Source organism: Caloenas nicobarica, chromosome 1 (genome assembly GCF_036013445.1).
Source record: "Caloenas nicobarica isolate bCalNic1 chromosome 1, bCalNic1.hap1, whole genome shotgun sequence".
Taxonomy (NCBI): domain Eukaryota; kingdom Metazoa; phylum Chordata; class Aves; order Columbiformes; family Columbidae; genus Caloenas; species Caloenas nicobarica.
This window is the reverse complement of record NC_088245.1, coordinates 31,362,413-31,434,501: the sequence shown is the minus strand read 5'-3', so window position 1 is coordinate 31,434,501 and position 72,089 is coordinate 31,362,413. Positions and strand designations below refer to the sequence as shown.

At 38.4% G+C, this 72,089-nt stretch overlaps 2 protein-coding genes across 4 annotated transcripts in view; one reads left to right on the top strand and one right to left on the bottom strand.

Moving 5' to 3' along the window:
• Window positions 1-13,786: 13,786 nt before the first annotated feature.
• Window positions 13,787-55,013, bottom strand: PNPLA8 (patatin like phospholipase domain containing 8). 3 transcript variants are annotated; one of them, XM_065654572.1, is made up of 10 exons: window positions 54,471-55,013; window positions 52,541-53,754; window positions 51,581-51,730; window positions 50,200-50,351; window positions 47,869-47,963; window positions 41,571-41,742; window positions 37,956-38,013; window positions 35,600-35,794; window positions 19,074-19,269; window positions 13,787-17,294 (listed from the first exon to the last, which is right to left on the bottom strand). In XM_065654572.1, exons 2-10 carry the CDS (start codon window positions 53,660-53,662, stop codon window positions 17,020-17,022), a joined length of 2,415 nt encoding a protein of 804 aa, XP_065510644.1. In that variant the 5' UTR covers window positions 53,663-53,754; window positions 54,471-55,013; the 3' UTR covers window positions 13,787-17,019. The 3 variants fall into 3 exon arrangements, with proteins under 3 accessions (XP_065510644.1, XP_065510647.1, XP_065510655.1); XM_065654575.1 differs by having other exon boundaries at window positions 54,612-55,013; XM_065654583.1 differs by having other exon boundaries at window positions 54,821-55,013.
• A 14,909-nt stretch (window positions 55,014-69,922) lies between these two features.
• The window catches only part of LOC136002263 (arg8-vasotocin receptor-like), a 2,194-nt gene continuing 27 nt past the window's right edge, over window positions 69,923-72,089 (top strand). The window contains exons 1-2 of the mRNA XM_065657155.1: window positions 69,923-70,838; window positions 71,917-72,089. The exon at window positions 71,917-72,089 is cut by the window's right edge and continues 27 nt beyond it. Coding sequence (XP_065513227.1) covers window positions 69,923-70,838; window positions 71,917-72,089 — 1,089 coding nt within the window. The remainder of the gene's footprint in view (window positions 70,839-71,916) is intronic.

Below are 72,089 nucleotides of genomic sequence, written 5' to 3'. Positions count from 1 at the left end.
ATCCTAGAAATGCCAGTTTCTCTCCATTGACTGTAACAGGACCAGCGGGTGTCTCGTTCAGCTGTAAATGTCTACGCTGTAAGAGTCTGCATTTAGTCAGCTGAATGGCACCCATGTGATTTTAACATGAGTTATCCCCCTGTCCCACTTGTTCTGAGGTCGTACAGTGGTGAATGGAGCATGGTGTAGCACACAAAGTACTTTACATGAAGTAAAACAGTGAGGAATATCCCACTGAATATATTGAAAGTCAATAAAATTTAGACTAAATGTACTTAGTAGATTATGGGGCCCTCAAAGTCAAAAACTGAACAACTTTTGAAATTTAATTTAATATATTTATGGGCATTTCAGGTTTCTTTTGGAGGATCTTCTGATACCACAATAGTAAACACACTTACTGCTGGACTAATATTTTTTGGAAGCTGGTTTTTATTTACTATAGCAGAATAAAATGTGAATATTTCTAAGCAGAAAAGAGACTGAAGACAAGATCAAAAGCTAAAGTGAAAATGTCTAATGTTAAAAGCTGGACTGCTTGGTATATAGTGGCAAAATCAGCTTTCACAGAGAACCAGGCAGAGGATGTGTTTTGATGTAAAATATGCTGAGAACTAGACTAGCAAGAGAATCATACAGGAAAGACACCGCACAGAAGTGTTCTGATGTGCTGTCAAGAACTGAAAAATAATACTTAATTTAAGGCTTCAGAACTATTTTCTCAGAAGACAATTTGCGACTACAGTTAGGTACTGCTGTGCCTGATGCATAAGCTATCACCTCAGCTTCCCTTACAAAAAATCAGAGTTGTTCTAGCACACCAGAAGGCTAGCAGGCTAAGCAAAGAGCCTCTTAGTGACAGCCACATGGAAATGTTGTGGTTTTAATCTTGCCTTTTTAGGACTTCAGATATTCCAAGCGGCTGGGACACACTGCCAGAGATTCACAGGGCTGAAACCTCCTTCAGGAATTAGATGCTTGAATGCAAAATGGAAGGAGAGGATCCTGTTCTTCAAGGAGCAGATGGAGAGGATGAGCTGCTGGTGCGATCACCTGTCCCATCTTCCATTAACTTGCGCATTCAAGTGCTGAGAAAAGAAGTAGGAAGTCTGGGCTCAGTTGTTTCCTTTGCCTAGTTAACTTTGACTTCTCAGGGCACAAACCTCACAACAGCATCCAGGGGAATCTGAGGATGAAGACAGAGTTTTCAATCTACCCTATTGATGCTCTTCCACTTGTACAGAGTAGTTAAACACTGAGAGAATGTAAGATTACACACATAAAATACATCTCACACAAACACACAGAAACTCCGTAATTGATATATTTGTCTACGTATGGGGAAACTTGAGTTCTAACCCTATATCTGCACATATTTCACTGCTTTTGTGTGTTGGTTTTTAGTTTGGGTTGGTTGGTTTGTTTGTTTGAATTAGGTTTGTGACTGGCCTCCCTTCTCACCAATAGCTTGACTGTCTAGGCTAATGATGAGAGCATTCTCTCTTGTGCCTACGAGTATTTAATACTTCCATGTAAAGTGAAATCTCTTTGGAAGGAGAGATGACAGGACCATTTTATTTTGGAGTACTCAATTTCTTAGCTGCTAGGTAGCAAAGGCTGAAAAAGGACTTAAACATATGTCTCACACAGCCTGGACAATTCTAATCACAAGAAGATATTACCGTCAGCTCGGGTTTATGTCAAGCTTAATCAGTCAGATGGATGTGCTCTGAAAATGCTTGAGAGGTCAAGACTTTCAGGTGAAAGAGAGAGGTGAACCTTTTAAAATATCCACAGATACCAAAGTATGCAGACCATGGTACTTTTGGCCATGCTCAGATGGTGATCTCAAGGAACATAAAGGACCGTTGGAACTTGTCAGAAACTTGAGAGAGAAAGGATTATATAAAATATGTATTTAATGTGATCTGTGCTATATTACAGAAGCTACATCTATTTTTGACAGCAGTATTCAACATGGTGAAGTGGCTCAAGTCAATGGAAATTTGATATTGATTTTAACAGGACCAATGTTTTATCTGGTATATAAATAAAGAGAGGAAGTCTTTCACACACAGCAGATTCAACTGTCTGCAAACACCAAATGCATTCTGTGTGCGTGATTAGAGTTTTTCCATTAGAAGAGATTGGCTGAGACAGCTAAAATCTCTTACAAGCCTAATTCATGGTTCAAGGTTCTTGAAAAACTGCTCCACAAAGATCAAAAGTCTACAGTTTATCCAAGGGACTTCTAAAGTGCTGAATACTAAGCAGCTCCCTTTTAAAAACAGGAGCTTGAAGTCAAGCCTGACATTATGGTTTAACCTGATACGTCTTTCAGTGAAGTGTCTCACAGATTGAGTTGGTCTTCGGTGAGGAGGTTTCCATTATGGAAATGAGCTAGGAAGCTACTCCAAGATTCTGGAAAATGCCTAATAATAGCTATTAAAGCTATAACTCTTGCTTTAGCGAAACTTTATTCCAGTCCACCAAATGTTCATGAATTTGTTTACTGCGCATATACATAACATGAATGAACTTAATGATTCCCACACAAAAAAATTAAGCATGTGTTTGAGTCTTGTCAGGTGACAGAGAAAAGAGCAAAGTTGGTGAAAGAGTGAAGTCCGCTCCCTTTCCCAACACATGAATATGAATTTTGGTCACATGTTGTAAGGCTCAGAATGAAGGAAAGGTTTTGCCTGGGAAACTGAGAAGGAGGAAAGGAAATCTTTGATGGAAAATTACATCAATTAAGCCATTTTGAAGTTATCCTTTAGTCTTGAACTAGAAAACTGCCCAAAGGGCTTTTCTAGTCTGCTTGCTTAAGATAACACCTTGTTCTCTACGTCTGTTGGACCTTCTAAGGATGAAATTAGTTTGAAATTACAAATGTTTGGATTTCTTGAAGCAATATAAGTGAGAATATCTCTGGATAAATTGGCAGGCTGTACTAGGTTCCCAGAGGAGAATCAGTTCACAGTCTTTGTAGCTTTCTGAAGCAGATGACAATCAACAATCAGCTTTATCTTTTTCTGCATAATCAAACATATTAGCAAGGTTATCTCATATTGGTCACCATATCAGGATAGTTATGTATTTTAAAAGGTCCAGAAAACTATAACTACTTTAAGTGAAAGGTTTCACATTTCATGCTTTTATTAAACTTAGACCAAAATACCCAAGAAAACATGACTTCTGCCCCTGAAAATGTATAATTCACATAGGCAAAATGCCAGGATAGAAGGAAAAGAAATACCTGTGCAGTCCATCACCTCAATAACAATGTATACTGTAATGTGGTATGTGAGTATTCTCAGCTTTAACTGGCTATGAGGTTAGTCAATAATTCATGGGGTCTGTCACAGTCCAAGCACCAAATGGTGTTTAGAAGGTATGATTGATGATCACTGCAACAGCTAATCACTAGCCCTTGGGGAAGCCTGCAAGAGAAGCTAAGATCCCATGGGAATGTTCTAGTTGTGATGACTTCAAGGTATGAATTGGGAATTTAGAAGAGTTCAAGAAATCTGCCTCAGATGAATCAAATACTTTGAAGGACTTCGAAAAAAAATTACCTAAAATATTTAAGGTGGAACACAGCAAATGAATTAAAAACAGTATATTCATGCACCACGTGAAATGTATTATGATATATACACATTTAACAAAATAAAGGAATTTTAAAATTAAAAGACGCTGAGATGTTCTGAATGCTGACAGGTGACATCCCATTGGAAATAATTTTCCCCATGTTTTTGAGATTAAACTGAGGTGCCACAAACTTGCAAAAGTCCTGTTAGATGTGCAGGTGGGAGCCTCAGCATCAACAGAAAGAATACCTTCCTTTATCCTCTCATGCATAATAGAAAGTCTCACTGATACATAAGCAGGAAGCAGCTCTATTTAGTTTTAGCACTCTCCAGCAGATGAGCTTCTGCCTGTGTTTTTGCATGTTCCTTGATAATTTTCAATTTGTGATATACTGGCATAGCACTTCCCAGTAAAGCATCTGAATGCTTCACCATGTCCTCTTTTGCTTGATCTCCCCTAACCCCCTGCCCTTCGCTGCACAGTCCCTGAGCTTTGTTATTTTCCCTTTCTTTTCTGGCAAGAGCTTGTAATTTTCCTTTCACAAACTGAAGGAAAGTGACACAATTTCTGAGAATACTGGGAATGAGTCCTCTCTGTCTCACTATTTACACTTTGCTGGAAGAGCTAGTATCACAGACAGCAATTATTGTGAAGTTTGGGTATCATATTCCATCTACATGCTGTATCTCACTCAAATACATGAAAAACCTTTGTCAATAATGTATGATCCCTGGTGTTCACACTTTCCTCTCACTGGAAGTGAGCCCTTTTCCAGTTCACATTTAAGATCCTCAGTCTTTCATTCTGTAACTACCCTTGCTCCTTCCAAAGTGCTCAGGCAGGGCTCACATTTCAAGGATAATCACCCACCTCCTCCGGTGCTGGAACCCACTTCCCTGCTTGCTGTGACACTGACTGCTCCACAAGTCCCACAGTTTCCTCAGCTCAGGAGTTCCCTTTAATATTTTGAAAACCTGCAGAAGCAAATTTAGTATAGTTACCAGCTATATGCCCTCAAATCAGAGGCTGAAGTGACAGAGTGCAGACTGTGATATTTTATCACCAATAGCGGTGCAAAGAAGTTTTAGTGGTTTACTCAAACTGAGTCATACCAACTGAATTTTTCAGTTCTTTAATAATAAAGGCGGAGTAGAAGCAAACCTAAAAACGTAAAGCATACAGTTTTGTTGCTCCTTGGTGCTGTAAATCCCAACTGGTGACAAGCAAAGTGGTTAATGGGCTGGCACTAGCCCTCACAGGTGAAGCTAGTGGACTTTGATGCCCACAGCTGGAGACAAGGTGGGTCAACCCACCTTAGGAGAGGTGGTGGAAACCTCTGAATTTGTGGGACTGACTCCCTGAATTTTAAAGCTAATGCTGTCTGTAAAATGGAGCCAGGAGAATGCCTGTACTCCTTCCAGGGCATTTGCAACTGGGTGTGGATACATGCAGGTTTTTTCTGTATGTGTGCATGTACCTGTTCACTGTTTTCTGCTACCATGGATCACAGAAACAGCTTTAAGTCTGAGTTCCTTATGTACTTAACTACACTAAGTAGCCATTTTATTCAGCACATTCAATAATAATTTGCATATTTAATATATGAATAATCTGCAATCAATACACAAATGAAGTGGTAGCTTACTGTTTCAATCTGTGCCTTCAAGCCAAGTAGATTAACCTGTCAGCTGGATTTCTCTTCAAAACCATGGTATTTATTACCTGTGACATCAAGCTCTGGTTTTCTGCTAACCACTTATTTTCTGAAGCTATTTTTTGTTGTTGTGATTAGGGAGGAACCTTCTACTATACCCAAAATCAATCCCTTGGCACCATCTATGATGTGTTATTTTAGATATGTAATAATGATTTTCTCATTTCTCTAATAATCTGTTGTTCTGAGAAACATTTGTGCTCCAGTCAAAGAGTTATAAATGCTGTAACAGTGACATTTTTGAGCAAGAGATACAAGGCTATTCTTTTTTTGCTGTAACACTTTTATCATTCTTTGTTCTATGGCACAAATTCAAGATGTAACATGAGAGCTATCTTAGGCAAGTACACTCTTGTCCAGAAATAAACAGAGAAAAAAGATGAGCACAAAGACTGTTCTATAAGCCATTTAACAATAGTTTATAACAGCAGCATTAGTTTTCAAAATTAGGCATGTTATCATTAAAGACTGTACTTTAAAACACAGCATTAAAGGGTGTCAAAGGTCAAACCAGACATAGACAAGCTCACAGGGCAGAGTTAAAAATAATAGCAGTTCTTCAGAATGTGGAACAATGACATAGAAAAAAAATGGATCTTTTACAAGAAAGAGAGAGAGAGGATGTCTTGAAGCCATACTCGGGTAGGAATTCATACGGAAATGCTGTCATATCTTTTGTCCCTAATGAAGTGAACCTAGACCTTGATTCACAACAGCTATTGTTCTAGACCTTGAAAGCAATATGAGAGTAAGGCAAGATGACTTTTCTGACTTGTGAAATCCTAGACATCTTAGAGATGTGGAAAAGTGGATGTAGCTGAGTGCACAGCTGATTCCTTGTCACAATTTACCATGACATCTTGTTTTAGTAATGATAGACTCATATGCGTGGAGAGTAGATACACTGCTCTGACACATATACTGAATAAAAGCTCAAAGATGTAAGGTACTAATGTTGAGCCTCCGGTGATCTGATTTCTTGACCTTTACAGTAGGTGACTAAAGAAGCTAACAGTAAAATATAGACTAGCTGTAGCAGGTATTGTTTAATTCAAGCTAAATGAAGGCTGCAGCGCTATATCTCTGTAAAGATATTTGAGCTTGTCTGCATCAGATTAGAAAATCAGCTACATTCAATCATTTTCTAATCTGCTGTTTACTGTTGTGGAGAAGGGGTTTATGAGATGCAACGTGTTTGTTTTTACAAACACAGTCTAACAGGGTGACTTGCCTTCCGAAGAAGCTCTTTGTTCTTGTTTCTTTTAAGGTAACTAGAGAAGAAAAGTTGTTCAGGAACTGTTACGATAAATGAAGTACATTCTTGTGAGCACCTACTTAGAAGTTCTGTTCGCTACTTTGTACAGGCTTTGGGTCTACTTTGTGGTTTAACCCCAGCCGGAAACTAAGCCCCACACAGCCGCTCGCTCACTAACCCCCGCGCCCCCAGTGGGATGGGGAGAGAATTGGAAGAGTAAAAGAGAGAAAACTCGTGAGTTGAGATAAAGACAACTTAATAGGTAGAGCGAAAGCCATGCACACAAGCAAAGCAAAATAACAAACTCATTCACTACTTCCCATGGGCAGGCAGGTGTTCAGCCATCTCCTGGACAGCAGCGCTCCATCACACATAACCCTTATGTGGGAAGGCAAACACTGTCACTCTGAACGTCCCCCCTTCCTTCTTCTTCCACCAGCTCTATATGCTGAGCGTGACATCACTTGGTGTGGAATATCCCTTTGGTCAGCTGGGGTCAGCTCTCCCAGCTGTGTCCCCTCCCAACTTCTTGTGCACCCCCAGCCTACTCACTGGTGGGGTGGAGTGAGAAGCAGAAAAGGGCTTGACTGTGTGTGAGCACTGCTCAGCAGTAACTAAACCATCCCTGTGTTATCAACACTGTTTTCAGTACAAATCTAAACCACAGCCCCACAGTAGCTACTGTGAAGAAAATTAACTATATCCCTGCCAAAACCATCACATTCATGTAGTTTCAGATTCCTTCATTCCCTAGCATGCCTCTGGCACCACCCATAGTGGTACTGCTACGTGTGTGTCTCAAGAACACTTTGGGGTTCTAAAGGAAGACCTAATTCAAGTCTGGGAGCCGTGTTCCTCAAGGAACACGACTCTTACACTGCCATTCACATCACCTTATGTGGTCTGCAGTGATTTGAGACTGCCAGCATATATTCCTTGCCACGGCCATGGTGCATGCTTTTGCCTACACAGGTAGAACACCTCTGCAAAACCATGGAAGCATAAGCATGTATTTGGACCAGTTACGTTTTTTTAGCACCGACAGAAGAGTGTCCCTCTGACATGATAGAAAACTCGACATTTGCAATAGCAGCCTGCCTATCCCCTTGTCACCCCATGATGACAATCAAAAGTCATGCAAGTGGCTTGTAGGGTTAGCAGAGCAGCACCCATGCTTATCCTTTGGCTTCCTCAGAAGACATCCTCCCTTCCTCACACACCTGAAAACCTGCTCAACACTGAATCTAGCTTGAGAACTTTGTTGTCTCATTGTACAGTAGATTCCTCCAGGACAGAGGGTTGGCATGCGAGTCTTCTTTTGAGGAACTGTCCCAGGCAGAAAGGAGAAGGCTTGGCACCACCTCCATGCTAAGAATAACTCTCTGCCCATTTCACAAACATCCCTATATGTCAGCTGGGCACTTGATACCAGATCTATCAGGGATGCTCTTCATAGAAAAGGCTGCCAGAACAAGGTACCTACTGTCAGCTGGAGTTTATCTGCTTTGGGGACTCCACACCTCTGAAGTGTTTTTGCAATGGGGAACTTACCATGGGGACCTTCTGCAGAGGGACCTCTTGACACTTTTGTAATGCCTTTAGGGTTTGGCAGTCTAAGCCAAACTGGAAATCAAACATTTCCATTTTGGAGATCTGAGGAATAGTCCTTTCTGGTGTTTTTAGTGGCTTTGAGCTCACTGTGTGCTGTTGTGACCATGGAGTATTGTTTTCTGAGGCCTGGCTGCAAGAGCTGCTTCTTCACAAGCAGCTGTTGTGAGGGAGGAAAGCAAAGGCATTGTGTCCGGGACAGTAATAACGATCTAAGTCTTCTTCCTCATTATCTCCTGAAGGAAAGAGGAGTATCTTTTTCTGTGTGGTTTGATTGTGTAAAGGCCTGACTGGTCAGAGTGACGACTAATATGAAGTGGCTACAGCTCTGATGTGAAGGAAGAGAATATTCGCTGAATAACCACTGGGCACCCGCCTGCAGCTGCCGCAGCCGCCCCGTGACAGAGCGACAGAGCGGCCGTGCAGCAGATGCTGTGTCCTGGGTGTGCCACAGGGACAGGACCTGACAAAAGGCGGTAGCAACCCCTCCGTTTTGATCTAATCCATGCTTCTGGAAATGAGCCTCTTTTTTTAATAGCATTTGTTTTAATGCACCTGCTGTAAATGTATGGGTTTGAAGAGAGATGATGTTTACCTGGGAGGCTGCGGTGTTCCGAGTCCTGAATAATACATAAGAAAAAGCTTTCCTTTTCTCAAAATCTGAAGTGAATGCATTCTACAGGCAAGATAAAAAACACATCGGAACAGCATCATGCTGGAATATTTTTTTTACTATCTCTAATAGATACAACCATTTATATATATGTATATATATGAATCTACGCAATAAACAGCTGTCCAGAGTGTGCTTGCTTCCTGACAATCTCATCTAAGCTTTCCTTACTGATCTGTAGCTTTTCCCAGGGATTTATGACATATCTAGAGCAAATTATTTAAAACTCAGTCTGCTATAGAAATATTATTGTCTTTCCTGCTGTATTCATACCCAGATTTTTCTCAGTATTGCTAAGACCTGCTTGGTGATGGTTTTAAATCTAATATTTAGCAAGAAATAAACTAGCTAGAATGGACACAATGCTCAAGTTTTGAAGTTATGACATGCTTATGTCTTAGTAAACTTGGTAATGTAATGCTTTGAAGTCAGATTTAGCAGTGCCAATGGTTTCGTCCTTTGACTCCACATTTAAGCAGTACCTCAGATATCTGCCTTTCCTTGTATGAGAGTAGAAATATTCCCTACTCGACTTTTAAACTCTCAAACATTCCTGTTTTGTTTTTTTTTTTCTCTACAATGTATCTCTTGTCATTTCATTGTTAAAAGGATGCCATGACTGCCTGACTCACCTGCCTGAAAATTTCTTCAAATGAGGTGTACAAAAGGACAGGACACGAAAGGACTGTATTTCTGGTTTCTACAGGACAGCCAGTGAGGAAGCAGAGAACAGCAGTTTTGCTGAGATTATGCCCAAGAACACAGACCAGGTTTTTAAGATATGACTTTTGGGGGGTTGCTATCAACATTTTGAGACATTCTGGAAGACTCCCTGTAATATTATTGTGATTATTATTATCTTATTCAACTATAAAATAACGGTGTGAGCACAAAAAGCTGTTCCTTTTCCAATTTACAAGGTTTTGAAAACAAAAAGAAAAGCTTTTCAGTGCTAAAATGCTAAGTTTGTGGAACTCGGCATTCGCACTTCAATGGTATTAATAATTTGTCCAGGTTGTCTCTGTGGTTTTGCATGAAAATGCTGTATTACAGCTTCTTTCTGAAAGCTAAAGATTTCAAAATGCTACTGTGTATTTTTCATGCTATTGCAACTATATGGTGAAATAGCCATTAATTATACTGTTACGAGAAACTGATAAACTAAATTAAATTTTAAATAGAAAAATTGCATTGCTACTGAAGATTTAACATGCGTTACCAGGGATATAAGTACTGGAGTGTTTCAGTGGTTTTATTATTATTATTATTGCTATTAATAATAATAATAATTTTATTTATTATAATTTTTATATTTTGCTGAAAATTGCTAGTAGTTCCTCCTTACTAAAGTCTGCCAATTTTATTAAAATAAATAATAGCAGTGTCTTTGTTAAACCTTGAAGAAAGAACAATTAAAAATAATTGTTCTCATTATATGAGTTATATAAGCTGCAAACAGTGGAGACCATCAGCAAAGTATTGGACCGGGTGTCCCAGTGGAATTACCTGGTGTGTACCAGGAGCAGACGTGACTGCAGGTGTGGGAATGAGGAGGCTGAGCAGAGAACAGGGGAATTGAAGGGCTGCAACCTCTTGAGTTCACACCCCAGTGACGTGGGGCTGGAGCAAGGGCAGAGCCTACTCATCTTGTTCCTACAGAGTCTGAGGAAGAGGCATCTGGCATGCTTATTTTTAATTGTAAACAAATATGATTCCACTAAGAATGTACTTTATTGCCCCTCAAATGGGACATTCTGCAAGGTTTGAAAATTTGACTCACTCTTTCAGCAACAGTGCAAAAAAACCCAAATGGTTTTGCCTTCTTGCCTTACATAGTTGAGTGTAAAAGTCTGCAGGTTTATATCACAGCTGTGCCCGGGAGCACAGTCCTTAAGCAGAAGAGGAAACCTTAACACAACCTCTCCTGCAACAAATTATGTTTGTATTTAATACTTGTCATTTTGAGAACAGTCCTTTAATGGAAGAAAATCAGCACTATTCGTTGACCAAGCAGCATACAAGTATTTTAATCTCTGATGAAAAATTAAGGGTGCCAATGAGCAGTAAGCACACACCAGATTTTTTCCTTCACCTGTCATGTGTCTTGTATTACTTCAGCCTCCACCAGCTCCCTTTACCAGCTAGGCAAGGAAAGTTAAATAAATTAAATGCTCTCTAAGTGATGGATCGAAGACAAGATATAACCCTTATCTGTCAGGCATAATGAGGAGGAGCTGCTAAAAGCTTCCATAAACCTGTGGATTCTGTTTTATATAAAGGGTTAATGAGTTCCTACCTGCCGCATAGGATAGAAGAGATTCAGCTGGCCATGGGGACTGTAGCCATTCTCATAGTGCATTATAGAACCCCATTCATGAGCTCAGTTTCTAAAACTTACACTAAACCATTTTCTTTTCCTCCGTTAGTTCACTGTATAGCTATTCTGTAGTCTTGCTCGTCAGCGGTTTAGCACCTTTTTACTTTCTGGCTAGAATTATTTCTGGTCAGTTTGAGCACCTTTGGTTTTATGCAAGTGTTGTCCTTTAGCTTGCTCTCTTTTCCTTCTTGAAGTATTTTAAAACAGCAGCGTGTATCCTCCTTCCAGCCCTTTTTTGTTAGATAAAACAAACCATGCTCTCTTAATCTTCCCTTTGGCAACCCTTCTTTGCATCTGTTTTAGTCTGAATATCTCTTTCTCTAATACCAGTGACCAAATCTATAATTATATTCAACTGCTGCTGCCTGCGCCTTGTGCAATAGAATCAGTATCTTCATATCACTGCTGGAATGGACACTGACAGGAAATATCCTAAAATCAGTGATCACACTTCAACATTTAATAGTTTTATTTTCTTTCCTTTGGTAATGAAACGCCCTTCAATTAAGATCTCCTTCTGCATAGATAATTACAAACTAAGCGGTGACCTAGAGGCGTTTTCTCTTTGTGACTTTAAATAAAAGCAGATTATTTTATGTCTATAGCATTTCTTTTCCTGGTCTGGACTCTTTCTTCCCACCTTTCAAAATCAGAGCATTATGTCAATTTTGCAAAGATTCTACATTATCACTTTCTAAATAAAAGCATGAACTTCCTCATTTTCTTTCCAGGATGCCAACCTGGTGCATTTTTATATGGGAATGCTCCTCTGGGCAGACGAGCCTTGTTGTGCTCCCCGGCTTTATGTAAATAACCTGAAATGGTTATTTACTATCTTCCTGTGATTTCTTATTATAGATTCAAAATTCATATTGATATCTCATTTTTTTCAGGTTTGTTCATATTTTCCTGGCTAAGAAATTTTTTGGTGCGTTGATGCACATCCTTATTTTTGTAGTTGTGACTGCTGCCTCAGAAGGCAAGGCAATGCAAGGCAAAGGAAGGGAAGGCAAGGCAATGCAAGGCAGGGAAATACGGGGAAAGGCAGGGAAATGAAGGGAAATGTTTCAGTTTGTTGAGTGAGTAACAGCACAGCATTCCCAGCAGTACTTATTCAAAGCAGGATTCCTTTAACGTGATGTTCTGCATTAGATTATTTCTTCTCCCTTTGTTAATTTTACATTTTTTATTCTTCAGAGGCACTTTTTTCATGCTAGCCTATTCTCAAATGCATGCTGCACTGAAATCCTATCGTTCAAAATATTCGCGATCCCTCCTAGATTCACCTGTGAAGACAATTATAATGTCCTCCAATCCATCCAAATGATTAGTTAACATGCTAATATTTGACCAAGCACTAATCCCCCTGCTTCCTATCAATAAACCTCTTTAATTTAAAATTCTTTTTCCGTACTTAGCCAGGCCAGATTCCTCTATGGTTCTCCTTATTTCATTTGCTTCCACTAAAGTATCATGTGGGATTCCATACCTAATGCCCCAATAAACTTCCTGACAATAGTTTTACTTTATACACAGTGCTGTAGCAACGCATACATGATAGCTGCGATTCTTTGCAAACTGCTAATATTTTTTTTGAACTAAAAACTAATTACAGATAGAGTGATAAAACTGTTGCATCTGCACATTTTAAAGTGGTTTAGAGGGGAGAGCGAACTCCTAATTACTGCCTGATAGACAGTGCAGCACTTGCAACACTGAGGATCAAAGAGTTTAGTTTGAAAGGATTCAATACATGCATCTTGTGAATTTATACACACAGTGGCCTAAAACAGTCTGAATTAATTACTCCATAGCTCAGCTCAATTCCATGTATACTTTTAAAAGCCACACCTGAGAAAAAATATTGTTACAGCAATAGAAGAAAAAAAGGTGAATTAAGATAGTAGCATCCATCAAAAAGCAGTGTCATCTCAAATCCAGATCTTGCCCTGAAATAAACTCCTCTTTCCCTCTGCTTAAGACAGCAATATGTTAAAAAATAGCAATACATTTAAACTGAAACAGATCCTTTTATAAAATGAACTTGATTTAAATTCAGCTTTTTCTTCTTGCTTTTTATATGCAGTGTTGACCTCATTGGTTTAAGAACTATGATTTTTTTACCCTCGCCAGTCACAAGAATGAACTGGTGTTTCATGAGAGATTAGCCTAGTGTTGTTGTTATGTATCTTTACACACATGTGCTCCATCTCAAATATTAGTATTTGTGTAACTCAGAACCAGACTTCCTTTAGTTCAAACCAAGGATTAAAATCAAGATTTACAGAGGTCTAACATGCAGCCCATGCACTTCTCATGTCTCAGTCTGTGGGCTGAAGCTGCACACTCTGGGATTTTGCAGAAAGCAACCAGCTGCAAGTACCATGTTGCATGGACCCTTTCGAGGGTGAAATGGCACTTGCCTTCACACTCGTGTGAGCTGATTAAATGCATTTCTATATATCCCCTCAGAAAGGCCATGTCAAGTAACATGGAGACAAGACAGATGTCTTAGCAAGTATACTGCAATTTTAAAATACAGGATATTTGAAGTCAGCCAAATAGCTGCACTCGTCAGCCTAGAACATGTTTAATGTAGTTGCCTGGAAGGTGGATTAGAAAAGCCAAGTTTCTGTACAAAATGACTGGGGTTTTTTGTTTATTGTTTGTTTGTTTGTTTTTTCAACAGAGTGGTAGTGGAAACTTTGTAGGCAGCTCAAAAACCCCCTAGAAATAACTTGATACTTACATAAAGCTAGTCTGAGATATTCTGTACTGATTCAAAAGATCAGTAGCTTTCCTGGTTTACATTCTCTAATCAACTCCTAGTATAATATCTTTTTCCACAAGAAGAGTACAGAGTATTCAGAGAACTTCTCAATGAAGAAAAATTATTGCATTATGGCAAAGAGAAACAACAATCCACCTGCATCACTTAGCTCAGTATATGCATTTAGCCCACTGTCCGAACATTAGTAACTCACAAGTTTTATGTGCATAAAAATTAAATGGAAATGTTACCACTTTCTTCACTACAGATAAGTGTTTTCTTAAATAAATGCCTATCCCAAAAAGCTACGATTGGAAACCTATGAATTCAGAATAATGCCTTTGATAGTCTTATGGACGATGCTGTGACTTTACCAGGGGAGGAAGAAGTATGTTATGTATGTGGTTACATGAGACTATCCCCCATTGTCTGTTTTGATTTTAGATGCTGGCAACAGAGCTTAAATCTGTACAAGGTGCCTTGATCAGAACATTGACATTTTTTTAATATGCTTAAACTATCTCACACCAATGGGAGAGGCTTGATCTCGTTATTCTTTTACTCAGTTCCTAGTAATTGGCATGAAGAGGGGAAGTTGTACCAAGATCGTAAAACTGTCCTTTTTAGTATTTTTATTGCCCTATTCAAGGAAGTACTTTTGGTGTTCATAGTTATAAAAACAAAGCAGGGGGCAGAATGAACATTCTTTCACATCTTATCTTTACATTGCTGTAGCTTAACTTTTTGTTTCTTCTCTTTCACTTCCCAATGTACTGAATGACAAAGGCTTTTTTAGCCCTTATGCACCTAGAAATTGTTTGCACTGGAAACAATTTAAAAACGTGAAGGCTACAGCTTACATACCAATGAGACTTACTAACTTAATTGGCACAAATAAGCCAGAGAACAGAGGGAGCACCAGAAAAGCACAAATGTCTGAGTAAAATGACACAGGTAAAAATTAAAAATACATCAGATTTAGAAAATAATAGCCCAATCAAATGTTTTGTTGCACCATCACAGAATACTATGTAGCAATTCTCAAGATAATAAAGCATTTTGGATGTCTTCCTCTAAGCCCTTTCCAAAGGCAGCCTCATACCATTTTCAGTGATTTGAGACAAGTACAGAAGGTGACTATCAAAGTAAATGTCATTTATAGCAGATAATGCAATGGCAGGTGATTAGTCCTGAAAGGCAAAGTGACAAATGCACTCTTTTTTTGGTGAAACTAGGCATTTTATCTACTGCATAAAACATACATTCTATCTAATAACGATTTTCATGTACTATAGCTGCCCACTAAGAGGCAAAAACTCATCTAGAAATCTATCAGGCGATGCTATTAATGGGCACATGCCCAACCTGTGACAGTGACTATGTCTAACTCAAATGTCACTGCAGTCATACCATGCCTAAGAACTCACATGTACCTTCCTGTTCTTGAAAATATCATTTCATTGACATACTATATTGTCCGTGTTGGTTTTGCCTGAAATAAAATTAATTTTCTTCCTAGTAGCCAGTAGAGTGCTGTGTTGTGGATTTATGTTGAAAACCGTGTTGATAACACAGGAATGTTTTAGCTACTGCTGAGCAGTGCTCACACAGAATGAAGGCCTTTTCTGCTCCTCACCTCACCCCACCACTGAGTGGGCTGGAGGTGCACAAGAAATCTGGAGGGGAAACAACCGTGACAGCTGACCCCAACTGACCAAAGGGATATTTCACATCATATAACATCACACTCAGCATATATTTTGGGGGAAGAAGGAGGAAGAGAGGACATTCAGAGTAATAGTGTTTGTCTTCCCAGGTAACCATTACACGTGATGTAGTCCTGCTGTCCAGGAGATGGCTGAACTCCTGCCTGCCCTTGGGAAGTAGCGGATGAATTCTTGTTTTGCTTTGCTTGCATACACGGCCTTTACCTATTAAACTGTTCTTATCTCAACCCACAAGTTCTCACTTTTCTGATTCTCTCCTCCATCCCACCAGAGAGGGGAATGAGGGAGCAGCTGTGTGGGGCTTAGTTGCTGGCTGGGGTTAAACCACAACAACATTATAGTTCACCACACCACCCTTCCTGACATAAGCAGAAAGCTGCAAAGAAATGAGTAGTAAGATCATAGTGAGCTAAATGTAATTTCACAACTCAAGGTAATTTCAAGAGGATGCATATATGAAAGCTAAAAATACAAACAAAATGCATAATTTATTATTTCATGCATCAACTGCTAATTTTTTCTTGGCTAGATACACCTGAAGTTTGTTATCCAAACCCAAAGCTTCTAAGTCACTTAACAAGTGAACTACTTCAAGATTTTGTTTTCCTCATCCTGTGACAAGAAGAGCTGCTCAAGTGAAGGTTTGGGGCTTTGGATTATTTTCAAATAATGAATTAACCAATCTGAAGTTATCCTGATAAAAACAATAAGCAGCAAGTCCTCAAAATACCAGTTAATTTTGATAATTTAATATGCCATTTGTAGTCATCCAAACATCTTACTCAATACTGTTAAATACAAAACCCACTGAAAATAAGAATTTATATGTTATCTTTCAAATGTAAAAGTGCAATTAACATGGGCAGATTTTTTTAAGAACATTACATTTCTATTAAATTCACTGGCTATATAAGAGCCTAACAGTTATACTGGCTACACTAATGTGAATGACGATTTTATTTTCTGTTAATTTTGAATAAGCCTGGTAGTTGAAGTTTTATAGTCATCATAATTATGGTACATACATCCAAAAATGCAGAACACAATTGTTTTCATAATTTTCAGTTTTACAGACTTTAACAAAGTAGAGCAACAGTAAGATCCATAAAGTTCAAAAAATTAACACCATAAAACCTTGTATCAAGTAAGTGTGAACAAAACAGCCATCCTGAATTGCTTCTCCAGAATTCTGGTAGCTTTCTGAAGATGTCATTTACCTCAAATAAACGTTCTTCCTTTACAGTACTGAACGAATTTTCTGGTACAAGATTTACATTTATGATGTTTCATGCATTCCATATTCACAACTTGGAAAGAAAAGGAAGGCCTTCATACATGTCAGCCTTTAATCTTAACCAGTCCTGAAGTCTGTGCAAAGCTGATTTTTCCTGTGTTAATATTTTTGCAGCTTTTCTCAGTTTTTCTTCATTTCGTTCTAAATAACGAATTCCATCTGTCTGCAGCTGATTGAGTTTCTCTTTACGACTTTCATCCAGGGGTATGTCTTCATGCATAAGAGGGTTAAATCTGAAGTAAGTATCTGGAGGCAACAGTGCATCCAGCATGGTGTGAACTTCTGTATTGAAAACAAATAAAGGAAACAGTTATATTTACAAGGGACAAACAGTCCTAAAGTCTCTGAACAACAAGTGCTCTGGAGTGACACAGTAAGTGTAAACACATGCTGCTTTGCTGAGTAAATGTTTTCCACTATTGCCTTATCAAAATCCCTTTCACATTAGAAGGTTTGCAAATGACCCTGTAGCTCTGTTTACCAGGGAGAAGCTTAATGTTTTATTCTAAGACAGCCTCACTGGTATGACAATTAAGGCGGCTTTGCAGCTATCCAGATTTTTAATTACATGCACATTCCATTTCTTTGCAAATGAGAGCACATTCTGAAGAGCAGGAATGTAACTTATGTACTCCCATTCAAGTACCCATGATTTACAGCAGTACTAGTGGAAGTAGGTATTATGAAACCCACACCTGTATCATCTTCTCTAATCCCAGAGACCGCAGTAAAAAGTATGTGGTTTTAAAGCTTTGTTTGCGACTAATTATTTTTTATACACTACTACAGATTTTGAGTTTGAATTTAACCTTCATTTAATTTAAAGTGTTCATGTTAAATAGAACAGTTCGGTTAACCAGTACAATAATAAATTAGCTATGCAATGCATTTATATGTTCCTCTCTCCTCTTCCTTTTTCCCTCTCTTTCATAACCTATTTTCTCTCTCCTTTTAAATCTCTTTTCTATTGATTGGCTCCCTTAAAATTCCATTTCCATTACTACTTTTATCTTTCATTCTCTTATTTCGATCAGCTTTGCATTCTTACCCCACTTCCCCATTCTTTTACTGCTATACAAAAAAAAAAAAATCTAAAGTGAAAAAACCATCACAGGTAAGACCACAGCAAAAGACCCTTGTTATTGTGTAATCTTCTCTGCTTGGTATGTCCTCCTGTAAATTCCTCTGCTGTGTCTCTGTTCTTGTCCCACCACATCCAGTCTTTCTTACCCTATTTAATACTCTCCCCTTTTACCTTCATAATATAACTTCCCATTTGCTCAAATCTACTCTCCCCTCTTTCCATTTCCTCTCCTTTGGTCTCCATAATGAACTTTCGTCCTCTTCCCCATCAAATTTCTTGCCTGATTTTTCAGCTGCAATGAAACTTCTCCTTCCCTTGATAGAAAGTGGACACATCTCTCCTTCCTACAATTCCCACTGCCTTTCCCACAATTGTGCAAAAAACAAAGTCAGCCCAAAATCTAGCTTTCTTAAACTATAGTCCTTGGAAAACCACATGTTAAAAACACATTGAAAAGAACTAAAATACTTTTTAGAAAGCTGTTGAAAACCATCCTAAGTCCTATATTAACTATTAAGCTTTTCTGATTATGAAAAAAACCCAAAACACCAAATAAGAAAATGATTTTTCTATTGAAATGAATTCCTGAGTATGCCTTTATTCAGACACACAAGTAAAATCATATTGTTGTTGGATTATCATTGTCATTCTGATTAAGGTATCTTTTCTCTCTGATATAGCGATGTCATCAACCTCATATTAACACTTGAGAACTCAAACTAAAAGAGCTTAGCAACAATACAGCAAATACGAACTCATGGAGATAAGACTATCATCTCCAGAAAACCTGTAATACTGGTACTAAAGCACCAACTATGCATGAATTACACAGAAACACATTTCAAGTAGTTTCAATGGGGCAGGCAGAGAGGAGAAGGGGAAAGACAAAAGGCTGCAGATTGCTCTCTGAGTTTGAACTATAAGAAACATAAAAACCTTAGAAGAGTCACAATACAAATGTATCTGAAGACACCAACCTTCTGTATCAGTTGCGCTGCTGATAACATTTGTGAGCTTGGCTTTCAAACTGGTGTACGTGACGCTTGTCTTTCCATCACTTTCATATCGACCAGTGCCCAGTGATACAAGACACTGCAATGGCACATCTGGCCAAAGACACTTGCACTCATGAACTGCCAGAGCAGAAGGGTTATTTAGAAGCAGACCTCCATCCTGTAGATGAAATACAAATGTTAGTACTATATGTAACAGGTAGTCATAAAAGAAACTGCAACTGTGAAGTAAACTAGCACAACAGTAATATACAAAATCAATTAAATAAAATAAGCATTAATTTCCATCTGCTCTGTCTGTGATATGCAGCAGCTGCACAGCTGGGATGCCTGAGCTTATCAACCCTGTCAGAGCAGCTCCTGGCTCTGTGGTCAGTTCTGCTGTTGTGAGTATCATATAGAAGAGGCAGGCTGGGAACGGCAGCCTTCACTGAGATATCTGAAGAACTTATGACTTCATCTTCTGAAGAGCTTTTGGAAAAGAAAATAAGCATATTGACTATGTTTTTAAACAATCAAAAAGTCTGCATCCTAAAATGTTTATTACTGGTATTAAAAGGATATATTCTGTAACAAAATCCAAATCACTACCTGCAGATTCCTTAACTAACTAACTAAATCACAATAGCTAAGTTTGGTCAGAGCTACTTAAAAAGCACAGTCAATACACAGGATGCTATAGCCTGGATTTAATACTTGGAAAATCACAGGATCATTTGGGTTGGAAGAGACCTACTGAGCTTTTCTGGTCCAACCTCCCTGCTCAAGCAGAGTCATCTAGAGCACATTGCCCAGGGCCATGTCCATTCAGATCTTAGAGTATCTCCACAAATAGAGACTCCAAAACCTCTCTAGGCAACCTGTTCCACTGTTTGACCACCCTGATAGTGAAAAGTTTTCTTGGGTTCAGATGGAATTTTATGCGTTTTAGTTTGTGCCAGTCTTTTGTTCTGCCAGTGGGCACTGGTGGGAAGTGCACTGCTCCACCACCTTCATTCCCTCCCATCCTTTATTAGTACACACTAGTAAGATCATCTCTGAGCCTTGCCTTCTTTACGTTGAACAGTCCCAGCTCTTTCAGTCTCTCCTCATATGATGGTCCACTCCCTTCAAACATCTTTGTGGCCCTGCACTGGACTCGATCCAGTATGCTCATATCTCTCTTGCACTGGGGAGCAGACACCGTACTCCAGATGAGTCCTCAGCTGTGCAGAGGAAGGATCACTTCTCTTGACCTGTTGACAACACTGTTCTTAATGGAGCCCAGGATGCTGTTGGCCTTCCTTGCCACAAGGGTGCATTGCTGGCTCATGTTCAGCTTGTTGTCCACCAGGACTCCAAGGTCCTTCTCTGCCAAGCTGCTTTAAAACCAGTCCGTCCCCAGCATGGGCTGGTGCACGGGGTTATTCCTCCCCAGATGCATGACTCTATCTTTCCGCTTGTTGAACTTCATGAAAATTCTCCAGCCTGTTGAAGTCTCTCTAGAGCAGTAGCACAACCAGCTGTTGTACCAGCCATTTCTCCCAGGTTTGTACCATCTGCAGGTGCACTCTGTCCCATCATCCACATCATTAATGCAGATGTTACATAGTACCGGCCCCAGTATTGACCACTGGGCTACACCTGTAGTGACTTGCCTCCAACTGGACTTTGTGACACTGATCCCAACTCTCTGGGCCTGGTCATTCAGCTAGTTTGCAGTCCACCTCACTGTCTACATATGTAACCCATACTTTGTCAGCTTGCCTATGTTGTTATGGGAGATAAGTGTCATGGGCTTTACTAAAGTCCAGGTAAACAACAACTACTGCTTTCCACTTGTCCACCAAGCTAGCCAGAAGGCTACCAGGATGGTCAATCATGAATTCCCCTTTGTAAATCCATGCTGACTACTCATGATCACCTTCTTTATCCCAGAGGCACCTTTTGCTAGCAACATGTCAAAAAGCGTAGGTGATGAGGCCGGGATAGAATACTTTAGGAATAACAGGAATCAGTATGTCTGCCAATAAGTCTGAGAAGCATTCAGACGAGGAACTTTTGATCCAGCAAATCTCGAAAAGTATGTTCAGCACTTATACTTCAGTAAAATGATCTTGACTCCAACTAAGAAACTTTGAATTCAATAGGACTTTCTATATTAGGAATGCCTTTAAAAAAAACAGTTATAAAGGCAAAACTTAAGAAAACATTATCAATAGCAGAGACAAAGACCTTTATAGCTGTTCAAAAGCTATACGAAGAAAACATGTAAAATATAAAACAAACAAAATATTGACCAAGATAAGCATTATGCAAAAGCTCCCTATATCCTACAGCTTCTCAAACTCCCTATATCCCATACCTGACCATCACGTTACAAGAAGAATAAAAAAAAAAGCAAGTCTACCCAGGAATAGCTAAGAATAAAAAAAAGGTTTTGGAATTGATAAACATTTAACGGAAACTCCTTTTAACTACAGCTGTGCAAGATAAATAAGTAAAAACAGGATTACTGAGCTGAGGGGTTTTATTTTTTTTTTTAATTAGGCTTTCATTTCAAACTACAAAAAGCTCTTTGAACTCCTTCTGGATACTGTCCCCTTTGCTCAAAACACTACTAAAATGAATGGTCTATTCAGTGCCTATTATCCTTTGCTTATGTTTAAATTAGTTTCTACAAAGAAAACTAAATACAAGGATGTTTTTGTCCTTGATATAATTCCTGATGAATCTTAATCTAAAATCTTAATAGTTATCTTTGTGGTGCTTACTTTTTTCTTTAAATCCTAGATTAAAAACCTGCTTACCAAATAATTTCCAATGATCTTGTCAATATAATTTAATTAAAGATGTTTGCTCCAACATGGGAAAAAAATCAGTTATCAAAAGTTCAGAGTTATATAATACAAGACTACTACAATATTTTTGTAATATTGACACATAAAAGATCAAAGAAAGGTAGAGTACACATACCAAATGTATATTGTGATGATAGCCAACAGCATTGTGCAATCATTTCCATATTTAAACATTCTCCAATTTAGTCTTATTGAAAGGACAGTAAATATCCATTCCTAATAATTTTCAATTTAGACACCTTTAACATAACTTCTAACATTTATACAGATACATATCATTTTTGGAAAGTTAGAAGTAGGACTGAATAAGGCAGGCAATTGAATTTTTTCTTCCTCTCCAAACAGATTATGGTTGATAATGACCACATCCCGATCAATGTCGTGCTTCAAATCTGCTTACTCTGTTAAACAAAGATGTTCATCATATTGCTCTTTTGCTTACAATGATCAACATTGAAGCAGTAAATAACGTTTTTAGTTCAATCAGACTACTAAAGACTCAACCCAGGAATTACTGCAATAATTTATTTAATTCTGCCTCCCCAGAAACCTTAGAGCTAATTATGTCAAAGGCTGAAATTCTTGTGGAAAAATACGTCACAAGTTTTAAAATTGGTTGCAATGATTTCACATGTAACATGAATTCTAAGAAAACTGTAAACAAAGAATTTTCCAGTTCCAAGATTAAAAAATAGAAACTAACCTTTCTGATTATATTACATTATTCTCTGTCTTCATAAAACTGGACAAAGAAACCTTCCTGAGAAATATAGTAATCTAGCAATAAAGAAATATGAAAGTCAGATATAAGTTAAAAAAAAAAAGAAATCATGACATATCCTTCTTCATGCCTGCTCTTTGAACTACATCAGTCTAGTCAAAAGTCTTGTGGAAAATGCAAACATCAATTTTCTATATGCAACTCATACCTTGAAATCTGTAACTGAAAGAATAACTTACAGGAACTCTTTAAATGGCTAAATTGCTGACCAACATCCACAAAAACGTGCAAATGTCCCAAGTTCTAACTCAGGACTCAGTACTGGGCAAGTGGCCAGAGCAGACCCCTCATTCTCTGCTCTCCCATTATTACATTGTCTGTCCTTCCCTGCATCTCACCATCTCTTCTTACTTAGCCACTTCTCAAACCAATTGAAAACTCTTTCTCCACTTCCCAAACATACATGAATCACCCCTTCCCTTTTGCATTCTTCTGTGCTGCTACGGTCAGTGCACTGGCAAGTACTAGAAGCTTCTTCATATTCTGAACTTTGCAAAACCACTCCACACTTGAGCCAAATTAATTTGCTGGCAGTACACTAAACACAAAGTGCCATAGTAGGTATGTTAATGCAAGTAAGTGCTGAAAAAGGTTTTATAACTTTCCTAATGTCATCATGCAGGTGAATAGTAGGGTAGAAGGCTTTTTTAAACATTTCTAGTAAAAATAATGGAAACAGTCAACTACCTTAATCTTAAAATGGAGCTTAATACATATAAAACCAAGCTTGTTAGCAGTAATAAAGCCGAAGTCAGGGACTGGGACATCACTTTCAGGCTTTTGCCAAAGGCTTTCCAAGTGGTAAACATCCAACTGTTTTGTTTAATATTTTATCAACTAATTCCCAAGTGAACTAAAGGAAATGCTTTTTTATACAGATTTTTCAAGAACCTCCAAATGCAACTGTAACCATACTTTTAGGGCCTGCTGTTGGTTAGCCAGAAATCTAAAGCTGTAGCTAATAGTTCTGTAAGTATTCTGATAGCTGGAAAATAGTCAGAGAAGGCTTCCTCATGATTTAACTACCAGATCATAAATTATTTAAAGCAGGAAAAATGCATCTTTTGTAGGCATATGCTCCAATGAAAACTCTCTGGTGAAGATACCCTGCTTACCCAGTTCTAGGGATAAAGAAAGGCCTGGTTAAACATTCTGAACTAGATGAGGCAAATTCTACAATCAGAAGGAAAATACATTCGGAAGTCTCAACAAAAGCAAATGCTCCACACCACTTGGGAACCAGGTAGCACAGAACCCTCTGAAAATCTTGTCCCATTTAAATATTTATGGTGAATATGTATGAAGTCACTACTCACATATTTAAGTCAAAACTTTAGAAACAATTATGTAAAATCAAGATGCTGAAAAAAAAATCACTTTGAACCACGCTTTACCATGGGCAGTTGTTTCTAACAAGTTCAGAATACTCTGTACATTCATAGGCTGTCACTGCATTTCCTAATTTTGTCAGACTCAAGTTGTGACTTGTAATTGTTCTGTGTAACATCCTGTGTGCTGCACAGTTTCACCTCAATGATGCTAAGTTTAGTGAAGAAAATAATCTAGCACTGGGTGAAGGATATATAAATTAAGACAGACAAGTCTGATATTTGGAAGCTGAGTTTGGTGGCTCCATAGTAACCATTTCACCTCACTGCCTATGCAGACATGCTTTGCATTTTAGTTCACTTTTAAGAGACTTGCTCTGTTGTTTACTTTCATTGTCTTTGCAAAGAAGTGGAGACAGAATTAGTACAAAGCTATCACAGGCTAGGACAACACAGGCTATGATTCTGAATGGACTTCTGAAAAGTATTTTTCAAACTCTATGTTAAAAGCCAGCATAGAGATAACAAACATGCAGGTTAAGGATAGGGCTTATTGCTTCAAATGCGGAGTCGGAAGAGTTGCTGCACTATTACAAGGGGTTACTTCTTATAAAAATTAGAGTAAATGTTTTTAGAGTAGGTATTTTAGTTTCCGTAAGTAAAAAGGGTGTGCCTTGCCAAATCATTCTGTAAAATCAGCTCAAACCATTTACATAGGTAGTAGCAAATGTCCTCAGAGTGGAACACAGGAATGAGAAACAGGTGAGGTCTTTAACTACCTGTAAGATTTATTCATACAGACAACTTCGATTCACATTGTGACCTAGTCCTGTCATTTCCCTGGGCACTCAGTGCCATTATGAGAATGTTACTATATTCACTTAGAAAGATTTAAGGCTTGCTCAGTCAAACATCACTGGGCTGCCAAATTGCTGTTTTTAATATATGCTTTGTGAAAAAGAAATCTATACATTCAGATGCAATAAACTAGCCCCTGTGGTGTTCAGCACAAATATACTCTCCTCAATAGAAAGGTTACACGATTATCCTGTCCTGTTAAATATATACAAAAATGTTTGAAATATTACATTATGGGTCTCTCGTGAGTAATCGGTCAGTCTGGTCCTCAGTAGTACTGAGGATGGAACTGTTAAGAGGAGTTCCCAGCAAGCACAGGAAATATTTATGTCACTGCGCAAACTATTTTGAGCCCATAAAATATATGTTTTATACACATGAAACAGTACAGAAGTAGAATTGTTTCCTCTTTATCTTGGTGACAATAATGGATGGTGGTGCTAATATTCTAACAAATCTCTGTCTAAAATGTACAGTGCACTAGAACAATTAGTTTTAGCTTCATTCTAACGGTGAGTCTGATCCACTTTCCTGCAAGAGATATGAGTGAGGAAAGGGTTTTTTAAATTAGCTAGCTTTCTATAAAGCATACAATGACCTACAGTTATATCTTTCTAGAAATATTTCATGCAATTTATGTAGAAAGATTCACCCTTGCTTCACAACCATGCTAATAGGGATGGTATTGGGTCAACTACATACAATTTATAATGTATCCTGCACTATGCTGATTCCCACAGGCCTCAATTGGTGACAGATATTAATGCAATCCTCATATACACCAAATTTTTAACAATTCCAGAATGAACTGATTCTGTTACTTAAGGAGAGGCAGAGATGCTCCTTTAAATTCCTCAAAGAAACATCTTCTGCTCATTACTTTGCAAAGCCATCTCAAAATTATGATTTCCCTTCAGACACTAGAAAAACGAACACTGTAGAACTGTGACAAGTAACTGCTCAAGTGCACACTGAAAAAGGGATTCCCCTTGAAACGGCTAATGGAAACATTATTTAGAAAATGTTTGTACAGAGAATGAAAATTAAATGCTTCTGTATTTATATTACTGAATGACATCAATATTAAAATTTCCATTACTGCTGTCCTTGACAGTTTAAAAAAAAAAATCAGAAGGTATATTAGCTGCATTTGTACTTCTAATACACCAGTTGTGAAAAACACCCACAATATCTGAGATCACATTAAATAAATAAAAAAAAAAATCTAATAAGCTTTGAAAGTTTATTGAAAAGCTTCCTTTTCTCCCATACAGTATTTATAATTTTCTAAAATTAGCAACACTGCAATACATTGTTTGTATACACACAAATTTTATGCTTAATGCTTCTGAGAACTATCAATATTATTGCTATTTTAAGCTAATAATTTAATAATATATTTTACATTATTCTACCTCACATCAGCCATGTTTGCTCTTGACATTTATATAGAATGAATGGTCGGCTGAGGTAGATTGCTAAGTGATTATCTTAAATTATTAACTCATCCCAGTGAGTCATTTATTCACTGAAAATGACCAGCTGCTCTGAAGACACTACTGAATTCATGGCTTTATGTCAAATACAGAAAATGTACTCTTACACTATACTGATGAAGACTTGGTAAGTATTAGCAGGCATCATGAAGAAAGAATTATTGGGCAATAAAATATATTGTCATTAAAGCAGAAGCTGCGCACTGCAGATTTAATTACATGAATTCTGCAATGAACAACAGGACACACCACCAAAATAGTATTTAAACTGTGGTTCCCAAATGATGAATTGCCTGTAATATTACAAGAGAGGATCATAGTGTGCAACCTAAGAGAAAAAACTGGCCTGTGGTTGAATCTATACCAGCCCTAAACACAGAGCCAAGCTCACGTTCTCCATAGGACAGGGCTGTCAAACTCATTTTCACCAGGGGCCACATCAGCCTCGCGGTTGCCTTTAAAGGGCCAAATGCAATTTTAGGACTGTATAAATGTAACTGCTCCTACATTTAACTACATTAAATGTAACTACTCCTACTACATTAACTACATAAATGTAGGAGTGATGTGGCCCCTGGTGAAAATGAGTTTGACACTTCTGCCATAGGATACTTGTGAAGCACAGGCAAGGTTCAAGAATACACCAAAAGAACCCAACAAACAAAAAAAGCAGCTAAAAAAACCTCATGGATCTAAATAAAAACCTTAAGGATTCAGATGACACTAGGGGGCTCAAGTCTGGAAGGTTTGTCCTTTCTGACAACATTAACTTAAGAAGCATATAAAAACTCTATTTGCTATGAAGGGATTTATCAGAATAAGGCAAAAGCCCTTGTAGTTACACAAAATAATCACATTACTATAAAACCTCCACAAGTGGGCAAGAAATCCCAGATCCAGAGATATCCCAACCCTTGTGAAAGCCGACCATATTAGAATTTCAACATTTCAAAATTATTTAAATTTCATTTCCCAAGCTAACAATGTAAATATTCTTAAGACTCAATATAGTTTTACATCAATAACTTGTTATTAATATTATTTACTCATATTAGTTTTGCCAACTATTTGGTCTACACTTTTAGCCGTCAATTTACTAAGGAATAGTAAAATGACAGGAAATTCAAAATGCCTTGAGAAAAATATGAAGAATAAGACTAGTAATGACCCACAGGGAATCCAGATGACTCATATTATTGGATATACACTGAAAAATGCTACTCAAAACCTGCTGGTCATCTCTCTGTTTAAAACTGTACAATAATCAGAATGTTGTAAGCTAACTCTACAGACAACTTCTAAAAGTAAATATATTACACACACTCTATGAATTTATCTTTCATATTGTAATTTCAAACTGAAATTGGATTTCCCATAAAACCCTGTTTTATAAAACTATGTCAGCTATTTAAATTCATTAAGACGGTTTTAGTTTTTTATTTGTTGGCTCAAACATTAGAGTCCATTTCATTGCAACTGAAACAAAGCAGGTTCATAACAAAAGGATTTGATCTTAAAATGGACAAAATTTAGGAAATAAAGTGAAATAATTATTGGAGGTAATTCATGTGAAGAGTTCAGCATTTGTACATGAACTACCTAGTCTTTGTATCCACAGTGGGGGGCAGGGAAAAAGCGGAGAAAGAACTGAAGGAAAAGTTTCATTCATGAGTCCTCTAAATTAAGAAGGACATGCCTGGATGGCAAAATACAAGATGGGTTTATCAGACGGATAAAAATTGAAACAGAAAATTTTTGATGAAGAAAATCTGGATTTATAGAGTACCTTTGATACCAGATCACTGGATGTTATGAAAGATGCTACAGTGGATAAAGAACTGGCTAATCCAACTTTGCACAGTATGTCTTGGGTCATGCTCAAACACACTGAATAGTCCAGTTTAAAGAAAGATTACTCAAACAGCAGCAGGTGCAATGAAGGACCATTAGGATGATTCTGCAAGACTGAGACAGAGTGGCACATTTAGACTAATAAAAAAGGATATTAGTGCTTTCTATACACACAGACAGGTAAATACTATGAGAAAAATTAAACTAGAGAACAGTACTGGCACAAGGAGAATTTTTATCCACTAGGCAGGAATAGACTTAGGAGTGAAAATGAGAAATTTTGTGACCATGAGAAAAATGAAGAAAAATCTTGTTGAAATAACTGTCTACAAGGGTAGCAAAAGCAAAGACAGCTTTACATGTTTACAAACTACAGACTATGATGTAGTTGGCAACCATGACAAAGAACTGAATTTGACCTGAGGGAAACTGTTTCATTCTGTGCTTCCTTATCTCTCTTCTTCCCCCCCGGCTTCCAACTGAAATAATTCTAAATTCTGTACCCAAAAATCTAAAATATATCTGCTATTAAAACCAGCAGTGTAATATACCACAAGTAAAAGAAACAATGCAAGGTAAAGAATATTTTAAGAGATTGCCAACTGATTTGTAATTTGCAAAACTACTACTACAGTACAGGAAATGGGGCTTAGACATTGTGCCCTATTCGACTAGTAGGAATGCATTGGGTATTGAACTATTTGACTTTATGCATATTTTGTATAAATGGTGAAAATTATTCCTATTACAGTACTCATATGTGTATCCACAACAAGAAGAGCGCAGTTTCCTAAACTACAATACAGAAGGCAAATTAGAGGCTGGATGGTGGCTGACAAAGCATGAAGCACCAGACCACTATATATCATGAACAAGCTTTCCTTAAGGGAAGAGGTAAGAGTATATCATTAGTCCCACTACATTCTTAGGCTTTTATTTGCAATGAATATCACAAGGCTTTTTCATATGGAAACATGGCCCCATTCAAGTCAGTATTAGACAGATATAAAGCCTGGGAAAACAAAAACTACAAGCTATTGAGAATTGACAATAAATTTTTTTTTTGATCTAAGAAATGGTGGCTGGTAACATCAGAAGTTGAGATCAGCAGCCTAGGCTTTCTGTACAGAGAATACTGAATTGACTCAGCTCTTAATTTTTCACTCTATCAGCCTCCTCTGATTTTACGAGATTTGTTCTATAGCAGATGTTAGCTGGTAAACAGTGTCATTAAAGATATATGGACTCAGAAGGCTAAGCAAAAAAAAATAGTTAAATGTAATACAGTTCATTTGAGAATGAGGGGTTTTTTTGTTCGTTTGTCTTGTTTCGTTTGTTTGGTTTTTTTTTTTTTTAATAAGAACTCTGAAACTTACATTAGCTAAGCATCACTCGAATCACTGAAGATAAAAATTATAATGGATCCAAGTTAAACGCCTAAACAAAATATACTCTCCATTTTATTAAACAGATCTTCCAATAAGACCTCACTTAGGAAGTCCCAGCAGAGAATCTTGCAGGCAGTCTGCTCTGCAATAATACTATTGGTGTGGTTAACCACAGCTACTTCACAAAGGCTGGTAAACGGCATCACGTGTGTCCCCACCTTAAGAACCACTAACCAAACCTCTAGAATCCATAAGAGAAAAAGAAATGCACATATCCATGTAGCTAACACATTTCAGTAAATGCCCTCTTCCTTAAACAGGAGACAACATTGTCTCCAAGGCTGTAGGAAAATGTGTACAGCAACAAGTAGACACAAAGAAATATTTGTTTCTATCATTGTGAGAACAAGATACACCTATTAAACCACAGTCTGTATAAGCTCTGGTGCATACTGATCACTGTGGCATATCCTAAGAATGAAAAGAACTTCAATGTGACCTATATTCTATGTCTTCTTAGAGCCTGGGAAGCACCCTTGAATCTAATTTTAAAAGCTACCATGTAAAACCAATTAGGGTAGGATCCACTAAGCAAATCACTTTTGAAGGCCTCTCCTGTAACAAGCTACAAAGATGAAATGGCTTTACAGATTTACTGCCTAATAAAAGGAAAGGAAAGGTTTGAAAAACAAAGAAACTGTGTATTATCTTTTTTTAATGAAGGTGAGACTTGAAATTTTAGTTACATCATACTATTGTACTGTACATATTTTTTTATTTCTAGGTTGTATTCTCACTACACATCCTGTTATACCTGCATTATCAAAACACCACTAACAGATTAGCTGCCAGTTTAACCACTTTAGTATCTGATCTTGCTCAAAGAAAATATGATTATTTGAACACTACTATAAGTCAACACAAGCACTTTCATAAATGAAATTGTAATGCAGCAATTAAATCATGGGAAGCTATCATGGAAAAGGTGATCAAGTCCTTAGTACTAAATTGAGCATATTTTATTTTGAGAATAATCTGTAGCTTTGTTAAACTCACCACCACCACACACACAAACTCTGCTGCCCTTTTAATTAATCCTGTGGGACAAATTTAGTTTTTACTGTAAAACCTAGTAAATGAAGTGTGCATAATGATTTTGTTAAATCTTAAATTGCTCTTTAATTAACTGGCAATTTTCTCAACACAGTGTACTGCCAACTGAGGTGACATCGAGTACCCCAAATGCCTTTCACGCTGCAGAAAAAAAAAAGAAAAAGAGGAATCTACAAGAAACAACACCCCTCCATGGGAAGTAGAAAAAAAAAAAATAATAATAACAACAACAATAACAATAATAATAACAACAACCAAAACACTGCTTGTAACGGGACTGGGCAGACGTTAAGAGACCTTCAGTGGTTCATAAATAGATTTTAATATAAAAAAGCTGACATTTGTGGCAATACAGCTTCTATATTGTAATATCATGACTTAGTCTCTCTTGATTTGCCCAGTTCCTAGAGAAGCATGTTACAGGGATTAAATCCCTTTGAATGTTAATGTGTTCCTCTTTTGAACCACAAAGAATATTAATCCTCCTCCCCTCATCTACCAACAGCTGCACTGGTTTTTCCTACTTGACAGCGTGGAACCAGACAGCAAGGCCTGATTGACCTGAATGTAAATATTGCTGTTTGGTTCTGAACTGCTTACTTTTTGCAGAAATTTAACAAACCTAGCATCAGCTTATCTGCAGCACAAATAAGAATAAGTGTTCAGGCACCTGGAAATCTGTTTCTAAACAACTGCATCAGAAGAACTGCAAAAATAATTACCTGATTAATAAACTAATAAACTTTACAATCCATTTCATAATCATAAACATTACAATACATTTACAGTGACTAGTACAGGAAGTCAGACTGGAATGCTCCCAGAAAAAAGGCTTGCATGTGTGTACACAATCACACATGCATATATAAATATATATATATCTCTATTACGGAAAAGTGAGGATAAAAGCATACAGCTACAGTTCAGTTCAGGCATGATTCAAGCATGTATGTCTAGAGCCATCCACGAAATCCTTACAAATTAATCGAACTCTACATATAACTCTCATTCAACTACTTCATACAGTTTGTGGAAGGACTCCAATTTCAACCAAAGTTAGATAACATAAGAATATCCAGGCTGACCATGAAATCCACAAAATTTGCATTATCAAAATAAGTATTTTCACACATTTGAAGAGTCTTAAGTCAGATGAAGTGCCAGAGTGCTTTTCATTCGGAATTAAATGTACAACTGACCGATAAGCCAATACAAAACCTGTCTCCACATATAATCATTTAGAGTCCCAAACTTCAAATCCAGGAAACAAATCTAATAATATTTACTATCCTGAATTTACACAGACATTTTACAATAATTTTTCACATTTCAGTCATCTCCATTCTTTGAATTATTTAGAAGTATCAACACTGCAGAACCAGATTATATATAAATTAATAAGAAACTAGTATGGTTTATGTTCAAAAAAGAGATTACATTAATTAACGGAAGCTTCCAATCTATTAAAAAAAATCCTCATAAGATCATCATCTTTCTGCCTCTGTACTACAATACTGAAGCCTTTGGCATAAATTATTATTTACAATTAATGCATGCTGTGCTGATGCACTTTACAAATATCATGGTATTACTAAGAATGTCTAACAATGTTATGCTCCATTTATTTCTGTAGTTCAAAAGCAGCCCAACCTGTTAAGATAGTGTACAGGCTCTAACTGATAAGACAGAAAAGAGCAAGTATTTCCACATAAACTACAAATGGTATTATCATACATGACCTCGTTGAGGAACTTAACATGACAGTTGCAATGCACTTTTTTAGGATAAAGATGCTTAACAAAAATCTCTCACTCATATTTATGATATGAGCTATATAACTAAGGAGTAAGAGTTATTAACACAGCTTAAAAATAATCACAAAGCTATTTTAAACAGGAATAGGACTGCATCTAGGGTTCTATTTATTTAAAAACTTATTTATGCATACACATTATTTTCAATTCATCTTGGATGCTTTAGAGATAAAGCTCTTGATTACCTTCATTTTCCATTACACTCAAGAACATAAGGGTAACACTCTGCTACATGCAGAGAGGCTCTTACCCCAGGGTTAAAAGAAGGTAAATGGTGCCCAGCGATGAGAGGCAATGGGCACAGACTGAAGCACAAGAGGTTCCATCTGAACATGAGGAGAAACTTCTTTACGTTGAGGAACAAGCTGCCCAGACAGGTTGTGGAGTCTCCTTCTCTGGAGACATTCAAAACCCACCTGGACACATTCCTGTGTGATCTGTTCTAGGTGAACCTGCTTTAGCAGGTAGGTTGGACTAGATGATTTCCAGAGGTCCCTTCCAACCCCAACCAGTCTGTGATTCTGTAATTCAAGGTAGCTTGAATGTGCAGTGGTGGATTTATAATCTGAGACAGAAATCTGCATGAAGACAGTTATGTAGCATTTGCCATGTAGCACCTTGCTAGCCAGATGTCCATAAAAATAACCAAACCAAGCACATTCCACAAAAAATAGATAATTATCTGGAGAAAGAAAAGCACAAAAGCATGGAAGACATGAAAGGTGACAACCTTTGGACTCTAAAAGTGTTTACATATCATGCTTGGGTAGAAGAGAGATTTTTCAGATGATATGAAAGTTTAACTCAGAAAATTTAGCATCTAGTTCTACTACAACAAATAGTTTTAGTACTGAAAACATATTTAGTTCTTTATGGCTTACAAAGGTGAATTACATCCTATGCCCTTGCTTTCTAGTAATTAAAATATGTCAAATAGAAAAGAATGACAAGTTTGCAGAACAGCATTGGTAAGATCATATGGAATGGCTTTGTCCAAAGAGTTTAGAGTAAGGAAAAATGAACTAGACTTTGTTCTAGCTCTCTGCGTCTCAGAATACTGGATCTAATCTCTGTTAACACCTATTATACATTCTCTAGTCTGGTAAATCGGACTTAAAAGTGAATATAGACGAAATGAATATCCACCTTACTGCATTTCACACAAGTCTGGCAATTCTGAAACTATGTTAAGACAAATAATTTTCTAAGCACTGCACAGAAGTTAAAAATCATGTTGTTTATTTAGCTATTCTTCATACAGAAGCACAGACAGATGTACTCTCAATTCAAGGAAAGAGGGGGTGGAAAGGCGAGAAGAGCAAGTAAAGTGCTTCACATAGCTTAACACTGACCCATTCAAGCAGCTAAGGAGCAGCCTGGAACAGCTCCAAAGGCTAAAACAGCTCCCTTTCCAGTTTTGCTTGGTCAGATGGAAAATGACCATGTTTCAGGATTTCAAGCAGTGCTTAGGCTTGGAATGTCTGATGTGTTACTCCATTTTTAGCTTAAAAAAAAACCCCAACAAAACTTATTTGCTTATTTCAGGTAGTATTTAATTAAACTGCTTTGGGGATAACAAGATGTACCATATTGGGGCAGTTAGGGGGTAGAGGGGGGAAAAAACAACCAACCAACCACAACAAAAAAGACCCTAAAAAAAAAAAGTGGAAACAGAATACAATGGAAGAACCCTCAGAATCTGACTGATGTAGGAGCACCATCCTGCCCTCCAGGGGAACCCTTCCCCTTCAACCTCCAACTTTTATATAGCTGAATATAACTATTCCATATGCTTATAAATGTTAATTCAAAATACGGAAGTATGCTGTTTTTTCAGATCAAATTCTAGCTGTTTCTCTGTATCGATGCTTTATTTATTATTTCTTAAGCTAATGAATTTTTCACTATTTCATGTTATACTCCTTATTTATCTGTTATGTCTTTAAACTTTAGTATTACTTATGCATATTACAATGCTAATGAGATTACACAGCCTTTAAATGGACACCATGAGAAATTCTGTATGTGATCCAAGTTCATTTATTACTCAAAATACATTATTATTGCTTTCTAGTATTTAAGGCTAATGCCATAATATGAATTAATACAATGGAAATGTAATAGATGCTTTATTTAAATCTAAGTATAGAACCCTATACTGTCTTTGTTGAAGGTCTCGGGTTCAGTCACCCGTTGCAGTCCTTTCTACCACAGATCTGCAACAGATCTTTTAAAAAATAAATATTAATAGTTTTAAATTAATATGTACTGTAAAAAGGATTCTTTCAAAACTCAGAGAACTGCAGAACAAGAAAAGGGCATTGAAGAACAAGAACATAATGGTTAAAAAAAACCTAAAGAAATTAATTTACCTTGCTCTTTACTAGCCAAAGTTACCAACAGAAGCTATAATACAATAAACCAGCACACACTGTTGATAGGAGACACTGCTTTATCCTCAAGGGAATTTCTTTTGCAGTTGTCCTCCGAGTTTAACCTTACTGCTGTGGCATCTCTTATTCTTTTTACTAGCTGAGAACCAGGGTTCAGTTTAATCAGCTACCAATGGAAAGAATTAAAAGTAGACTGTAAACTGAAATTATGCATTAATAAAAGGAACACTGAAATGCATAACTTGATTTTTTCCACACTTAACAGTATTGTTAGATTTTAAGTCATACCATCTGTTTAGTAAAATAATGCTCAGTGAAATACCAGTTGTAAGCAGGAAGTCAGAAGTAATTTACAACTCGTATAAGGTTTCATTCCAGGCAGAGAAGAAAGGAACAGCAGAAGAGCTGAAGTTCGTATTGAGAAGACTAAGATTTTTTTTTTAAGCCTATACCCCTTCTAGTTCTTAAGTACTATATAAGCAAAATATTTCCTTTCTTACCCCCATCCATCCTAGATTTCCCTTTTGCTACCAATTTATTTGCTTAGTTATAATTCAGAAATTCAGACAGTTTTTTTCTCAAGTATAATATTGGAAAATATTTACTAAAAGAGAAGATTTCAACTTACCTGATGAAGATCATTGCCCAAAACATATTCCTGAAAGTAACCCGGTGCAGCAGATGATGCTCTAATGGCCTGCCAAAGTTTATACTGACAGCCTCCAATATAATGAGACTTAACACCAGGAAAATGATTGTAGTTTCTAAAAACAAATGCTTTCAGTGGTGTTCCTCTGCTTACAATGGTGCTTACTGCAGCTACCTAGTGAGTTAGGAGGAACAAAAATTAGTCATATATATGATGATGATGATAATAATAAAAACAACTTCCCACAATATGAAATTCAATTTATACATCAAATGCGTCTCTGGAATCCTACTTGGTTTACTACTTACTTACTTTTTCATAATGCATATCTAAATTTTAAAAAGCAAAAGTAAAAAAACAACACCAAAACAAAACCCCCAAAACACCACAACCAAACTTCCTAAAGTAAATGTTATTTTTAACCTGAAATTATTTGTTTCCACTGGCTATTCTGTTTCTACTAATATCTATCCATTGATAGTTAAACAAAAAGCTGATGTCATCTATATGATTTTAAAATGTTTTGTCTTTATGAATAGTAGTTTGTTCTCAAAAGTCCAGCAATGCAACAATGCACTTAATGCAAATGACATTGGAAACGCCAACCGAATTCTTTCTCCAAGAAAATGATTACTTAATGTTGCAATGTAAGTTAAAGGATTGGAGGAAGTATCTCTCCCAAAGGAAAAAAACCTAAAGAATCAAACATAAGTCTTTCAAGGTTCTTTTGTAAAGACACTGAAATGCCATTAAGAAAAAGTCATATATGTAAATCTAAGCGAAAAGCCAAAATGGTATTTCCATAAAACAAAACGTATGACTGGAAGAAAAAAATAAAAAAAAAAAATCACATATTACAGATATAATCACACAAGGTGAGAGTACCTATAGTTATGGGTGAGTGTTACAATGTGCAAGACCTTTCAGTGATGATGCACCCAGCCTGGCTGGCACTGTTAAGAACACCACTCTTCAGCAGACAAGTGGGTGTACGATTCTATTTTGTTTACTATTTCAGAGAGTAGGGTGTTTTTGTGAAACATTAGTCAACAGCACTAGCAGCTGATGGTGTGATATCACTGTATTCGTTTCCATTCTTCAGCTACGTAAATTAAATCATTTAATTCACAGTAAGTCCATCCTTATTGTTCTATACGACAATGCAGAAACACCACACATACATGACTTGTACTGTCATTGATGGAGGAAAAGTTTCCTGGTCTTGTCAAAAGAAAGGTTTGTTTCTAAGCACTGATAGATGCTTGAATTTATTTTTGGTAATACTCATATACACTTCCACTTCATGATGCAGTCTAAAGTGCTGAGCACCTTCTAGAAAAATCCATCTCACTATGAATTTCACAGCAGAGAGCACACAACTGCTTGTTTTATTTCTATTTTGCTGTTCCTTGTAAAGAGTGCCAGCACTGCCAGCACTACAAAGCTATTACTGGGAATAGCTAGTTTCAACTCTATTTATATTCACATTTTATTACTGAAGAACATGGAAGGAAGCCAAAGATCCCGGTTCAAAGATAACTTTCAAGTCAATGTAGGATAGCTTCTCTCTCAGAAAGCAACATACCACTCCAGCCTTTTCATGTCCTTGTTTTAGACATGGGCTAGGAACGCAGTCAGTCAAGAACTTGTTTCTATGTTTAGAAAAATGTGAATATCTTCCATTTAACAGTAAAGCATTGAATACAGTGCTATGACACCAAAACACCTGTTAATTACAGATTGTTCTGAAATATGTGCTATCATATTTCTCTTCTTTCTTCACACCCTATCCTTCACCAAGAATAAAATACCCATGCTTTCTCATCTTCCACTCTCGTGCTGTTGCCGTATATAACACCCTCCAATTAATTGGTGCCGTTTAGACCATACAGGAAGAGTAGAGATCTCAGGGTCTATGAATGTGACTGGAGAAAACCTGGTAATCCAGATAAAGTGAGGAGAAATAACAATAACAGATCACAGCCAACATGACAGGATCTCCAGATATTAGAATGCTCTTATATGAAAACACAAACTTTGCACAACTTCAAGAAGTTGACCTAAGTATTTCTCTGCTTACAAGCCTTTTAACATCTCTGAAACATATTCTAACTTAGAGTATTAATTAAAATAGGAGAAATTACTGCAGAAATTTAAGAATCTCATGAATTTTTATCCTTTAAAAGCATGCGTTCTCTCATATGGAAGCTTGAAGACTGTATCAACACTCATGCCGTTTACCCAATACTCTTCTTGGGATAGTACTTTTACTCAGAACTCTTAAAAGTACTTTTGGAATACAAAATTCGTATTTACCTTAGACAACTGTACTAACCTTCGGACATTTGGAATTCCTTGCAGTTTCAATCATAAGATTTGAGCCCATTTTTTCTCTGAAAATTGAAAATGGTCTATCAGTTTAGCATGAACAAAAGACATTCTTATCATCCTTACTTCTGAGAACCTTGCATTTAAAAGATGTGACAGTAGGAAGTAGTGCTTCCACTCTCAAAAACACCACCTTTATCAATCTAGTCAGGTCAGAAAACAAAAGAAGCTTAAAATGTCAAACTGAATTATTTCTTCACATCTCGTTTCTTATGAAGCCAGGAACTGATGCTTCAGAGTAGGTACAAGAAATCCTTTCAACTACTGTGCAACTTTAGACATTAAGGTCTAAAGTTTAATATCACCTCCAAATTTATTTTCGTTTTCTTATTAGCATTAATACTGTAATAACTTATTATAGCAATGTCTTTGTCAAGCCACACTGTTCAATCACCTTTACCAAAGTCACAACACAACTCCACAGTTTATACACATACTGTGTTAAAAGAGAAAGAGTTGTAATTTTAATTTTATTGAATAATTCCTTGTTCTTTGAAAACAGAAATTCTCAAGATATCTTGCTATCTCAATTTACCACTTGTTTGCTTTTTTAATTACAGATAAAGAGTCCTAATCTCTTTGTATGAGTAGTCTTTAGGTCAGTGGCTACTTTTTATCAATCTTAGAACAGAAACATTCTCTAAAATGGGGTAACTGGGACTGTAACTAGTATTTTAAAAGCAAATGTATTATGGATTAATATAACACCAGTATAACATTTTCTATATTTTCAATCCCAACTGTCACACACTGAATCATCTTGTTTGACCACAAGCATACAGATGTTTCATTAAACTGTCCATGACAACAACCAAATGGCTTTTGATCTTGAAGTTAATTTAAATTCTGTAAGCATTTTACATTTTCCACTCATGGGTTATTATTTTACACATAATTCCATTTGCCATCCATTTTTTCCATTTATCTGCTTTGTGTCTGTCTGTCTGTGACCTATGTCCTCTAGACATGACCTACCTAAACAACAAGTCTCTTTTATAAATGTTGCTCTTTCACTGCTTTGAGTCACTATTATTGCAACACTTATTTCAATAATGCTAGGAAGAACATGTTGCCAAGCACAATGGGCTACAGCCAGGGTGCAATCAAACAGTCTGGAGAAAGAATTCAATTTGAAAGGCAAAACTGTAACTTTAACTCCCTTCTAACAACCAAAGTAGCAGGAAACTATGACACCTTTACCAAACCTACAAGAGACTTTTATTTCATGTTCAATAAGGATACAGAACATCTCACTGATAATATTGCAAAATCTGTTAAGTATGTCTGGAGTGACTAAGTGGTACAAAACACGTTGCCTGTCTAGTCACTGGAAAGCAGTCTCAATTTATACTTCAATTTGCATAACAAATACCAGTTTGAAGTATTATTACATGTAACCCCAAATATGTGCATTATCCATTTTCCTGTCAGAGACCATGTAACTTTTACCCTACCCTCTCTACAGTGCTTGACTGCTTCTCAGGATTACAAATTCCCAGGATGGGATTTCAGTTAGCTTGTGCAAAGCCCTAGCTGCTCATCAAATTTCTGCAATAGTTTCTCTATACAGTAAAAAATTAGTAAATTGTATATGTAAATAACAGTTGAAAATCAGAAAACTTGGAACTATAAGCCAGCTTCTTAGAAATGCAATTCAATATTGCATCACATAGACTCATATATGGTAAATATAATTTTCTGAAAAAAATAATAAAAATAACTGATTAAAACCACTCCTCAAACTGAAATTCAAAGAATACATAAGAAGAGTTAAAATAAACATATATATAAGAGATAAAATCAATTCCCTGCAGCACTTAGAATAAAAAGTTAGTTAACAAAAATTAGTTGTCATTTTCTGAAATGGAATTTATAATACGCCTCATGAATGCAACATTAGCTTAATTATTTTCAGCAAGAATACTTTCTGACAGAAAATAATCTCATCAATATTATGGTAGGACTAAATGTATATTTGCATGACTGTATATTGTAAGTGGATACCCCCCCCATTTCAAGCAATGCTGACAAGTATACTACCATTTAACCAAAAGAACAACATTCAGCACAAGTAAGGCTTTTAAATTTAAAACAAAACATAAAGCAGTTTTCCCATGCAATGACTGAAAGTTAGACCTGATGTTCTTATTGCCATAAGGACATGCTATATATCCTTTCTATTCCCTTCTTAGTTTAGGTTTCCACACCACAAGGAAACCTGCAGGAATCCCTCATTTTCAATAAAATGATGTGTAGGCATAGTATCTTCCTTCAACAGTGCAGAATTAGGTCAACGAAAACTCGTTTACTGATCAGTAAATTTAATTTTTAATTTAATCTATGGATAATATAGTAACTGCCTGGTTTCTGTCCACTGTACAGGAGGAGAGCGCTTTACCTCTCTCATGGCTTACACGCAGCTACCGAGAAAAACGGCGCTTTAATTAAAGGTATATAAAATACTTTCACATGAGGTAATTCTGATTTTCATAAGACTTCTTTGAGTTGGGCAGAGGAAAGAAGGAGAGAAAACAGAGAAAAATCTCATTTCTGAAAAAAAGAGGAACTCTAGATATCTGAGAAGAAAAACTCATTATACTCATTTGATAAATAAATTTATTCATAAAAATATGCAAGAGCACAGAGAAAAAGTACTTGGAAGCCTCCCTCTCCACTTCAGCAAAATGAGATGATTAAAACTCAGGCAGCACAGTTATTCCCACTATAATGTTTAGAAGAAACTATTTCAATCCCACAAAACACATTAACCGTCTTCCCAAAGGAATTTGTAATTACTTATCCAAAGTAGCTCTTTACCATCTTCTGTTTGCTCTCAGAGAGTATTGTTTCCATTCTCTCAGCAGCAGTGCCAGCTGAGACTGCTTGGAAAACTATGACATTGGTTTGCTAAAAATGGAACTATCAATATATATACAGATGAATAAAGCTCAGTAAGAAACTTGTAATAAATATTAATAACTTCTTCCAGTGACTTTTCCTAAATATCCATTAATGCACTTGTATATATATCTACAAATAAATACCACTTCATTGGCAACTTTGACACAGCACATTTTTTTTTCATTGCAATCCTTACAGCTCATTTACCTTTCCAAATAAAGGGGCAATGGGCAAAACCCCTCAATATAGCAGCTAAAATTAAAAATCCCTGCTACAGCACATTATTTCATTTCTCACCATGTCTCCTAATAGGAAAAAAGGCACAGCAGGTGGTTAGTAAAATTTGTAGCAGATCTATAATGAGTCAGATCAAGCAGAGCTGGCAAGCATACAGGAGTATAATCAGAAATCAGCGCACTAAAGCTTATTTCATTCCCTAGAAACAGAAATCATTACATTAAAGGCTTTCAAGGTTTTGGTAAATATGAAAATAGCTATTTCAAAAGAATGAGAGTATATGCTAATCCTTTCTAGTTTTAAGAATTTGCTTACCAGTCAGTGAAACAAACAAACAAACAAACCCCAAACAACAAAACCCAAAGGCTTTCAGATATTATATATTAATAAATTATTTTTCAACAGATTTTTTTTTTTTACTTACTTGAGTATTTTTTCCCAGATATCACTGTCATAAAAGGCATGGCTCCAACCCATTTTGACTGTTCCAACAATGACATTCTGCTTAAAAACATCTGATCCTAACTTGCGATACAGTTCTTCACAATCATCCAGCGGGATTTGGAACAACCCCAACATAAAAGCTAATATAGCTCCTGAAAAATAAATATTTTGAAATGTAAAATATAGCCTGGAGTAAGAGTATAAAGATGGATTACCATTTAATGTAGTTAATAGGTTAGCAGAATATCTATCTTGAAAAGGGAAGACCAATTGACATTTATAACACTAAACCCCTGTTCAAAGATCACAAACTATGTTCTAAAAGAATGTATACAAGATAGGAAGAGTCTACTTTCAAAAACAGAACTATGAGGAATTGACCAATGGCATTATTTCATTTTGCAGATTTCATCTCTGCAAACACATATATGGCAGAAGGCAAATTAAATCCACTTTATTTGGAAAGAGAAATGAGTAAGAGAAATCTATGCCATGGTATTAAAAATATATTTGGAGCATTACTTGTTATCTGCTAAAGTCTAGGAAAATTTTGTAAAAATAAGGTACTTTTGACTAGTTTGGAATACATTTGGTTGCAACTATGTAAAATAAGTCATTCATACGTACTGCCATCTAGTGTGTGCCTAAAAAAAAAAAGACGACCTACCTTTATAGGAACAAAACAACGGTATCCAAAAAGCAGAATACCATTAAAAAGACTGTAAAAATACAATTAATGCATCACCACAATTCTTAATAAATGGAAAGGAACAAATACCACCCTTAAATCTAATTGTGCAATATTGCACGGACATGTAATTAAGCATTAGGAATTATTAGGACACATGATTTTTACCATTTGGAAGTAAACACAATAGGTTTCTACAACATCATTTTTAAAGGAGTAAACTATTGAAATAGTGTAAGAATAAAACACATATGCAAAAAGAACTACATAAAGTTACAGATGGTTTTAAAGGAAACACGACTCCTAAGCTGCTGACAAACCTCACCACCATAGGCAAGTATCTGTTGTTGATGGTCTCGTTTTTTGAAAATGTAGCACACATGCATAATACAACCTGGGTCTACTTGACACAAAGTTTCATCAACAGAAACTTACTCAACTTCCAAATCATCACATGTCAGCATTTAACACAGACTAAACATCTAGCAGCAGAGAAGCACCATTTTCCTGAATAATTCAAATCCTCTGGTACCTCCTTTTCCTTTTAACTCTGCAGCATCAATTCTGTAATATCACACATTTTGGTGAACAGTTTCAAAGCCGAAGTGCTAAAATTCATATCAAATGCAAATTCATTTTCACTTCACAGAATCATAGAATGTCCCGAGTTGAAGGGACCCGCAACGATCATCAAGTCCAACTCCTGTCCCTGCATATGACAACCCACAGTTCACATCGTGTGTCTGAGGGTGTTGTCCAGTCTCCTCTTGAACACTGTCAGGTTTGGGGCCGTGACACCTCCCTGGGGAGCCTGCTCCAGTGCTCCAGCACCCTCTGGGGGAAGAACATTTTCCTCAAGTCCAACCTAAACCTCCCCTGGCACATCTTCCTGCCATTCCCTTGGTTTCTGTCATTGGTCACTAAAGAGAAGAGTTCGGTGCCTGCCCCTCCTCCTCCCCTTGTGAGGATGCTGTAGATCGTGATGAGGTCTCCCCTCAGTCTCCTCTTCTCCAGGCTGAACAAACCAAGTGACTCTAGCGGCTCCTCATACAGCTTCCCCTCCAAAACTTTCATCAACTTTGTAGCCCTCTTCTCGACACTTTTCAGTAGCTTACTATGTTTTCCATACTGTGGTGCCCAGAACTGCACATGGAGCTCCAGGTGAGGCCGCACCAGTGCGGAGCAGAGCGGGACAATCACCTCCCTGCCCGGCTGGCGATGCTGTGCTGGATGCACCCAGGGCACAGTTGGCCCTCTTGGCTGCCAGGGACACTGCTGGCTCATGTTCAACTTGCCGTCACTTCATGTCCTGAGAAACAGCACCAAAAACTGCAGTCCGTGTCAGCACAAAAGTGGCAGTGGATAATATCAGAGCGAAGGTACACCTTAAAGGGCTTCGCTGAAACCTGCTGGATGGTAACATGACACTCATAGGAGAATAAGGTAAAAAAAATCAAAGATAAGGTGCAGGCTCTGTCAGATAGTCCAGTGAAAAAAATGTTTCTGATGCTCCTAACACATCCTGCTCTGTATGACAGACTCGTACACTGCAGCCACCATCTCAAGCTTGATGGCAAACACTTTAGGGGGAAAAAATACCTAAATAAAACCAGAGAGGCTAAGGGGCATATCTTGAAGAACACAGGGATAAGACAACACAAGATAGGCAAGAATATAACCTGACGGACAAAAGTTTTCCTTCCTTATTCAGTACTAGGAAGACTTCAGATGAAATGCTATACCTAGACCCAAATGACATTCTTCAAAAAAGAAGTGGAAAATTGAAAAAAAAAGAGAAATCACACAAAAAAGTCCCCCAAAATGATTACAGGTCAAGGAAATCAGTTTGTAAGGAAAGCCTGAGTAAACAGGCTATGATGAAAACCTTTAAATGCAGAAAAGGCTGCTACAAAGAGGAAAAAAAAGAATCTGTTATCCATGTTCCTGGGGAGTCAGGACAAAAGGAAACACATTTGAACTGCAACAGGAAGATCTATGTTAGACATTTGAATCTTTTTTCCCAAAAGTAAAGACAGCAGAGCACTAGCACAGATTTTCTGAAGAGGTCTAACATGAATCAAAATCTTGGAAAATTGTCAATAGTGAAACACACACAGCTGACCCTTCCCTTGAGAAATGAGATAACCTCCTAAGGATGCCTCCAGCTCCATAATGTCATGACTTGATCTATTCATGAGTTCTCCTGAAAAATATACTTCTTCCATCAGAAAGGTCTTCAAAATGCATTTCAAAACTGGAAAGCCATTGTGGGCTAAAAAAATCATCAGAGACATGCAAGCTTCATTTAAGGAGGCTCCTCATCTGCAAATCACTGAAGGCTGGAAGAATAGATGGTGGCACCAGCCCTGTGCTGTTCTTAACAACTTGAGAGAAATATTTTGGGATAATATCCTAATGCAAACCTCACATACATCCAAAACCGATGGCGGAAGAGACTAACACAATTCAGATGTCTCTGTAGTAAAATGCACTGGAAAAAAATATGCTTAGAAAACCTACAATCACACCATGTCAATGATTGAATCTCTCATACAATGCATCTGAATGCCACTAGTTATCAGAGCAATATAGAAATTTAGGAAAAAAAAGTGTATTTTTAGAATTCCTGGGGCAGGGCAGCACATTTGAAAATGTGGTAGTATGCGCTTAGCCTGATCACATACTCTTGATGTTATAAACTTCTCCCTGTGACTGAATTATAAGTGTACCACTATTGAGAAGCATCTGTGATATATTTGAAGGCTGCACAAGCAGTGCAAACAAGATACAAGCCACATCCACAGCATACCTGCACATATAAGTTGTCCTCAACGGGTTAAGTGCTCTGTGCATTTATAAAAGCATGTCATACTCTGGAAAACAGTGATAATCATCCTCACTTGCAGAATTCCCAGCAACACAGTTCATGGGGCAATGGCACTTCTTCCTCTCAGCTGCTCTGTTTTCATCTTTGAATTTTTGCACAGAACAGGCACAAACTTGGCACACAATTTACATTATCTTGGTTCCCCATAAAATAAGATCAGCGGTTATCATGGCATTGCATGTACTTGTAGATTTTCTGGTGCTTCTACGCTCAGATGTCATGCTCAGCAATAGGCAAGTGACCTAAGTATGCAAGGTCCATAACAGCATCATTATAGTGATCTTTCTCTATGACTACCTGCACGACCACCAGTGAAGTACACGGAAGATAACTACAAAGACACACTCTGTGATGCTGAAATCACAACAAACTGCTTACTTCTAAACCTCAAAGGCCTTATTTCTAAACCTCAGTTAAATTCTATTGAGAGAAAGGAAAAGCATAGCAGGGAAAAAAACCCCACAAACACCAACCAAACAAACCAAAACAACAACAACAAAAACAAAAAACCAGAACTCTAATGCACAACTGGCTCCTTCCTACTACTTAATACATCAGTCTTGTAAACCACAATTCATCTAGTTGCAAGCTTCTGCAAATCTTATTGACACATGTACCACCAACACAAACTGAAATAGGAAAGTACACTGCTAGCACACGCTGACAAATACGTACAGCCAATCCCAGCCACATCTTGTCACCTAATGCAAGCAAAACTAGTGCAAATGCTTGGTAGTGTAAACAAAGCTTGAGAGAACACATTACTAGCAGTTACAAAACCACAAATCTCTTGAGTTAAGAATAAAGTTAGTTTTAATCAGAGTAGTGGGATCAAATTAAGAACATCAGGCCTCTCTTTCAAAGATAAAATGTCTTTAACATGATTGAAGGAGACATTAGTTTCACTAACAAAACACTTCTCTCTCTTCCAAAAAAACAACCACTTACTGCTAAATTAACAAAGGACTTTTTTCAAAAACTATTAAAAATGTAAAGCAGGGAACTATATTCTGCATACAAATGAATTCTGTCTAGTAGACCTAAAAATCGTTCTCTACTATTTTGAGCCTGCCGAGCAAATCTCTGGAAACATGAACATTATATATACTCATGCTGACTGCATTTAATGTCATTTCTGAATTAAACTGTATGGAAGATCAGTATAGTGAAAAAAAAATATGAATGTAAGTTTCTTAAGGAAATAGAGCTATTAACTACAGCATACTGCTTATATTAGAAATCAGAATTATGGTGCTACTGGTCTAGCATCATTTCCAAAAGAGATGTCTTTTAACAAGAACCTTATGGTTAAGAGTTTCCTGCTTCCTAGGGGAGTGTAACTTATCACTGAGTCACAGATTAATTAAGGCTGGGAGGGACCTCTAGAGGTCATCTAGTCCAACCTCCTGTTCAAACAGGTTAAATTAGAACAGGTTACACAGGACTTGTTCAGCTGAGTTTTGAATATCTCCAAGTATGGAGATTCCACAGCCCATGCAGGAAACTTTTTCCAGTGTCTGAACATCCTTGCAAGGAAAACATGATTCCTGATGCCCAACTGTAACCTCCCATATTCCAACTTCTTTGTTGGATTTTCTCCTATCACTATGCACCTTCAAGAAGAGTCTAGCTCCATCTTCTCTATGTTTTCTCATTAGTTGAAACATCAATAAGGTCTCTCCTTAGTCTTCTTATGCCTTTTTAAACCCAGTTCTTGCACTCTATGTCATGACCTCCAGTCCCCTGACTTGGCCCTCTGCCAGACTCACTCAGTATCTATAAGAATGTACACAACAGATTGAGAACTTACTGAGGAGCCCAAAAGCAGACATGCAGTGGCCAGAGACTGTTAATCTGTTGGGTACATATTTGCGCATGAAAGCCAATACGTGGTCAGTTTTCCTCGCTGCAAGGGTACACTGATTACTCACGTTCAAGTCCTTCCAACAGGACCAGGTTGTTTTCTGCAAAGCTGGTTTCTAGCCAGTCAGCTCACCTCAGATGGAAGGCTTGATACTTGGCTTTATTGAACCCTAGGTGGTTCCCGTCAAGCCATTTCTCCAGCCTGCACAGGTTGATCTGAACAGAGGGTATCACTGTATGACCACTCTCTCTAGTATCATCACAGAATCACAGAATGTTAGGGATTGGAAGGGACCTCGAAAGATCATCTAGTCCAATCCCCCTGCTGGAGCAGGAACACCTAGATGAGGCTACACAGGAAGGCGTCCAGGTGGGTTTTGAATGTCTCCAGAGAAGGAGACCCCACAACCCCCCTGGGCAGCCTGTTCCAGCATTCCATCCAGGATCTTGCTACAGGTAGACTCTGTCCTGCTGTGTAGGTTATTAATAAAAGACAGGAAATATCACTGGTCCAGTATCAGTCCCTGAGGGGTATTACCTTAGTTGTCTGTAAAGCCCCATAAACATCTAAGATACTTGTATCTGCTCAAAATGAAGGTTTCATATTCATTGAAAAAAATGACAAATGAATTTGAGGTTTTAATTAGAAGCAACAAGTATATAATGAATCACTCAAAGTTCTTATTCAGAAGAAAAAAGAAAGCCTTAGAAATCACACCTGTACTCTCCCAGTTTATGCTCAAAGTCAGAAAACAGCAAGTTCTGCAAAATCTGCATTAGTCCTCAGATGTTCTTTGACTATATTCATGACAAAATATCAACTTGTGGCTTAACAATTACCTGTGCTTACACCACAAATGTAGTCAAAAAGTTGATGAACCGGCTTTCCAGTTAGTTGTTCTAGTTTCCGTAGGGTCTGAAGTGCAACTAAACCCCTGAAACACAAAAAAGCCCCTTCACACACAATGTTAATTTTATCATACATAGCTCTAATTAAGCTCACCTTTACTTAGTTATAACTAATTATAACTTAAGAACTTACAACAGTAAGAATCTTGAATATTTCAGGGAATAAAAAAGTAACAAAACAATTAAAATGGAATGATGAATATTAAATAAAAATGACATACACAGGCATACCAAAAATAGTACTCAATAGCCACAGCTGTATAGTTTTGTAGCAAAGGCTCAGGGATGATCACCTTCTGCGGATGTAGACTCAGGATAGATTTTGGCTGCATCCACCCTGCACAGCACTTAAAGTTTGGTCTTAACGGGGCTATATAATGCCCCTTGCCACACAGTATTTTTCTGTCTTGTTTTTTTTGCCTCAGTTCAATGTATCAGAAATAGTGGGAGAGATGCATCCCAGACCATCACACTTTTGCTTCTATAGCATGAAACAGAGCATCTGGCACGCAAAGGTGCAAACTCTGCTGGGCTGGAGCTGGAGAACTGAGTACAGCAGGAGCACCAAACTGAGCACCATCTTGCCAACACATTCTGCCGAGGATGGCACCTCCTGCATGCTGTCCCCAAAACTGTCCTGGCTTGTGCTGAAGAGCACTAGTTAACCCAGTCCGAAACTATAACCAGCTGAATGCCACCAATTAGGTGGCACAACAACCAGTGGTCAGTGCTCAGGGTCACTCTCTGGACTTGTTTCAATAGTGGTATAGATGTAACTATCACTTTCTAAGACAATTGGAAATGCAAAATCAGTAGCCACTTCTTGAAAATCTTGTACTATAAAACATACTACAAAAAAATCCTCCGTTGACAAGGACACACATACAAAACTTTTCTATCTGCTTTATTAATAGGTGTGTATATATATATGACTTTACAATACCATACATACTACCAAACTGCCTTCGTATTTTATCGGAACAAAACAATACTTTAGCATTCAGAGTTACAGAATTATTCCCTTAAAACAAGGTTAAGCTTGTATATTTTTCCATAAATACTTAAATTTTAAAATATTTTTATAATTATTATATGTTGTATTAAGGCAGTAGCCCCATATTTTTAAAGTACTACTGCCTAGCATAAACACCAAGTCTACAGAAAAGGTAGAATTCTGATTAATTAAAAAAAAAATCCACAGAATGGTTGATGGCAACTATTTCATACATGATTTGCTGGCAAGGTGCCAATGTGAAGAAGATAAATGGTAAAAAATGCCCTTGTAATGTCACTCCCCTAAAAATCTAACATAAAAGTTAACACACTGTATTTATATATATTGGCATCATGCTCTTATTTGTGAAGTATCATTCTTTCTACTTTGCAAAATCTTTATGGTTTACAATGAATTTTTGGAAACACAAATGTTGAAGTTGTGACATATTCCTCACTGAAGACAACTGATTTTGATGCAAGTAAAGAAATACTATGGGGAAACACAACGTTGGTAAAACTATTTCCACAATGACTTCATATTTCACTTTCTACCACTAAAGATTTGTGAATTGGTAAATATTTGCCAACAAGATTTCTTCAAATATGCCTGAAAACACAGCTCTTCATCGGACCTCAAATGTAACGAATGTGCTTCTGCTGCTACTCTTTACAAATTGTGGTAGGTGCACAAATTCATGAAGAACTAGTGCTCACTTAACTAAGGAGATGTGGTATATAAACCAAAGAAAAAAGTGTTCATTGTAGAAGAGATATAAATCAGTAACATGGATAGAATAACTTTCACTACTAGCCTATTCAATCTTTCATATGAGACCAGTCCTGCTAAGGCAGGTCACCCTCCAGAAAAGTACATCATCATCTTTTTGTATTACTAAGTCAACACAACCGTCGTCACCAACTACATGTAGCATTACACAAAAATTTTGTATTCTGAGATTAGACTTGTGAGCAGACTAACTCAAATAACTATTTAATTAATTTCCAAAAGAAGAAAGAGCCATTCAAGTACTTAAGTGTGTAGCCAACTTTAAATGGGTAATTTCCATGTCATAGGACTACTAATGCATGGCAATTTAAGCACAAATGCATACAAAATTAAAATCCATCACTTGGATGGTCCAACATACAGAACTGTAAATCACAAATTGCATCTTTGAACACAAACTTAAAAGAGAAACTGAAATTTTATTTCCAGTTAAAGTATGGAAAAAGGCTACAAGTACATAAAAAACCCAGAGGTTTTACCTTGTTCCTCCTCCATCAATAGCAAGGACCCGAATTCCCCAGCCTTTCACAGGGTCTGTATATCCAATTACAGCTAAAGTCTCTCTAACAGCGGCCTGAAGACTTTCATCATTTCCCTGTCTCAGTCGCAGTAGGCATGGGATTAATTTTTCCTATTGATAAATACAAAGATATTTCATTCTAATTATATGTTTATACCAAGACAATCCATACTTAAGTTTACTAGTTTGGCATTTAAGTATGATATTAAGGTATTACTTCGAGGAAAAATTATTTAAATCTGTATTTACCCATCTCTCTTTCTAACAAGGGAAAGGATAGACTCCAGTATTATGTAGTACATCCCTCATCGCTAAACTACCTACCTATCAGAATTAAACAATCAAGGTGAAACATAAATCTTTCTAATAGCTAGAAAAGCTATATTTACCAGCAGTTCAGTTTAACAGACATTAATTTCACATTGGCCAAAATAAACTCAAGTACAGAGCACACTAAGTATAGCTAAAAGCCCAGGCTTTGCTGAATAAGTACCACAATGCTTCAAAATGGGAAATGTCTTCAAAGTACACTAAAACAAAAATAAAACAAAAATTAAAATTCTTCCTCACACTGAGTATTTTTAAATTTACAATTATTATCACAAAGATACAGTGTATCATAATAAAAATGGGAGTAGTGAATGCATTCTTTCATAAAGTAATTTCCATCTATTCATGTGGATGCCCAACCTGTGCCCTGCCCAGATGATTCACCTGGTCTGCACTCCATTCCCAAAGATCTCTTTTCCAGCAATTCTACAGTCTATGTCACACATTTGCCACATCTTGTAGAAAAAGGTACGGGACTAACAAACGCTGTGATTTGGCTAGTACTGCTAATATAGTCTACCACCCACCTCCTGTCCTCTCACTGCAGGAAAGGGAATGAGTAGGACTAGATTACATTAGCTTATTTGATGGTTTTACTCCACTCTTGTCATTTCTCTTCAAAGGAAGCATGCAAACAAGCATAAAACAGTTGTGCATATGCAGATCAACTGTACTGTACATTCTGTTTGGTCAATTGCAACAGAGGACACAGTGTATGACCTTTGGCTACCACTAGAAAAAGCTATACTATCTATCCACATGACAATGCTCTATGCTTCTAAATTAAACACTGCAATCTTAAGAGCCTTAAGCTAAACTACTGATAGTTTGCATATGAATCTGCTTAAACCAGCTAAAAAAATGCTATAAAAAGAGACATTCACTTTGTAATCTTTACCAAAAAAAAAAAAAATGACTAGCCCATAAAAGCACAGAAGAAAGTTTTGTTATTCTATGTCAATCATCTATCAGATATTTATTTTTTGTCTAAGCAAAAAGTCTATTTGCACCTTAATTGCAACTCCTCTGCTCTCTGGAAATTCTAGAAGATGATAGGTCAGTTCTTCAACCCTGCTGATACAGATTCGGCGATTAGAGGATCTTCGTAGGGCTTGAACTAAAGCTCGAGTCCTGTTATCAATGCTCACTCTTGCAATAATCTAAAACAAGATAAAGTTATACAAATAACATAAAACCACTCTAACAAATGTGTACAACTTGTCACGACTAATTCCAAACTTATTTTAAGATTTCTCAGAAGGACAGCATGTTGTACTACAGACCCGCTACAGGATCCAAGTAAACATTGCTTAAACGTAAACAGGCAACCTTTTGATTCTTTGTTTACTAGAAAGTAAATAAAGGTGGATCACAGCAACAATACACCAAACAAACACGTGTCAGCATGTACTCAGATGTATTTTCAGGGCAGCTCTGAAATCACAGTATTTGGACCAGGTGTAAGATTACTATAACTACAACAACAAAAAAGCAACTAGATCTATCTATATTTATGTACTCTCTACATACATATGAACTAAATATACGCATATACTACACAGACATTATGTACATATATACTTCATATATAAACTTACATATATGTACTGACAAAAACCATACACCCGTATATGTATACATACATATACTTATCTGTAAGTACATATATGGATGTGTAAATGTATATATAACTTACACATAATATGTATAAATTTATTTTGATTTTATATATGTGTATATACTTATTTAAGTACATATGTACTTATATGTACATATACACATGTATGTGTCCATGTGTACTTACAAGTATGCAAGTACATACACAGATATGTGCTTATTGATGTAACTATATAAGTAAGTTTACATATAGATGTATACACAGTTGTGTGTATATATACATATATATATACACTTGAATAAAATATACATAGAAATAATACATAAAGAAATAACACTAAACACTGACTTGCCTTTTCTCTCTGTAGAAACAGATGCTTTTCCCTTTCTTCTGCAGCCTTTACCTCTTTTGCTTTGTCCTCCTCATCCTTCTCAGACACTTTTTGTTCTGGCTGTTTACTCTTTTGCTGTGAAACAACTTTTGCATCAGATCTTAACCTGGGAACCAACCCACCAATGTAGCTGTCCACAAAAGCCTGTACACTGTTACTGGGATATGAAAGAAAGTTTGCAATACTTTTTTTAGTGGAAACTGGAAGAGCAGCATTTGTCTTTTCAGCACCCAGAGTCTCTGCTTCAGGAGCTAAAGTCGCTGCTGAATCCACTATCTTCTCTTCATTCATCTCAGTGTTTTCTGATGAATCACACTTATTCTTCTCTTCATTTTTCGAGTCCTGTAGTAAAGCATTCCTTTTTCTCTCTTGATCCATAACAGAATTATTAAAGTACCAGTTGATATGATCAGCTACAAAGTTGAAAGTCTCTCCAAAATTTGTAGAAAAGTAGCTTATATGAAACAGGTGGTTTCTAGTAGACGCTGAATCTTCTGGAGTATCTTGGTAAGCGCCTTTTGACCTTATTAACATAGACTCTGAGTTTTCACTTACACAAGTAGATTTCTTTGCAGCTGGGCCTCTGTTGCAATCCTCCTGAGTTCTGGCATCTGAGACTTGTTTAGCATTTTCTAGATTTGCACTGATGTTATCTGCATCCGCATTACTTTTATTTGCTTTTCCCGGAGTACCTGAGTGTGACTTTAACCGAGCTATCCGTGAAACAAGTTCACTGTGAGTGCCAGACACTGCCTTCGAAACAGATTCTATAGTATTCTTAATTCGTGACATGCGATTGTTCACTTTTGTAAGTCCTTTGGCAGAAGAAGTTAGAAGTTTAGAAACTCTGTAGTATAAAAAGTCATGGCTGTAAACATATTTGTTATACCAAAGTGTTCTGCTTCTGGCCCACTTACACCGAGGCTCACTTGTATGAAAAACCCTTTGCTGAATGGCATGATTTATCCTCCAGCTAAATTTAGGTCTATAAAAAAACAGGTATTTGTTTCTTTGCTTCCACCAAAGAGTTTTTGGGTTAATCACAAAGAACAAGTATGTGTCTAAAGAAAAATGAACAGTCATTACTTATAAATAATTACACCTTTTCTATGTTGCTTGTCTACTTCATTTCAGAAAATATATTTCAATAAATAGGTCTCGTATCACGGTGTTATCTGAAAAATATAAAAAACAACAATGAAAAGCCCAAACCAGTAACAAGTTAAACTAAAATCACAGAGCTGCTTAAAGCAGATGCAACTTATTTATTCTTTCAGTAAAGGCAGATAAACATTCAAATCAAATAATCTCATGGGGATATCTGCTGCTCAGGGCTTTTGGTAGTGTCATCCCAACATTTACATTTCAACACAATTATTTCTTAAATGCCAGTTTAAGCCCACCTTGAGCAATATGCAACACTTCCTAAAAGCATTTAGCGACATATAGAAAATTGCTTGCTGGTCTTTCCAGTATCTCTTTAGCAAATTATCTTGTGCAGAGACCAAATTTCCAATGAAACTGTCATTATATTACCACTCCCTTGCAGAATTCTTCCCAGGGGAGAAATGACACCCATTCTTTGAGTAGAGCTTCAGCATAAAGTCACAAGTTGAATGGAATGTTCCTATCCTAAGAGCTAAGGGTGGCATAAAATCCTCACTGTACAAGGTAAATGTAAGGCGTTTCTGAGGTGGATCAGAATTTCGCACTGTATACAAGAGTTAACGCTGAAACCGCAGCAGCAAATGCATTATCCACCTAAACGGCAAGCTCAGACCTCTCCGGCTCCTGTGACAAGTGCCGGGGAGGTCGGGCAGGCCAACACCCGCGCAGCCCGGCGCCAAGGTAGCAGCGGAGGCGATGCCACCGCCGGCAGGAGCGTCCTTACCTAGAGCTGCCTCAGCGGTGCCTGAACCTGCGCCGCGCCCGTCCGCTCCCGCAGCGACCCCGCCGCGCAGCCGGGCTGCAGGCCGCTATGTGGGCACAGGGCGCCTCCCGCCGCGGGAGGGGGAGCGCGTTCTGTCCGTACCTTGCGCCATTTCGCAGAAACGATTTCGAGAGCGGCGGCGTCAACAAGCGGCGGGTCCTGTCCCGTCCCGTCCCGGCGGCCCCACGTCACGCGCCCACACCCACCCCTGCGTCACGCGCGCCAGTCCCGCGTGCCCGGCACGCGCTCACCGCCCCCTCCGCGCTTCGCCCGCCGGGGCGACGCGGCCCAGCCCGGCGGCGGGCGGGTACCTGCTGGGCAAGGCCTGCCGCCTCCCCCCGCTCCCCAGGCCGCTGCCGAGCGCCGGGCAGGGCCCAGCGCGCTCACAAGCAGGGCGGCCGCCGGGGCCGTGGCCTATGCGGTGCCACCCGGCGCAGCGGCCGGGAGAGGACACCGGCGACTACGACGGCGGCACGGAGCGGCGAGCTGAGCTGGGCCGCGCTACCGCGCCTGCGCGGCGCCCCGCACTGCCGGAAACAGCTGAGGCACGCGCCGCGCACCGGCCGCCGCGGGGGGCGGGTGCTGTGACGTCCGGCGCTCGCGCGCCTCGCGTGGGGCGGAGCCGGGCGGGGCAAGGTCACGGCCGCGGCGGCGGCGGCGGCTGCTGCGCCTGCGCCAGAGCTGCGGCCGGCGGGGGCGGGGCGGCGACGTGCGGAGCGGCACGCGGGGCGGGGCCGGGGCCGTCTTGCCCGGTGTCCGTCCGGTGTCCGCCCGGTGTCCGCGGCGCGGTCCGTCTGGCGCTGCCGGCGGCACCCGGCTCTTGGTGTCGACGCCCCGGAGGCGCTGGGAGCGAGGGGGCCGTGGGGATGAGGTGCTCCCGTACCCGGCCTGGCTGCCCTCCCGCCTCTCGGTGCGGCGCCCCGGGCGTATCCCCCCGCAATTCCTGCATAGCACTGGAGAAAGGTCACGAATACTGTGTTTTTCATGGGTTTGACTGGTTTGGGAGGCACTTTGGTAATGCCCAGGCAGACTTCAGAGCAGCAGCAGGCCTGTGGGCTTCCTGCCTGCGCTGCCTCTCCGAAATAACGATGTTCATGAAATTGGCTGAAGTTGGGGTGGCTGCGAAGGATGGTGTGTGCCCCACAAGCCTCGTAGGCCGATGGACGCCTCGCCTTGAGCATTAGGAGCAGGACAGAGTTTCATTTGTGGTTTGAGATTCCAGTCATCTGCTTCTGTTCTTTCTCATAAATTAAAAAGTAAAATTAGTTTTCTTATGCGATACTTTCTTCCCCAAAGGAAAATCCATATCCATTGCATGTTGTAATTATTATCATGTATTTTTTATAAATTGAACAGATTGAACTTTCTACATTGCCCAGTGCAAGGCATTCTCCAGCTCTTGAATATTTTATGAATATTAACTGAATAATTCGTAGTTCCTTTCTTGGCTCCTGTCAGTGTGGTGGGTTGACCCTGGCTGGTCACCAGGTGGCCACCAAACCACTCCATCACTCCCTCTCCATCAATAGGATGGGGAGAAAATAATGACGAAAAGGTCATGGATCGAGATAAGAACAGGGAGATCACTGACCAAATACCATCATGGGCAAAACATACCTGACTTGGGGAAATTAAAATTTATTGCCAGTTAATAACAGAGTAGGATAGTGAGAAATAAAAACAAATAAAAAACCCCTTTTCCTCCCACCCTCCCGTCTTCCTGGGCTCAACTTCACTCCCAGCTTCTCTCTCTCCTTTTTTCCTGCAGCAGCACAGGGGGATGGGGAATAGGGGTTGCGGTCACTTCATCACGCGTCTCTGCCGCTCCTTCCTTCTCATGGGGAGGACTCCTCACGCTCTTCCCCAGCTCCAGCGTGGGGTCCCTCCCATAGGAGACAGTCCTCCACTAGTTTCTCCAACATGAGTCTTTCTCATGGGCTGCAGTTCTTCATGAACTGCTCCAGTGTGGGTCCCTTCCATGGGCTGCAGTCTTTTAGGAACAGACTGCTCCAGCTTGGGTCCCTCACAGGACCACAAGTCCTGCCAGCAAACCTGCTCCAGCCTGGGCTCCTCTCTCCAAGGGGCCACGGGTCCTGCCAGGATCCTGCTCCAGCGTGGGTTTCCCACAGGGTCACAGCCTCCTTCAGGCATCCATCTGCTCTGGTGTGGGGTCCTCCCTGGGCTGCAGGTGGATCTCTGCTCCACCGTGGACCTCCGTGGGCTGCACCACAGGCTGCAGGGGAATCTCTGCTCCAGCGCCTGGAGCACCTCCTGCCCCTTCTTTGTCACTGACCTTGGTGTCTGCAGAGCTGTTTCTCTCATGTATTCTCACTCCTGGCTGCTGTTGCACAGCAGTTTTTAGCCCTTCTTAAATATGTTATCACAGGGATGCTACCAATGTCACTGATGGGCTCAGCTTTGGCCTGTGGCAGGTCTGTCTTGGAGCTGGCTCCTTCCCACGTACAGAAATCTTCTGGTGTCTTCTCACAGAAACCACCCCTACAGCCAGGCAAGTGTTTTTGAGGCTTTTGTGCTATTCTTTAATTTATTATGGGTTTTCTTTATTTATGGCTCAGGTCATTTTTAAACCAAATAGCCAAAACAGTAGTGGCATCTGCCCCAAGTTCCAGATGTAGCTAAGCAGGGAGGTTTTGCTCCCTCTTGTTTCATGAATTTCTTTAGGTAAAGACCACTTACTGTTATGAGCAACACAGTGCACATACATTTCAGACTGTGGTAGCAGTGTTGGCTTAAGCAGCTTCCCCATCTGTGTCTGCCCTTGTGCAATCCCCAGGACTCCTGTTTGTTTGCCAACGTGGTGCACCGAATTGGATCTCCTAAGATGGCTCAAGAAGCAGTGAAGCCACAGTCTGAGCTGTGCTTTAAACAGGCTAACTCGCATTCTTATGACAACAAAGGGTTAGGCAAAACAAGACCTACAACTTCACTAAGAAGGAAGTTTGGCCACCTGAAGCCTCCTACTGCCAGCACACATCCTGCCTCTTGCACTGGCAAATAAGGTGTTGAAGGGAGGTGGCAGCTGATCCCTTTTATCTGCACATAGTCTCTTCCTAAAGAGTCACGCTTTCTCCCATAATCTCATGGTAAAATTCTCCTCTGTGCCTGCTCAGACATTCTTCTCACCACTGGGATATGTACAATGGTTTGTTATTTCGTACATTTGCTGAGGAAAAGATTCCAGGATTTCGTATTTCAGGTTTAATCCCAAACACATGTGTTCTTGCCACACAGTTCTCCCCGAGGATGAAAGGGCCTGTCTGATCTGACGTGTTTAGAGGCCCATGATTCATCAGCATCTCAAAACAACCACACAAGCCTCCAAAAGAACTAAAAGACACAGGATGAAGAAAGATAAATTTATGTATTCCCAGGCACAAATTCCACATCCATACCTTCTCTGGCATTTTGCCAATTTAGTCTTCTCTTTACTGTTGTCATGACATTAAGAATAAATTATATCAAATTTATCTCAAGGATAGACACCTCAGCTAATTTTGTAAGCTCTTAACAGTCAAAAGTGAGTTGATTCATCCCATTTGACTAAACACCTACATTTCAGATCAGAGAGATGAAACCACCTGCATTATTCAGAAGGTGGCTAACTCCAATTACAGTAGTTTTCATAGTATAGAAATGATCCTATTTATCACATTTAGAGATATATTTATTTTTATTACGATGTACATTAACTGTTTTAAAAAAAAAACCCTCCCCTTTTTCTCTTTCCCCCCAGTAATTTCCATAGGAAGTCTCAAGCAAGGATTCATTGTAATTATTGGTGGATTTTTTGCTGATCTCTGTTAGGTTGCATACCCAGCACTCAAGTTCTATCAGAGTGGTCTCTTAAAACATGATAGTTTCCAGTTTAGGATAATACTGAAAGTATAATCATTTGATTTTGATGAGTGCTATCCTTGTAACTTAATTTAAAAAATCAAAGGCTTTTAAAATGTTTTCTCAACATATATGTTCATACATGTATTTGTACATAAGATGCAAACATTTGTCCATCAAATTAGAGCTCAAAAATTGTGGTAAATCTTCCTTTGGTGTACATGATTTTTGTCATGTTATAGCGAAAGTATTGTGATGGCCATAGTACAAGTGAGTTAACTATGTTTGTTTATATATATGCTATACTTCTAAATGTCCTTAATTATTTCCAACATTCCCATTCCAAATGAATAGAATAGAATAGAACCAGGTTGGAAATCTTGGACTGCTACTTGGAGAGAGAGTCATAATGCGTTATAAGGCAGTTTGATAAAAATTGGTTATTTACCAGAAGTTATTGTTACAAAATTTGTCTTTCTAGGGCTCTTTCTCCCAGTCTTTGAAATATGAAAGTTTTTTATTTTCTTACGGTCTCCTTCACTATAAAAGGTGTCAGAAATACACTGAAATTAATTAATTCTGGAACTCCTTAGAAAATTAAATCTTACTCTTTATTGTTCTGTGACTTCAGCTTAGAGGAATTAAATCTGAATAGGACAACTTCCAGGAGTGAGATATTAATTCTGAGAAAATATTTTTGCATATGCTTTCACTATACGTTTGATACAGAGATAAGTATATATAACATTTCAGTATATACAGGCAGGGTTTGGATTTGTTTTGTTTTGTTTTGTTTTGTTTTACTTGCCATATTGATCATGGGTGGTATCCTGGAAACACAGCACTGTCACCTAAGAGACTAAAGAAAATTAAAAATACTCCAAGTATTTGAAATTGCTGTGACAAATTAACATATGTTGGTAGGGTAGTAGTCTACTAATAATGGTATCTGAGATAATTGCTTACATCTAACATCTTCAGTTAAGCATTAGAGAAAATGCTGGTGTCTATTTTCATAAATGTAGGATGATACAGGCAGAAACTGTGTAGCACTTCCAGGTATTAATACTTAAAGCTTTGTAAATGCAGAACACAAGTGTTCTTCCTCTTAACACTAGATGGCAGACAAAAATGGGAAAACTTTTCCTTGTTTTCAGAGACAGAATATAGAAAAATTAATTTGCAACTTGAATGAACATTCCCTGAAAGTTCTCGAAATAATAAGAATGAAGACCATTGGACACACACAAAATATCATTCTTATGATAGCATGCATACTTCCTGCAGCCTTTCATTTGGCTGGGTTTTTTGGCACAAATACTGCAAACAATCAAGTGGAACATTTTGACACTATTTTCTTATTGCTTTTTTATCTCAGTTACTTCCCTTCAATGTTTTGCTGTTGTCAAGAACTAAAATTTCTTCAAGCCTTCACAAGACTTAAACAACTCAAATCAAAGAGTGACTTTTAGAGAAAACTGTCATTACCAGATAGCTGCATGGTTGTGTAGTTGCCTTCCATAAATCCAAAAAGCAGGCGATGTAAGACTTCTATTGCAACTGATAGTATCTTTCTATTACATCAGTTACCTAAGGTAAATAGGCTTTTTTGGTCCTTATTGTCACTGAATCTCGGAAGATAATAGGAAAATAACATGTTTGCTAAGGAAGCAGGTTAATTTCATAGAAATTGTTTTTCTAGACATTATGTAATCAGTTCATCTAGCAACCAGTTAATATTTGGGGTTGTTACCTCATTCCTCTCCTAGATCTTCCAAAAGAAGTTTAGCAGGAGGGTCAGAATCCCCAAGTACCCTTGTGTGAATCACACATTAAACTGGGAGTTCATCAAGCTGCAGCACAGTACTAATCTGCCCACTTGCAGAATTCGAGCCGCTGTCTGCACCATGGATGAGGCAGCTGATCTCTGTGCACGCACAAGGTGCTGTTAGTTAATGAGACAGTCTAGGACTGCTGTACAAAAACCTGCTTTGCATCGCCTGTTATGTATAGATGTGTAGTACATTTATGGGACTTATAACCAGCACAGACATCCTTGCTATTGAACTGTGATGTGCATATACAATACTAGAACCATAAGAGATCCCACCAAATCACACATCTTTCCCTCTCTGTGCTGCTCCTGTGGCTGCCCAGACTCCAAGCCAGCCTGGCTATCTTCAGTGCCACATTGGGCAACCTTATCAACTATGATCAGAAAAGACTCAAGTTATTCCCATGGTGTCTTTCCTGTTGGGGTTGTTCCAAAGGAGAAAAGTAAGCCTACTGGAACAGAAGGGCAACTAAAAAAGTAACTATGACTTTCCTGCCTCATGGTTAGGAAGTCATATACAAAGATGGCCATAGCTGCTGGTCTTGGTTCCTCAGTTTATTCTCATTACTCAATAGCTTTTAGTATGAAATGTATATATAGGAGAAAACAGCTGACTGCAGCGTTCTCCTTCCCATGGGAGTGCCTTAGCCACAAGGATACAGAACTACATCGCTTTTTCTAGGGTTTCTTCTTGGTTCTATGAATCTTCCATTCTTTTGTGCGTAGAGGGGAAAGCAACTTCTGTTCTGCCTTGCCACTAAGTTGGTGAACAGGAAATTCTCATAGAGAGTCAGAAATGTGTAGTTAAATCTTCTCAAGCTGAAAATAGCACTGAACCCATTTTCATCCATCACCTGAGCAAATATTCAATTGAAAATAGTGTTACACTAGATATTGTCAAAGGCCTTCTTCCTGTTCCTCTTCCCTCCTGTTCCTGCTGTTCCTACTGCCCCTGCCCAAGGCTCTCCATTTTCTCACCCCGTTTGAAAGAACTGGGCAAGTCCCAGCCTGTTCCTTGAAGGAATTTTTGTAAGGAGCCTTTAGAGTTACGGGCTCTGTGTTTTGATTGGCTAAAGGTACCTGGCTTTAGTGTGGAGTTAAAAACTCTAGATTGGAATCTGGATCTGGGATTTAGCTACATCCTCCCTCTGTTCATTGTCCAGCTTTGCTAATTCCAGGCAGTTTCCTGCTTCCTACACAATGTAAAGATGCCCTAAATCAGGGCTCCGGATCCCTAAATCAGGATACTGGATTCTACTCAAGGAATGGGTACCTAACGTCCTTTTTGCAGCTAGCCTTGATTTCCTGTGCCTGCACAGCTCATAGTCAATGGTCTCTGGCCTTGATCAGTGCTTTTGTGCATTCTAGAAATCTAGATGCTAAAAACAAGAGTGTACTAATCAAATAATTATTCAGTAATTGTGAATAATGCAGTTGATTACTTCAAATTTGAAATTCAAACTCAGGCTAGAGGTCATATTACAATTCCTTTTCAGCCCCCTGTGATTACTATAAGAGTCATTCTGTTACCTTTCTGCACTCAAGAACTCATAGATATGAATTTTGTTACCACAGCATCTGGTTGACAGAATTATTGTAGAAGTGTCAGACAAAGTTCTTGGCATGAATGGAAGGAGGTCAAAAATGCACAATCTCTTTAGGTTCACTGGAATTAATTCACTGTCCACATTGTTTGCAATTGCTTATTCAGCATTGTCGGAGAACCTGAGTCATTGCTATTTAACTTTGGTTTTTTAATTAAAACATTGAAATGTGTCTGGCCTTTGCACCAGACCTTGAGGTTCCATCTTAGAGTTTTTCCCTTTATTAAAAAACTCTGTTTATAACTTGTCATGTGTGGAAAAAGTACTTTGTCATTCTTCTTCAGAATCACTACATCATAGTTCCTTCTCCTGAAGTGACAACTTATTTCTCCATTTTTGTGTGCTCTGACCAACCTCAGTGAGGCTCTTTATCTGACAGTTTTTTCCACAGCCCTGGTGGCAGGTGAGCTGGCAGGCCATTTAGTGTCCTAATAGAAAATCCAGACTGTCTGGAATGCTGCAAATGAAAAAGATACATTTTGGCAGAAGGCTACATACCTGATTTATAATTATTTGTTTAAATCTCAACTGGAAGTAGCCTGATGAAAATTGCAGAAGTACCATTAAAAGCTCAGTACTCTACAGGTAAACACTATTTATTCAAGTTGCACAAAATTTTAGAGCAGCAATAGGAAAAAAAGCATTATTTAGAGGAAGATTTACAAGCTGTGGAAGATAATTCTACCACTATAATTCAAGTACATGAATTGAGCAAACCAGTTCCAATCTTTGGGCCAAGTGAGAATCTCGCTGCTGTCAGTAACCTCTGTGAAATGAGAAACATGTCCAAAGAATTGAGGTCAGCACTGGTGAATGATAAAGCTTTTACTGAAATGGGCTAAAAAGTTATTCTTTCGGACATAATCTCCTTAGGGATTAAAAAGAGGCACGTAGTAATGTACGTAGTTAGTGGTACTGCCTTATGGTAAATACCTGGGACATGGTCAGTTACGAGTCACCAGGGGCCCATAGCCGTGTTTTTTTCTTTGGCTTTAATGCCTGTGGCTAATTCCTACTGATGGATGCACTTAATTTAGGAGAGTCTTGTTCCAAAATATTGCCTAACAGTGATTATAGTAGTTTGATGTGTTGCAGTCCTATGTTTTAAGGTTATAAAGCTGGATTTGTTGTTATGTAGCTTTTAATCTTACTAAATTAACATCCCCTTCCTTTAAATACACAGTTAACTTACTCATCTGCAAAACAAGCATAGTTTAATGGAAAGTGAAAGGCGTCCAGATCGCGTGTGTGCGGGGAAGCACCATTTACACACACATACACACGTACACAAAACATGGGCAGGTCCACAACTGACAGCTAGATCTACTTCGCAGGGTTCAGATTCCACTTCTGGTATGTAAACAGGGCTAGTAGGACAGAAGATTGTCCCATATTCAATATAGTATTAATTTGAAAAGTTAAGGGTAGTTTGTAGTACGTCTGGACTAGAAATTAGTGAGATTTTGGGTTGTCCTGACATTTAGAAAATAGTTTTTTGGCTTCCCAAAAAGTTTTCCTTCCCGCCAAAAAGTATTTTTGTCCAAATCAAAACTTAACCCTTACTGAGGAATGGATTTATTGACATTATTAATCATTTTGTGTCTTCTCGTATTGTGACAACAGCATTAGTAGCTGCCTATATTGAATGACTGTACATATACTGTCTGCAATACTGTTTTCACTATGTTTTTCTCTGTCTTTTGTTGACACATTGGCTTTAGCTGTTGCATTTGAGGCTGCTTTAGTTCCATAGTTCCTCTTTAATAAATTCCTAAATATGTAGGGTCGGAGTGAACCAATAATCCTTGTCCAAAGAACCTTGTATGTTAGTGTAACTATGGAATAATGGTGGAATTTTTTAAGAAACCAGAACTGTGTAAGGTTGTAGCAATACAGGAGAAGAAAGTTGTCTATCATTTTTGTCCATTAAAGATGACTTACAGTGAAGAAGTTTATCCACCCTACCTGGAGATAAGCAATATTTTAATACTGAAAATTATGAATCTACTTTACTGTACATGCATCCATGCTGGAGACTAAATCCTTGAACAGTACTCACGTAACTTTTGCTAATCTCCTATGTGAAAGAGTCCATTTTGTAGCCATTTATATTACTTCCAAAACGAGTTCTTGTTACATTTCATGTTACTGGTATGTATTTACATTACTTAATATATCTCATAGAATGTATTCTTTGTCACTAGTACAATTTCAATACAATACTGTGTTAATTCTTTTTATCTACCCTAGAATATGTACAAAGTACGTTTTGTATAAAACAATTTATTAAGAAGTGGAAGTTTCTATCACGTTCTTGACACCTGAATCTTTTACTGCACACTCTAGTCCTTTCCACTGGCTGGTTTTCACATGTTACTGTTTGAAAAGAAACAGAATCATATCAGCACTAAGGAAATATTTTTTTATTTCCTAAAATCCTCTAGAGAGGTAGCCAACCATGCAAAAATCTTCTTTGCCTAATTAAGTGGTTTTCCTGACTTGAAAAGTGCAGTAGCAATAATCTACTAGCTCTTCAGATCTACTGAATCTCATAGAGAAAAGAGACAGACCTGAGTTTCTTAAATTAAAAGCAGACAGTAGTATTTTCCACTTGATCTTTTCTTAAACAGGAACTTTTTAGAACTTGTTTATGCATTCCAAAGTAAAAGAGTTCAAACCTATTATCTTCACAAGTTGTATTTAATAAATGATGTCTGTCATGAGATGAAACACTTCCTGATTTTAAGAAGCTGGTGAGGGTTTTTTAACACTAAAATGTGTGTATTTCTGCTTCAGCATATATTCCTCATCTGGCTTGGCAAAAGCATCTGCAATGCACTGCAATTCATGCAGTTTGTGGAATCATAGAATCATAGAATAGTTTGGGTGGGAAGGGACTTTCAAAGGTCATCTAGTCCAACCCCCCTGCAATGAGCAGAGACATCTCCATCTAGGTCAGGCTGCTCAGAGCCCCGTCCAGCCTGGCCTTGAATGTCTCCCAGGGATGAAGCATCTACCACCTCCCTGGGCAACCTGTGCCAGTATATTACCAACCCCATTGTAAAAAATTTCTTCCCCATGTCTAGCCTAAATCTCCCCTCTTTTAGTTTAAAACTATTCCCCCTTGTCCTGTCATAACAGACCCTGCTGAAAAGTCTGTCCTCATCTTTCTTACAGGCTTCTTTGAAGAAATGAAAGGCTGCAATAAGGTCTCCCTGGAGCCTTCTCTTCTCTAGGCTAAATAACTCTAACTCTCAGCCTGTCCTCATAGCAGAGGTGTTCCAGCCCTCTGATCATCTCGGTGGCCTCCTCTGCACCCTGTCCAACAGGTCCATGTCTTTCCTGTGCCAAGGGCTCCGGAGCTGGATGCTGTGCTCCAGGTGAGGTCTCACCAGAGCAGAGTAGAGGGGCAGAAACACCTCCCTCGAAGACAAAGATTGTTTAATCTGGCAAAGATTTGATTAACAAGTTATCTAATACCAGTCTATAAGTACTTTAGGAGCAACTGCAGAGTTGATGGAACCAGTGGTTCCATCAGTGGTGGCAGGTGATCTAATAGGGGACAATGGCCACTGGGACATTCTGAAGAAGCATTAGGAACTAATTCTTCACTAAGAGCATTGGAACAGACAGTCCAGAGAGGCAGAATTTCCATACTTGAAGTACTGCAAGACCTGGCTGGACAAAGCTGTGTCTGACCTGATCTAGTGATGGTGATATTCCCTCTTCAGTAGGCAGTTATGGTCTGGAGGAAGACCTCAAAATGTCCCTTCCAACCAATGTTTCTATGATTCTGTGATTAAGGTAATCAGGTTATTATAGCCAAAATTGTTGCCACGGGAGAAATTGACGCTGCGATTTGCCTAAATCCTAGCTTTGAAAATATCTCTTCAAACAACAAAGTGGCTTGAGATGATTACCCAGCTACAGGTGCAGAAAAAATACTTACCTGATTAATGTCTTGTATACCTTCAGTACATTTAGATGGATTACTTCACAGTACCACAGATTTAAAGTATCAAATGCCAGCGGAAGAATAAAGGAATTATTATTTGGATAACGTTTGAATTTTGCAAATTACAACAATAACAAGGGAATGGGCTGTATCTCATCTCCCAAAATATATTTAAAAAGAAATACAGTGCAGAAACTACATAGAAAGTTTTCAGAAAGCATATCCTATGGCAACCCAAACAGTACTCTGTGCCTGGGTTTGGGCACTGAACTGAGGCCTTGATATCCTTTCGATATGATGGGAGCTGGGACACACAACTCATAGGTAATCTGTAGGTTGAGGGAAGTGGTTACTCCTCTCTAGTCAGCACTAGTTATACCACGCCTGGAACACTGTCTCTGGTTGTGGAACCTCTGCACAGGAAAGGTGTGATGAGCTTGAGTGAGCCATGCAGAAGACTGGAGGGCTGGAAGATGTAACCTGCTGGGGGAGCTGAGTGGGCTGGACTTGTACCCTGCACCAGGGGGGTGCAACTATAAAGAGTGTGCTAAAATGGCTGTTTTCTTAAGGTAGGATAAAATCAAGAATATAGATAGTGAGGAAATCTTAGGTCCCTTCCAATGCTGGGAATGCCACTTTCGTGCAGCATCAGACAGACACTGGATGGACCTTTCGCTGGCATGCTGCACAGATGCTATCTCTGGAGGGGTTCCTCCTCCTTCCTGTGATGTGGAGCCTTTTGTTTTGTGTAGCAAACAACCATATATCTTCTTCTGACAGGCTGGAACATTTTCTCTGTCATATCATTCACCAGTGCACAGCACAGGCTTTAAGTACAAGGTCGAGTAGGTCAGACATGTTCAATATCACCAACTCCTTAAATACATCATCTTCTGCCAGGCTCCCAATACAGCTTGTTCATCCAGGAGGAGAAACAGCTTCAGGGTGACCCCCAGTACCTATGGGGAGGCTAGTGACAGGTCTGAGCTGGGCTCTTACTGAAGTCACGAGATGGTGGCCAAAATCAGGGGAGGTTCTGGTGGCACATAAGGAAAGCTTTTTCACAAGGAAAATAATTAAGTGTTTGCACCTGGTTACCCGAGGAGGTTGTGGGGTCTCTGCTTTTGGAGGTTTTCAAGACCTGACTGGACAAATGCTAAGTAAACTGGCCTGAATTCAGCGTTGTCCCTGCCTTGAGCAGCTGTGTGGATCTGTAATTCTAACCAGATGCTTAAATTCAACTCTTAATCCATGAGCTGAATCCCTCCCTACTAGCTAACCAACAAACATTAGATGAGAGCCCACACTGAGAAATTAATCAGAAGTTAATTAAAATGTGCCTTCCCATACTACTGAAAGTAAATAATTTAGGAAAAGAATTTAACTTGGACAGATGCTATTTGGAAGGAAGCAAAGCTGGGCAAGAAGAGAAGGACACTATTGGAATAAAACAACAGCTAAGACTCCTTAAACATTTTCATCTGTTATCCTGTTTTTCTTTTCTCAGTGAGTTATATTCCCAGAGTGGATTCAATTTCAGTATAACATTATCCTGAATGTCTGCTAGCATGGATGAAAAAGGTGGAAAGGGCACAATTACAAAGTTATGAAACCATTGCCATATATTGAACTGATTATATGTAAGATGGCGTAGAGTCTGACATCACTAGGACAATTTGTACAAGGAGGGCCACCTCCCTTTTTATAAACATGGCAAAGGCTACTTGTTGCACAGTGTGCTTGCCCTTTAAACTGTGTGTACATGTTGTGTCTGACACCTACTACAGCTTGTCCACTGCCCAGACAGTGTGTGCTGTGTATGTGTGTACACCTAGGAGGAGCTGCATGTTCCCAGGGATCTTGTTGAACTGTTCTACGTGTAGGTGACAAAATACATTTGCCTGAAATATATGTCTACCCATTCATTATGCATTGTGAAAATCATACAAATATATGCTTCTGCTACTATGTTCTGGTTAGTCTTCCAACAGTATCCCAGAAGTGACATATGTTGCCTATTCTGGTCTTTTTACATTTGTCTTCCGTGCCTTATCATGGGCTTAGTTTCCTATTTGACATTTTCCTATTTCAGTGCACTTAGTCCTAACTCTGCCTAGATGTAGATGGCTACTCTGCCAGAAGATTAAAGGTCATGCCTGGCTTTTTGTGCCTTATGGAGTGAGGATGGTCAAGGTAAATTATTTTGGAGCACACACCTGAAATTTTGCCTCCATCTGAAGGAAGAACTGGAGATCGGCCAGCCTGCTCTACAGCGCAGTGTTTGCTACCAGCAGAATTTCCAGGCATTTGTGGTCTGTGGCAAATTCATTTACTCTCTGGAAGTTGATGTGTGAAGGGAGGGTGAGAGTAGAGACAAACCCATTTGTTCCCTTATGGTCTTGCCATGCTGTTTCCCACTAATGGGATAAATTCCAAACTTGGGGGTAATCTAAAAGAAAACAACCTCAGGAATCTAAGTTTCCTGCAAACAGGTTTCCATTTAGGAAAAAAATGTCAGATATATTAGATTAAGTTGTTGTGATTCATACTCTTTGTGAGATGGACATAGAGGAAAGCTGTTGTGGACTCAGGCAGCTGCAGCAGTGTTCAGCCAAATCTGGATTATGGATACTTATAGCTGCTGTCGATGGCAAAGGCTTCTGAGGTTGTTCAGCTTGTCTGTTGTCTGTTCTCATAGTCTCACCCTTGCTTTAGATATTAAGATCAGTCCCCTGGCGGAGTGGAAGTAGGAAAGACGGAGAGAAAAGAGATCATGCAGTTTATGAATTTTGCCCTTCCCCTGTCAATATGTGAAAACATTTATTGCCAAGGAGATGGTTGTCTGTTTGTGATACTCCTCAACTGGTTTCATAATATAGTCATGATCACAGCGATCAATTAGTGTAGGTGCAGTATTGTGTTCTCTACATGCAGCATGGACGTACTTTTAACCTTATCAGTTTCTTCTTCAGAAAGACTTCAAATTACCAGTCTCCCAACTGTAGCCAAAAGGATATGAGTGCTCTAGCTTCAGACAAGATTGCATACAAGTATGTGTTATCTTTCATATTAAATTAATGCATTTTATCAAATCTCTGTTTTCTGATTAAGAGGGCAGACTGAGGGAGAACCAATGAAATTAAGTGAAAATTGCTATTCTTATCTGCCACTAACAGGCAAAAGCCATACTGGGAGGACAAAGAACAATGAAACTCTTGGGGTCATGGTACAACTTACTCTACAAAAATAAAAAGGATTAAGTACTGAAAAATGACCTCTCAGCCTTTAGTGCTATAGTAGAATAGAGACCCTTGGAAATTTTTTCCTTGTAGAGACCTTTTCCTCAGTTGGATTTCCCACTGAATTTTCACTTATTTTTTTATTAAATTCTCAGTAGACTCACAGTCCCATTAAAAGTAATTTATTTCACATGTGTTATTTTTCATTTTGCTGAGAAAAAAAATCTCTAAGTCTTGACCCTGTCCTGAAATAAAAATTATTTTTAAGGCAGTTAAAATCCTTTTCAAAATCAGGTGACTCCAAAGGGAAAGAAAAAAAAAACCCACTATGGAAAAATGCATTTCTTCATCTCTGCTACACTTAGGATGTGGTTGTGCCCCAGGAGCCTAGAGGATTGCAGTGACGATGCCCCTGAGCTCAGGGGCCCAACTTTCCGTCTACATATAAACATTCCTCCTGCTCCAGCTGAAGCATGCCCTTCTGGCTTGCGTAAAAAAATATTTTTAAGAACTCTCCTGAGTAAGATCATTTAAGTATGACTTTGGCCAGAGCTATTTACGAGTTCGGGCTTTCACTGAAGTGAGTAATTGAATTACGTTGAGCCTCTGAAGTTTGCCTTTTATTTATATATTTTCCCCAATTGTGTGACTCGCTCTGCCATTGGCTGGGTCCCTGCAGCCTACCCGAGGGTGCTGCAGTTACATAAGGCTCTGCTGGGAGCCTATATAAAGCCTTTTTGCACGCCAGCAAGAGACAGAATTTCATCAAGATCCAGGTCCCACTGCTTTAGTTCACACAAGCAGGAGGAGATTTGCTTGAAGATACACTGAAACCTGAACCCGGGCTGGTTTGTTTGCTAGCCGGTACTTCACAGCTGTCAACCTGAGTCGCGAGTAGCAGCTACTGCAAGTAGCTTCTGTGCACTATGAAGAATTTTTCGTTTCCTATGCAGGATAACACACATGAGACTGAGAGTTCTTCACCTCACAGATTCCTGAGTTTGACAAATCAGTCAGATCCTGTTGGAAGACCAGAAAGAGATGAGCAATTAGCTCAAGTAGAGATTGCTGTACTGGGGGTCATATTTCTGACAGCGTCTGTGGGCAATTTTATTCTCATACTGGTGCTGTGGCGAAGAAGAAAGAAGCTCTCTAGGATGTATGTGTTCATGCTTCACCTCAGCATCGCTGATTTAGTGGTAGCCTTTTTCCAAGTGCTGCCTCAGCTCGTGTGGGATATTACAGATGTTTTCATAGGGCCAGATTTCCTGTGCAGAATTATCAAGTATCTACAGTTGCTGGGCATGTTTGCCTCTACTTATATGATAGTGGTCATGACAGTGGACAGATATCAAGCAGTTTGCTACCCTATGGTCACTTTCCAAAAGAAGAGAGCTCTCTGGAACATCCCTATTTGTACCAGCTGGTCTATATCACTGATTCTTAGCCTACCACAGGTATTTATCTTTTCTAAGACTGAAATATCTCCAGGTATCTTTGAATGTTGGGGTGAATTTATTCAGCCATGGGGCCCAAGGGCATATGTGACTTGGATTTTTGTAGTTATATTCTTCATTCCCTCAGTCATCCTTATCACGTGCCAGGTTAAGATTTGCAAAATAATCAAAAGAAATATATATGTGAAAAATCAGAATGAATATGAAGTAACAAATCAGAAGCAAGTCCTGCCATCCCGAGCAAGCAATGTGAACTGTATTTCAAAGGCTATGATCAAGACTGTAAAAATGACGGTGGTGACAGTTGTTGCGTATGTCCTCTGTTGGTCACCTTTCTTCATTGCACAGCTGTGGTCTGTGTGGTTCCCCAGTGTCATGACTGAAGGTAAGATACTCTCCATCCTCATTCATAACCTCATTGCAGGCTAGCACGGTGCTGTGTTGCTTTATATTTGCAATTTGCTTTTGTGTAAAAGTTAGATGTGATCATTTCAGTATGATTAAAAAGAAAATCCTGGATGGATTATCTACTATATTTAATTAGGTACAGAGAGCTTCATGTGTTCTGTGATCAGAACATCATATATGTATATATATATGATTCTATGCATGTTTATGTTTTGGGTGATGGATGATTTAAAGATTAATGAACAGCACAGGGAAAAACATCATCTGCTCTGGCAAGGGTTGAGATTTTTAGAGGTTTTAGATATTAAAGCAGCAGTATTTTGGGTTCTTGAGGTGAAAAGGAGTAATTAACTATTCAAAGTAATAAAATAAAAATTTCTTATTTACTGGATAGAACTGTGATGTTATAAGACATCTTTTTTTTAATATTGAAATCACGTTGATGAAATCTCTGTAGTGCACTATGATACAATTAAAAGTTGTGAAACAGCTGTTTATAAAGCAAAAAAGCAAGCCTGAGAAAGATATCAAAGAACATAATGTTGTAAACTAGATTAATCTTGTCAAATTGATACTGCTCCCTCTTTGTGAAAGGCAGACTCTGTATGTGACATTATTTAAGTTCACCTATTCTAACCTCAAAGATATAAACCAAAGGAGGAAGAAAAAAACCAAAAAAGATAATAGCTCTGTCCAATGAAAAAAAAATCTCATCTTTGTTTTGAGAATTCTTTCTGTCAGTGTGAATTTGGGTCTTTCTGTACATATATTTATATCAATATCTGTAGTTATCTCTATCGCAGTTTAGTACTTGCTTTTAAATTTGATGCAGCTACATCAAAAAAGAGCTATTTGGAACTATTTAACTCAATACAATACAGTGTGCTTCATGCCTTCTGAAACTGCAAATTGCATGGAGTAAATAGGAATTTCCTGCTCTTAGATTAACTTTAATATATGAGCAGGTACACCAGAAAGCAGCAGACTCTGAAAATGTTACTGATTTCTATATGCACTTTATTTACTCTGTTATTCCTTTATCTATTTCATTCCAGGTTCAGCATTCACCATTATCATGCTCCTTGGCAATTTAAATAGTTGCACCAATCCATGGATTTACATGTATTTTTGTGGCCACATTCCGTATTGCACAAAGAAGCAGCTGGAGAACACCTTGGCTCAAGAGGAATCGGTGGTCACGGGGAGCATTCATCTCGTAGAGAGAGAC

Bases quoted from the DNA above. Each gene is read 5' to 3' on its own strand.
- PNPLA8 (XM_065654572.1), bottom strand. From the start codon at position 53,662: ATGACTGTTCATTTTTCTTTAGACACATACTTGTTCTTTGTGATTAAC. The intron at 41,743-47,868 runs GTAATTGTTAAG...TTTATTTTTCAG, and splicing joins CATTTGTGGTGTAAGCACAG to GAGCTATATTAGCTTTTATG. The intron at 38,014-41,570 runs GTAAGTAAAAAA...TTCAATTTTCAG, and splicing joins ATCTGGGAAAAAATACTCAA to AGAAAAAATGGGCTCAAATC.